Genomic DNA, 72,089 nt, shown 5'->3' on the forward strand with positions numbered 1-72,089 from the left:
CTCCAACACCTTATAGGGGCCATAATACCCGAGAGCTTATTTATTGTCCTTTTGTTGCTTGAGGGGCATATGTTTATATGGTTGTAGTCTCACAAATACCAAATCCCCCACTTCAAATTCCCTCTCACTAGGATGTTGATCTACCAGTTGTTTCATCATATTTTATGCCATTACCAAATTGTGATGATGCTTCCCTCTCACTTAGACATTTTGGAGAGGTGATGCTTATGGATTTGCAAAGGGATAATGAAAAAGTGTTCAAGGATGTTGATTGATCCGGTTTTCAAGCCTTTTGAGCGGGTGTGACAAAATGGCCCGTAACACTTAGAATGACTAACAGTTGAAGGAGCCTTAGGTTTTTGAGAGTCTCTCATTTATTTTGTTGGCATGCCACATATTCCACCACAAATTTTTGCACATATGCTTTAAGACCTTCCTAAAAAAACTTTCTTAATCCTATGGTATGTCTTTAAGAACCTTGACTATCCTCGTATGGGAAAAGTGTGTAATATTCCAATACGGCCTTTTGTTTGACTTGAGAATTATTACATAAGTGATCTTGATACCATAACAAATACTATTTCCATGTAAATTTTTGTACTGCATCGAGGTCCTCCTATAGTTGTTGAATGATCTTGCATATCTTCTCATCTTGATACCATTATATCCTTGATTCTTCCACCCAGTCAAATTATGGAATGGAAATAACAAATAGTAAAGCATTTGTGTCTTCCTCTTTCCTTAAGAGTGCAGCTACCACAATATTTTTCTTTCCCTTTCTATAGATAATTTCAACGTCATAATCCAACATATTTGTAACTCATTTTTGTTTCTCCTCTAAATATAGTCTTTACTCCAAGAAGTACTTCAAACCATCATGATTTGTTTTTACTTTGAAGTGTCTTCCTATTAAGTATGAACATCATTTCTTAACTGCATTTAAATTTGTCTCGACAGTCCCCACACTCTCATTCGAACTAGCCTTTTTGAGGTTGGGGACAGGAGGATACCAAAAAAGACACTTAGCATACATTATTTTCGTGAGGCATAAAAGGCATGGCATACTAGTAATAACCAAAAAGGAGACCAGAACTGACATCATCAAATCAAGGGGGTGGGGAGGAAGTACGGGGGGGGGGGCAATAAAGAAACCAATACGATCCTGAATGTGGAAAACAATATGATCCACTCTCGCTTCCAAGATGCGAAGGTTATCATTAGTGCGGCGGTGACTGTGCCAGAGACTATCTAGTTGAGCCAGTATTTCATTTTGACTATATTGAATATCGGTAAGGTAGGCCACTGTCTCATTTCGATCATCATACCTATGGTCCCTTAGGATGTCCAAATCAATTTGGATGTGCCGCAGCTACTCAGCAAGGGCGTCCAAAGAAGTCGGGGCCTCAATGTGGGTTGGAGAGTGAGCTGGAGAAATGGCTTATGTGCCCTTTGTCTCCTGGCTTGTCATATTGGTGGATGATGAACTATGTTGAAGCTCAGGACGACCAACCTAGGCGTGCTGACCCCTCCCATGACAAGGACATCCCCATTGGCAGGGCATATTGTGCTTATCACTGATTGACAATTGGTTGCAAGAGAAGACCAAGAATAAATCGTCGTGATACCTACAAGAGGTGATGCAAAACCAAATACCACGGCACCACTTCCACCACTAAGAGGAAACCTGAAGACTGACATAGGAATTACTTGAATAAAACAAACCCGAGGTAACCCAGACCAGAGAACTAGACGAGACAAGCCCTCCTCGCAATCCAGGGGAATTATGACAGCATAAAACACTGCCCCGGATGAGAGGATAAACTTTTCTGACTTCAATCCAACATATGGACTTAGAACACCTTCTGAATTTGCCAAAGAACAAGATAACACTTTCACTCTGGAACAAACCAGGAGGAACGTCGAACACTAAGAACATAACAGAACATTCACCAACCCACAGAGACAAACTCTTGAAACCACATAGAAAAGTAGAGGAACTAAAAGAGACAGAGACCTTACCCCAAGCACCAGATGGAGGAACCCAGACTTTCCAAAAATTTGCGGACAACCGGAGATGTGCAACAGCGAGGAGGCAGAACCAGACACCGCCCGCTCAGGTACTAGACTCCTAGGTGAAGACTAGTAAGCAAAGAATAACCCAAACCAGAGAATCGCATTTGCACTCGTCCCTCCTTAGCCTGGGCAGAACCCCTAAAGAGCTGCCATGGCACCAGACCCAAACAACTACAACCTCATCGCCCAAGCTAACAAACTGGATCGAAGCACTCTCCAAACAACAAATATAACAACCGACTGCGGGTAATTAATCATCACACGTGATCCAGACTTAAACAGGAACGCAACAAATTATAGAGATAACCATATGCACAAAGATGCAGTGGAAATAATACTTCATTTCATTAATGGAAAATACTGAAATATGCTTACAACCAGAAATGGAAATAAACCAGCTAGGGCGATGGTAGCTTATCTCTGAGAAGAGATGTGTGGCTACTTGCCTCTGAACTGTGTTACAATGAGGCTCGAAGGCCTATTTATTGTTGAGAAACAATGGAAAACCCTTCACATTCCAAAACCTAACCCTAGAAGATGAAACACCAAAATGTGGGCCCTGTTTTTGGGTAAGTTGGTACATCAACTTCCCGGGGTCGCGAATTGGTCGTATTATCTCCGTTTGACGCGCGTGATAGCTCGTTGGAAAGATCTCTCCGAGGACTATGACAGAAAAGATGATTTTTTGAAAGAGAAATCGTTGGCATTAGATTTCCAAAAAAACGTCGTTTAGGGCCTCAAAACGCTAAAAATAGTAAACTGTGCTATAATTAACGAAACTAAAAAAACTGAAAGAAGCACTAGAGGGGATCCAAGTGGAATTAGCAGGTGGCCACCAATATCCACCTGGATCATTCCTGCCCCCTTAGGAAGCAAGGGTCCCCATTGCGTTGAGTTCCTCCATGAGATGAGGGAACTTCTGCTGCACTTGGTCCCTGGTGAGCCACTTGCCCTAGTGAAGGAGTTGTCCTGCTTTGACAACTCGATATAGTTGGATATTCTGCTGGCGAGTGTGCTTGATCTGTGTGTCCATGATCCGATCAGTTGCAGCGTGTTCCATGCAAGCTAGATTTAACTCTGTGGGTGTGAGTTGTTCTGCAATGTCGGACGTGTCTAGTAATGGTGGAAAGTATGGCCGAAGGCGGTCGACATTGAACACCGGGTGCAAGTCAAGGAATGGGGGAATGCTGAGCTCAAATGCATTGTCTCCCACAACCTTGGTAATGGTGTAAGGACCATATCGTAGTGGTCTGAGTTTCCGATAGGCTCCGATAAGGCGTTCCTTTTGCAAATGCAACCAGACTTTATCACCCACCTGAAACTTGTGTGGCACCCGATGTTGATCATGTCGTTGCTTGTACTTAGCATTTGATTTCTCCAGAATGTCATGGACCTGCTGGCGAATATGTTGGATGTGCTCAATGAAGCTATTTGCCTTATCTGTTTCGGACTGGACATGAGCAAAATCTACATGAGTAGCTGCAAATGGCATGGCCACATCGATGGGACATAGTGGCTAGAATCCCAAGCCCACTTGAAAGGGGTTGTGGCTAGTCGAGCTGTGGAGAGCTCGGTTGTAGTTGTGCTGAACATAGGGGAGGCTCTCGTCCCATGTGCGTGGATGCTTTGAGTTGTACATGCGCAGAATGTGTACGATCATCCTGTTGACAACCTCTGTCTGGCCATCAGTTTGAGGATGGAAGGCTGTGGACTTAGTGAGTTTGGTGTCCAGCATCGACCAGAGACTGGACCAAAATGTACTGAGGAACCTGCTGTCCCGATCTGAGATGATAGACTGTGGGATCCCAAAGTGTACCCACACTCGTTCAAAGAAGAGTTTAGCAGTGGCTTCTGCTGTGATATTCTTCTTGCAGGCCGCCATAATGGCCATCTTTGAGAACCTATTGACGACCACAAAAACACTGTCATTTCCATGCTTAGTGGAAGGAAGGCCTAACATGTAATCCATGGAGATGGATTCCCAAGTCCGACTAGGGGTAGGTAGCAGGGTATAGAGGCCTTGCTTCTTGATGGTCAGTTTGGAAATGGTGCAAGAAGTGCATGATTTGATGTACTTCCCGACATCTTGTCGAAGATTCGGCCAATAGAAATACTTCTGCAGTACTGCCACCATTTTTTCGACCCCAAAATGCCCAACAACCCGACTGTAGTGTGCTTCCCAAATCATCTTGGCACGCTCGCTTGAAGGAACACAAAGGTGACCCAGGTGGCATAACAGGCCATCCTGGAGGTGAAAATCTGGAACATGTTGACCCTCCAAGAGGGTCTGGTATGTGTGGCCGAATTCCGGGTCGCTTTTGTAGAGCAATGGCCAATCAGAAGTCTCATGCCCACAAGAGTTGAGCACGATGGTTAACGCCATGATCGGTGGTCGACTAAGGAAATCTGCAACATTATTAGTGTTGCCCTTCTTATACTTGATATTCAAATGGAACTGTTGCAGGTATGTGGACCACTTCTGATGGCGATCATTCTGCAATTTCCCTTGGGTCTGTATGAACTGCAGGGGTCGGTGGTCTGTGTGGATAACCGTTTCCTTCCCCAAAATGTAATGCTTCCATTGTCAGCAGGCCTGCACAATGGAATACATCTCTTTATCATAAGTGGGATACTTTCGGACTGTGTCTGAAAGTGTTTCACTGTGATATGCCACTGGATGCCCGTGTTGAGTAAGGACTGCCCCAATAGCATAGTCAGAGGCATCTATCTTGACCTCAAATGGTTGTTGTAAATCTGGTAACACGAGCACTGGTGCCGTGCAGAGGCGATCTTTCAACTCTATGAATGCCTTCTGTTGAGATTCAGACCAAAAGAATTTTGCTTTCGCTCCTCCCTTGGTGACTTGACTCAAAGGCCAAGTGATATGAGAAAATCCCAACACGAACCTGCGGTAGAAGTTGGAAAGACCTAGAAAGCTGCGGAGCTCTGTCAGAGTGGTTGGAGATGGCCAATCCCGAATGACTTGGATCTTGGCTGGATCCACATGCACCCCCTGTTCATCAATAATGTATCCTAGATACTGAACCTAGGTCATGCCAAAAGTGCATTTCTCCAAATTGGCACATAGCTTGTGTTGCCGCAGTGTTTGGAGAACCTGTCGGATGTGGTGGAGGTGCTCTTCCCAACTCTGGCTGAAGATCAGAATGTCATCCAAGTATACCACTACAAATGAGTTGGTGAATGGCCGCAAGATGTCATCCATTAGCCTCATGAAGGTTGCAGGAGCATTCGTCAACCCGAAAGGCATAACCAACCATTCGAAAAGGCCCTCCTTGGCTTTGAAGGCATTCTTCCACACATCAGAGGGTTCAATTAGTACCTGGTGATATCTTGACTTCAGATCGATCTTGCTGAAATATTTTTCCCCCTTTAGTTGGTCTAGGAGGTCATCAATCCGCGGGATCGGGTACCTATTACGGATAGTGATCTTGTTCAGTGCCCGATAGTCAATACAGAGTCTCCAAGTCCCATCCTTCTTCTGTACCAACACAATTGGGCTCCCGCAAGGCGATGAACTCGGATGGATGCTGCCTTTCTGCAGCAGCTCCTAAATCTGCCTCTTGATTTCATCGTTCTCCAGAACAGAGCGTCGATAAATTGGTCCATTGGGTAGCGGCGCACCTGGGGTCAGATCGATGGAGTGCTTGACCTGACAGTGCAGAGGAACCCCTACGGGGGAGGTGAAGATGTCCTCGTACTCCTCCACGACCTTGTTCATCTGTAGCTGTCATACATAGGGGCCCTGTCTGGAGGCTGTGGCCACTGTCTTCTTCTTTCCTTGAGGGCGTATCATTAGGAAAACAAATTTTCTAGTTTTGGAAATGAGCTTACTACATTGTTTTGCAGTAATCAAAGAGATGGCAGTAGGCGGTGCTACCTCTGGTATCCTATACAATTGATTTCCCAATGTAATAATAACAGCACGGGGCCTTGATTCATACACAGCATGTCGTTTCCACAAGTATGGTTGTCCTAATAATACATCACAAACTTCAAGGGGAGCAATGTCACACAATACCTCATCTGTGAAGGGCATGATGTTGTATGGAAGGCGACACTCTTGGCTCACGCGAAGATCGCATCCTTGGTGTAGCCACCCAATGGTGTACGGTTGTGGATGTGTTGTGGTCGGTAAGCCCAACCGCTTCACGACCTCTGCCGAAATGAGGTTCTTTTGGCTCCCGCTATCGACAATGAACTGTAGCGGGGAGCCCCTTACCCACATCTGAGAGTGAAAGAGACGTTCCTCCTCCTCTGGATCTTCGGGTTCATTTTTCTAGATCTTGGCAGTAGCAACAGTGGCATTGGGATCCGCATCAATGATCTGCTTCCCTTTGTCATTCCCCTTGTCGGGTTCTGACTCAGAGTCGGAACATGCATCTAATTCTGAAACCTTTAGCTCAGCCACCAATGACTGCTTGGCCCGACACTCACTTGTGTTGTGAGTGGAGCTCTTATGGAACTCACACCATTTTCCCGTGTCCTTTTTCGGCTTTGCGGCACTGTTCTTTGCTTGTAGCTTTGGCGGGTTGTCTTGGGCTGCCCCGCCTTGGCTTTGTCCTTTGTTCTGTGGTTTAAGGGCACCTTTCCCTTGCTTTGGATTCGCAGATCCAAAGTCTCACTTCTTTTGTTTAAACTTCTGCTCGATCTTGACGGCATATCGGTATGCTATGCCGAGCGAAGAGATGTTCAGGAATTCTATTTCTCCCTGGATGTACTTGTGCAGACAGCCGCGGTATTTGAGTATCAAATGCTGCTTCGAATCCTTGATACCCAACTTCGTGCGAAGGGTATGGAAAAGATTGGTGAACTCCGGCACATCTTGATCCCTACCCTGCCGCAGCGTGGTCCACTTTATGTATTCATCCTCATAGCTTCCCACAAGGTAGTGTTGCTCCTTAATGGCATCCTGTAATGAATTCCAGGTGGGTGCGGCTGAAAATAGTGAGCCTGTACTTTCATCCTTCTGCTCGCAGTAAGTTTCCCACCAGTCCTTGACGTGGGGGGCTGCTTTGAGAAGAGCGAAAACAATCTTTTCCCGACTCGAAAATTCATGAACAGAAAAATAACCTTCTAGCAGATTTAACCATTTACCTACGACATCTGCGTCTATCTGACCCTCGAATATGGGGATTTCAAAATTAACTTGTACCTTAAAGGGCGTGGCGTTTCCAGAGTAGCTGCTGGAAGCCGATGCGTCACTTTTGGGTAGCCGCTGAAGGATTTGGGCAAAGTTGTCCATCATTGCGTTCCGTTGTCGCTCGAGGGCTTCTTCGAGCAAGATTTTGATAGGATCTCCTGCTCCCTCGTCTTTCTTCTCATCCGCCATGGGAGGCCGTCGGGATTTGCGAGGCTGGTCTTGCAAAGGTTCGACCAGTTCAAGCCCTAACTCCTTATATCCCGACCTCGTTGGGGACATGCAAAGAAAAACAAAGAAAAAGCAGACCACTCTGATACCACTGATCCAGACTTAAACAGGAACACAACAAATTATAGAGATAACCATATACACAAAGATGCAGCGGAAATAATACTTCATTTCATTAATGGAAAATACTGAAATATGCTTACAACCAGAAATGGAAATAAACCAGCTAGGGCGATGGTAGCTTATCTCTGAGAAGAGATGTGTAGCTACTTGCCTCTGAACTGTGTTACAATGAGGCTCGAAGGCCTATTTATTGTTGAGAAACAATGGAAAACCCTTCACATTACAAAACCTAACCCTAGAAGATGAAATGCTAAAGTGTGGGCCCCGTTTTTGGGTAAGTTGGTACATCAACTTCCCGGGGTTGCGAATTGATCGTATTATCTCCGTTTGACGCGCATGATAGCCCGTTGGAAAGATCTCTCCGAGGACTACGACAGAAAAGGTGTTTTTTTGACAAGAAAATCGTTGCGGTAGATTTCCCAAAAAACGTCGTTTAGGGCCTCAAAACGGCTCCGGAAGTTTAGGACCCGAAACACTGCTAAAAATAGTAAACTGTGCTATAATTAAGGAAACTGAAAAAACTGAAAGAAACACTAGAGGGGATCCAAGTGGAATTAGCGGGGGGCCACCAATATCCACCTGGATCAACACGTGAGATTTGATAGCAGGGACAACATATAAAGGCCAAGTAATTACGCGTGTGGCGAAGGCACATGCCCCAATGGCCTCGCTTAGGACACTTATACCCTCATATGATCACCCCATCATGGCATATATAAAACAAACCTTATATTTATAATACCTATTTAATTAACTAAGGCTATAAGGATGTGTCTAATGTGTAAAAATACACTTATTAAATTGAAGAATGAAAAAGTTTTAATTAAATATAAACAAAGCACCTTAAAATTTAAAAGATTACACCATCTTTGTTGTTATTTCAAAGAAAGAAATAAATATTAAAAATATATGAACCCATTTTAAAAAAGATGGTAAACTAAACCAAAACAACATCTTGACATAGATGAATTAATTTATTAAAAAAATAATTAAAAGATGATCTTGAACTATTCAAAATATTATATCTAATGTTTATTACATAGGTAATACTATTAATCAAACATTTATAATATTATTAATTTTCATAATTTATTATGTGAAAAAATAAAATTTCATTACTAAATATTTAATTATAAAATAATTTAATAAATCAAAATAATTTATTTTATTTATAATTTATAAACCAAAATTAATCAACTTTATCACTATAAACCAGTTTTATTTAAAAAATTACATTATACTAAAATTAAAAGATGAACATCATTTTATCTTGAACTATTCATTGGTGATACTATTAATTAAAAGATGAACATCATTTTATCTTGAACTATTCATTGGTGATACTATTGGTGATATTATAATATTATTAATTTTCAAAATTTGTTATGTTAAAAAATAAAATTTCATCACTAAAGATTCATTTTTTAACTTAACTTTAAATCTGAGCTGAATCCGAGGTAACAGAGATATATACAAGTATGAAAAAATAATATAGATTCATCTTTTAGTTTAAAAATACGTAGATTTGCACAGTTCAAATAAAATATGTAGATTTGCACAGTTCAAATTCGGATTGTAAATAAAATTTCTGAAAACTGTATGGAAGAAACTGCAATATCCGAAGTTAAGTTTAAAGTCTTTGAAAATTGAAATTGGATAGAGTATTCACATGAAATATTGGATATTTCTCCACACAATTTAGGAGAAAAATTGTTTCTTATCTTAATTTTAAAAACAATAGACTTGAAGGCTAATTTCTTTATTGTTTTCTCTCGCTGCTGTTCAGAATGCTGGCTTGAATTTTAGTATAGTATTTTTGGTTAACTTGTACCCCTTTGCATTTTCAGATTTAACTTATATCACTTTGCATTTTCAGATTTAATGTTCTCACATTAGTATTCACTTAATAGTTAATAATAGTTTTAGATTAATGGTTAGTTAATAGTTAATAATAGTTAAAAAAATAGAAGTTTAATTTGTGGGAAACTTATTTTAACCATTTGTCTGATGTGTCTCTCATATGTGTCTCTCATATCAAGATAGGTCTTTCGGAAATGATGCCCACTCTCCCAAATCAGAATTGGGAGGTTAGTCGGTTTCCACTACCTATCTGCACTCCAGTTTTTCTTTTTCTTTGATAATGAAAAGTCTTGTAACGTGAACATTGTGGAAATGGAGGGAGGAAGTGGCCTGACTTCTTGAATACTTGTTGAGCTGAGAGGCTCATTCTACAAATGGAGGGAGGAAGTGGCCTGACTTCTTGAATACTTGTTGAGCCGAGAGGCTTATTCTACAATCTAGTATGAGGGACATGTGTAAGTATGTCAAGTCCTCAAAAAATAATAAAAATAATTTTCGCTAATATCAACCAAAACAAAAAAACAAAAATTAGATAACCATATAAATAAATAATTAAAAATGGTGGAGAGGCTCATTCTACAATCCAATATGAGGGACATGTGTAAGTATGTCGCATCCTCAAAAAATAATAAAATAATTTTAGTGAATGTCAACCAAGACAAAAAAAAATTAAAAAAATTAAATAACCATATAAATAAATAATACCAGGGACGTGTAAGTATGTCAAGTCCTCAAAAAATAATAAAAATAATTTTGATTAATGTCAACCAAAACAAAAACAAAAACAAAAAACAAAAAATATTAAATAACCATATAAATAAATAATTAAAAATGGTGGAGAGGCTCATTGAGGGGAGAGGCTCATTCCACAAGTATGAGGGACATGTGTAAGTATGTCACGTCCTCAAAAAATAATAAAAATAATTTTAGCTAATGTCAACCAAACAAAAATGTAAAAATAAAAATAAATTAAATAACTATATAAATAAACAATTAAAAATAGATGAGGCTCTCATTTTACAATCAAGTGTTTCACTTTTATTGTACTTGGTTCTTTGATATTTCACTTTCTTTTTGCTTTTTTTTTGATATTTCACTTTCACTCTTCAAGTAATAAATGAAATATTTCCATGTCTATCTTAAATAATATAATTTTATATAACTTTATAGAGATAAAGTATTTTTCAAAAAATTATATTTTTCTTATCAATATCTCAATATAGAACTTAAATAAATTGTTTGAATATCCATATTAACTAATATATATCAATATGGATTCTCTCTTTATTATGTGTGTATTAATGTTTACCTTAGTAAAATATTTCAACGCTAAAAGAAAAAATAATTAAAGATAAAATAATGTAGTTATTTCTTAATTAGAGGAAAATGTGTAACTCATTCAATTTTGAATATAAAATATTGATAATGATAAAATATTCAAAAATACAATATAAACAATGAAAAATTACCACTATAGATCTATCTTAAACACATATTTAGCAAGCACTAAAAGGGATTAAATCTCTTGATGTGTAATTTTGTTTTCAAGTTTGAAATATGATCCCTCTGGGTCTTGGTAGATCCGTGGTTAAAATGGATCTTTGAGCCGAGAGGCTCATGATCTTTGAGCCAAGTAGCTCAATCTACAATCCAATATGAGGGACATGTGTGAGAGGCTCATGATCTTTGAGCCAAGTAGCTCAATCTACAATCCAATATGAGGGACATGTGTAAGTATGCCACGTACTCAAAACATAATGAGGCTCATTCTACAATCAAGTATGAGGGACATGTGTAAGTATGTCACTTCCTCAAATAATAATAAAAATAATTTTCCTTAATGTCAACAAAAAAAATTAAAAAATTAAATAACCATATAAATAAACAATTAAAAATGGACGAGAGACTCATTCTACAATCTAGTATTTCACTTTCATTCTGATTGCATGAGTGGCTACCATGTATTCTGCCTCTGTTGTTGAAAGTGCCATTACCTACTCTCTCTTACTCGTCCAACTAACTGCACCTCCAAATAGGTTGAACGCATACCCACTTGTAGATCTTTTCTGATCCAGATCTCCAGCCCAATATGCATCAACAAAGCCACGATTGTCCAAAACTCTGTCCAATCCTAGCCTTCCTTACAAGAGGAAAAAAAATCGCAAGTCCTAAATAGCTTGCCAGAGAGCCAAAGCAAATGGGAACTGTAGAAAAATGTGATATGTTCTCCTCCTTCCTCTTGCATAATGCGTATCTACCCAAACCACTAAAGCCTCTTTTATAGAGGTTATCCCATGTAAGTATTTTGTTTCTCAAACATAGCCATCCAAATACCTTTCATTTCAATGGAAGCTTCCACTTCCATAGTTTCTCATACCACCAGACAAATATAAAACTAACCAATCTCATAACAATATGTCTATACACATCTTTTAGAGTGATCCTACCCTCCTCTTTGCATCAATTCCAAAGAAGAGTATCTTCATCTTGGTTTAAACTGACTCCGACTTGTTGTAGATCCAGAATGTACCTATCCCATAGAGTTTCCATATTTCGAAAAAGTCCCAGGTTGCTAGTAGAAATCCAATACCTACATTGTAATTTGTCTCCTATTTCTTTAACTCATTGATGTAGTAAATTCCTTTGTTATGTAGATAATTGAGCAACTTGACTTTTATATATATATATATATATATATGAAAAGGAATGTGATGATAATTTTTTATTAGAATATTATTTTAAATTGTTTTAAATGTATTTTTGAATGCCTAGATAAATTCAAAACTCCTAAAAATTTATTTAACAATTCAAATTTATAGTTTCAACAATTTTTTTTGGAAGTTTAAACAAAATTAATGAAAAAAAAAGGATAAAACTTTTAAATTACACTGTAAGGAAAAATTAATTTCACTATAGACATGGATATAATTTTTTATATTTTATAAAATTTTAAATAAAAATAAAAACTATACCATGCCAAAATCAGAGAATCAACATTGAGATCATGATGAAAAATGTACATGATAATAATTTATGACATGAGTATTTAAAATATCTTTTTAGCCCGCCTAACATGTAGCTACTAGTAAACCTCTAGAGAAAGTTTATCCATGTCCTCCTCTCTGTAAATCGGGTCACAACTGGGGGGATTTGAACCTTGGATCTCTCAGTTTTTTCAAGACTCGCATTACTTTGATCACCAATTGAGCCACCCCTTGAGACTAAAATATCTTATCTTAATATTATATTACAAAATTAAATATTATGATTTGGTAAATAATATATATTTATATTAGTATTGTTTAATGAATAGATATAATGGTATATACATATTATTACATATGTAGAGATTGTATATTTAATGGGATATATATTACTATCAATTATAGAGTTATGGGGGAGGTAGGTGTTAGGGGTAGTTCTTCACCTCAGAGAAATAATTGAAGGGCACTATGTATGGCAACTAGGAGTTATTTCCAATAATTTAGTAGAGGTATATTCTCTTTCGCAGGGCATTATCTTAGTTCGAGCACTCTACACATTTCATTCAAGTTTTTTTCTTGTTCAAGGGACTCATTTATCATCTTGAGACAGATTCAATAGGGAAGAAATGCCAAACATATCAAATTATATGTCATTCTTAGCAAAATCAAAACTTTGGTTGAAAAAATGAATTGCAAGATTGAGACCACATAACAACAAATCAGCTGACTCCCAAGCCACACACACACACACACACACATATATATATTCTATTTTAGGTGTTTTATGAAAACATTAAATTACTCATAAAACTTCCATTCCTCAAACCAAGAAAATGATGGGCGACGTTGCCTCCAAGAGTGAATGGTCCATATGATGAATTTTTTGGAGGCAACCTCAAACAACACTCACGTGATTGACTCTCTCAAAAAGAAGAAATGCTAATAAATGTTACACAATTTTAAATTGCATTTCGAAGATATTTAAACTTTTTATATACTTCCTCGCATCTCTAGGAAAGTGAAAGTTGATTTAATCCTTTGTGATAAATTCAATTTTAGGTCATCAAAAGTTCAAGTTTATTTAATCTTTTGTGATAGATTCAATTTTAGGTCATCAAAACTACAAGATGATCCTTGCACCTTAAAAATTAAGTTGCCAATAATTATAATAATTTTCAAGGGGGAAATCTCATTTTACAATAAATACAATGAATAAGAGAATAATTGATGATCCTAAGATAATGTCCCTTTAGTATATATATAGGAGAGAAAGGGTACAATTATAATAAAATGAGACCATGAGAGGTTCTAGCCTACATAACAATATAACAATAGAAATGTAATCAATAAATATATAGAGCTTAATAAGGGGTTTTTGGGTTAACATGGGGCTTATATAGGGCTTAACATGCCTCTCCCATTCAAGAAGTGTTGTCCTAAACACTTGAATATACCTGGGCGTTTCTACACGAACAACTCATCTTCCCATGTCGTTTCTTCCACTGGTAGGTTCTTCCATTTGATGAGACACTAAATAATTGCTAGATTTCTCAACTTCTTGCTCCTTGTTTCCAAAATTGTTTTCGGTTCAAGTATTATTTTCCCTTATTCATTAATCTTTGTTAGAATAGTTTGGATTTGGATCTTATCATTGATTATCTTCTTTAAGCTAAGAAACATGTAAGATTGGATGTACACATGAAGATGGAGGAAGCTGAAATTTGTAGGCCATAGGTCAAATCCTCTCCAACACCTTATAGGGGCCATAATACCCGAGAGCTTATTTATTGTCCTTTTGTTGCTTGAGGGGCATATGTTTATATGGTTGTAGTCTCACAAATACCAAATCCCCCACTTCAAATTCCCTCTCACTAGGATGTTGATCTACCAGTTGTTTCATCATATTTTATGCCATTACCAAATTGTGATGATGCTTCCCTCTCACTTAGACATTTTGGAGAGGTGATGCTTATGGATTTGCAAAGGGATAATGAAAAAGTGTTCAAGGATGTTGATTGATCCGGTTTTCAAGCCTTTTGAGCGGGTGTGACAAAATGGCCCGTAACACTTAGAATGACTAACAGTTGAAGGAGCCTTAGGTTTTTGAGAGTCTCTCATTTATTTTGTTGGCATGCCACATATTCCACCACAAATTTTTGCACATATGCTTTAAGACCTTCCTAAAAAAACTTTCTTAATCCTATGGTATGTCTTTAAGAACCTTGACTATCCTCGTATGGGAAAAGTGTGTAATATTCCAATACGGCCTTTTGTTTGACTTGAGAATTATTACATAAGTGATCTTGATACCATAACAAATACTATTTCCATGTAAATTTTTGTACTGCATCGAGGTCCTCCTATAGTTGTTGAATGATCTTGCATATCTTCTCATCTTGATACCATTATATCCTTGATTCTTCCACCCAGTCAAATTATGGAATGGAAATAACAAATAGTAAAGCATTTGTGTCTTCCTCTTTCCTTAAGAGTGCAGCTACCACAATATTTTTCTTTCCCTTTCTATAGATAATTTCAACGTCATAATCCAACATATTTGTAACTCATTTTTGTTTCTCCTCTAAATATAGTCTTTACTCCAAGAAGTACTTCAAACCATCATGATTTGTTTTTACTTTGAAGTGTCTTCCTATTAAGTATGAACATCATTTCTTAACTGCATTTAAATTTGTCTCGACAGTCCCCACACTCTCATTCGAACTAGCCTTTTTGAGGTTGGGGACAGGAGGATACCAAAAAAGACACTTAGCATACATTATTTTCGTGAGGCATAAAAGGCATGGCATACTAGTAATAACCAAAAAGGAGACCAGAACTGACATCATCAAATCAAGGGGGTGGGGAGGAAGTACGGGGGGGGGGGCAATAAAGAAACCAATACGATCCTGAATGTGGAAAACAATATGATCCACTCTCGCTTCCAAGATGCGAAGGTTATCATTAGTGCGGCGGTGACTGTGCCAGAGACTATCTAGTTGAGCCAGTATTTCATTTTGACTATATTGAATATCGGTAAGGTAGGCCACTGTCTCATTTCGATCATCATACCTATGGTCCCTTAGGATGTCCAAATCAATTTGGATGTGCCGCAGCTACTCAGCAAGGGCGTCCAAAGAAGTCGGGGCCTCAATGTGGGTTGGAGAGTGAGCTGGAGAAATGGCTTATGTGCCCTTTGTCTCCTGGCTTGTCATATTGGTGGATGATGAACTATGTTGAAGCTCAGGACGACCAACCTAGGCGTGCTGACCCCTCCCATGACAAGGACATCCCCATTGGCAGGGCATATTGTGCTTATCACTGATTGACAATTGGTTGCAAGAGAAGACCAAGAATAAATCGTCGTGATACCTACAAGAGGTGATGCAAAACCAAATACCACGGCACCACTTCCACCACTAAGAGGAAACCTGAAGACTGACATAGGAATTACTTGAATAAAACAAACCCGAGGTAACCCAGACCAGAGAACTAGACGAGACAAGCCCTCCTCGCAATCCAGGGGAATTATGACAGCATAAAACACTGCCCCGGATGAGAGGATAAACTTTTCTGACTTCAATCCAACATATGGACTTAGAACACCTTCTGAATTTGCCAAAGAACAAGATAACACTTTCACTCTGGAACAAACCAGGAGGAACGTCGAACACTAAGAACATAACAGAACATTCACCAACCCACAGAGACAAACTCTTGAAACCACATAGAAAAGTAGAGGAACTAAAAGAGACAGAGACCTTACCCCAAGCACCAGATGGAGGAACCCAGACTTTCCAAAAATTTGCGGACAACCGGAGATGTGCAACAGCGAGGAGGCAGAACCAGACACCGCCCGCTCAGGTACTAGACTCCTAGGTGAAGACTAGTAAGCAAAGAATAACCCAAACCAGAGAATCGCATTTGCACTCGTCCCTCCTTAGCCTGGGCAGAACCCCGAAAGAGCTGCCATGGCACCAGACCCAAACAACTACAACCTCATCGCCCAAGCTAACAAACTGGATCGAAGCACTCTCCAAACAACAAATATAACAACCGACTGCGGGTAATTAATCATCACACGTGATCCAGACTTAAACAGGAACGCAACAAATTATAGAGATAACCATATGCACAAAGATGCAGTGGAAATAATACTTCATTTCATTAATGGAAAATACTGAAATATGCTTACAACCAGAAATGGAAATAAACCAGCTAGGGCGATGGTAGCTTATCTCTGAGAAGAGATGTGTGGCTACTTGCCTCTGAACTGTGTTACAATGAGGCTCGAAGGCCTATTTATTGTTGAGAAACAATGGAAAACCCTTCACATTCCAAAACCTAACCCTAGAAGATGAAACACCAAAATGTGGGCCCTGTTTTTGGGTAAGTTGGTACATCAACTTCCCGGGGTCGCGAATTGGTCGTATTATCTCCGTTTGACGCGCGTGATAGCTCGTTGGAAAGATCTCTCCGAGGACTATGACAGAAAAGATGATTTTTTGAAAGAGAAATCGTTGGCATTAGATTTCCAAAAAAACGTCGTTTAGGGCCTCAAAACGCTAAAAATAGTAAACTGTGCTATAATTAACGAAACTAAAAAAACTGAAAGAAGCACTAGAGGGGATCCAAGTGGAATTAGCAGGTGGCCACCAATATCCACCTGGATCATTCCTGCCCCCTTAGGAAGCAAGGGTCCCCATTGCGTTGAGTTCCTCCATGAGATGAGGGAACTTCTGCTGCACTTGGTCCCTGGTGAGCCACTTGCCCTAGTGAAGGAGTTGTCCTGCTTTGACAACTCGATATAGTTGGATATTCTGCTGGCGAGTGTGCTTGATCTGTGTGTCCATGATCCGATCAGTTGCAGCGTGTTCCATGCAAGCTAGATTTAACTCTGTGGGTGTGAGTTGTTCTGCAATGTCGGACGTGTCTAGTAATGGTGGAAAGTATGGCCGAAGGCGGTCGACATTGAACACCGGGTGCAAGTCAAGGAATGGGGGAATGCTGAGCTCAAATGCATTGTCTCCCACAACCTTGGTAATGGTGTAAGGACCATATCGTAGTGGTCTGAGTTTCCGATAGGCTCCGATAAGGCGTTCCTTTTGCAAATGCAACCAGACTTTATCACCCACCTGAAACTTGTGTGGCACCCGATGTTGATCATGTCGTTGCTTGTACTTAGCATTTGATTTCTCCAGAATGTCATGGACCTGCTGGCGAATATGTTGGATGTGCTCAATGAAGCTATTTGCCTTATCTGTTTCGGACTGGACATGAGCAAAATCTACATGAGTAGCTGCAAATGGCATGGCCACATCGATGGGACATAGTGGCTAGAATCCCAAGCCCACTTGAAAGGGGTTGTGGCTAGTCGAGCTGTGGAGAGCTCGGTTGTAGTTGTGCTGAACATAGGGGAGGCTCTCGTCCCATGTGCGTGGATGCTTTGAGTTGTACATGCGCAGAATGTGTACGATCATCCTGTTGACAACCTCTGTCTGGCCATCAGTTTGAGGATGGAAGGCTGTGGACTTAGTGAGTTTGGTGTCCAGCATCGACCAGAGACTGGACCAAAATGTACTGAGGAACCTGCTGTCCCGATCTGAGATGATAGACTGTGGGATCCCAAAGTGTACCCACACTCGTTCAAAGAAGAGTTTAGCAGTGGCTTCTGCTGTGATATTCTTCTTGCAGGCCGCCATAATGGCCATCTTTGAGAACCTATTGACGACCACAAAAACACTGTCATTTCCATGCTTAGTGGAAGGAAGGCCTAACATGTAATCCATGGAGATGGATTCCCAAGTCCGACTAGGGGTAGGTAGCAGGGTATAGAGGCCTTGCTTCTTGATGGTCAGTTTGGAAATGGTGCAAGAAGTGCATGATTTGATGTACTTCCCGACATTTTGTCGAAGATTCAGCCAATAGAAATACTTCTGCAGTACTGCCACCATTTTTTCGACCCCAAAATGCCCAACAACCCGACTGTAGTGTGCTTCCCAAATCATCTTGGCACGCTCGCTTGAAGGAACACAAAGGTGACCCAGGTGGCATAACAGGCCATCCTGGAGGTGCAAATCTGGAACATGTTGGCCCTCCAAGAGGGTCTGGTATGTGTGGCCGAATTCCGGGTCGCTTTTGTAGAGCAATGGCCAATCAGAAGTCTCATGCCCACAAGAGTTGAGCACGATGGTTAACGCCATGATCGGTGGTCGACTAAGGAAATCTGCAACATTATTAGTGTTGCCCTTCTTATACTTGATATTCAAATGGAACTGCTGCAGGTATGTGGACCACTTCTGATGGCGATCATTCTGCAATTTCCCTTGGGTCTGTATGAACTGCAGGGGTCGGTGGTCTGTGTGGATAACCGTTTCCTTCCCCAAAATGTAATGCTTCCATTGTCAGCAGGCCTGCACAATGGAATACATCTCTTTATCATAAGTGGGATACTTTCGGACTGTGTCTGAAAGTGTTTCACTGTGATATGCCACTGGATGCCCGTGTTGAGTAAGGACTGCCCCAATAGCATAGTCAGAGGCATCTATCTTGACCTCAAATGGTTGTTGTAAATCTGGTAACACGAGCACTGGTGCCGTGCAGAGGCGATCTTTCAACTCTATGAATGCCTTCTGTTGAGATTCAGACCAAAAGAATTTTGCTTTCGCTCCTCCCTTGGTGACTTGACTCAAAGGCCAAGTGATATGAGAAAATCCCAACACGAACCTGCGGTAGACGTTGGAAAGACCTAGAAAGCCGCGGAGCTCTGTCAGAGTGGTTGGAGATGGCCAATCCCGAATGACTTGGATCTTGGCTGGATCCACATGCACCCCCTGTTCATCAATAATGTATCCTAGATACTGAACCTAGGTCATGCCAAAAGTGCATTTCTCCAAATTGGCACATAGCTTGTGTTGCCACAGTGTTTGGAGAACCTGTCGGATGTGGTGGAGGTGCTCTTCCCAACTCTGGCTGAAGATCAGAATGTCATCCAAGTATACCACTACAAATGAGTTGGTGAATGGCCGCAAGATGTCATCCATTAGCCTCATGAAGGTTGCAGGAGCATTCGTCAACCCGAAAGGCATAACCAACCATTCGAAAAGGCCCTCCTTGGCTTTGAAGGCAGTCTTCCACACATCAGAGGGTTCAATTAGTACCTGGTGATATCTTGACTTCAGATCGATCTTGCTGAAATATTTTTCCCCCTTTAGTTGGTCTAGGAGGTCATCAATCCGCGGGATCGGGTACCTATTACGGATAGTGATCTTGTTCAGTGCCCGATAGTCAATACAGAGTCTCCAAGTCCCATCCTTCTTCTGTACCAACACAATTGGGCTCCCGCAAGGCGATGAACTCGGATGGATGCTGCCTTTCTGCAGCAGCTCCTAAATCTGCCTCTTGATTTCATCGTTCTCCAGAACAGAGCGTCGATAAATTGGTCCATTGGGTAGCGGCGCACCTGGGGTCAGATCGATGGAGTGCTTGACCTGACAGTGCAGAGGAACCCCTACGGGGGAGGTGAAGATGTCCTCGTACTCCTCCACGACCTTGTTCATCTGTAGCTGTCATACATAGGGGCCCTGTCTGGAGGCTGTGGCCACTGTCTTCTTCTTTCCTTGAGGGCGTATCATTAGGAAAACAAATTTTCTAGTTTTGGAAATGAGCTTACTACATTGTTTTGCAGTAATCAAAGAGATGGCAGTAGGCGGTGCTACCTCTGGTATCCTATACAATTGATTTCCCAATGTAATAATAACAGCACGGGGCCTTGATTCATACACAGCATGTCGTTTCCACAAGTATGGTTGTCCTAATAATACATCACAAACTTCAAGGGGAGCAATGTCACACAATACCTCATCTGTGAAGGGCATGATGTTGTATGGAAGGCGACACTCTTGGCTCACGCGAAGATCGCATCCTTGGTGTAGCCACCCAATGGTGTACGGTTGTGGATGTGTTGTGGTCGGTAAGCCCAACCGCTTCACGACCTCTGCCGAAATGAGGTTCTTTTGGCTCCCGCTATCGACAATGAACTGTAGCGGGGAGCCCCTTACCCACATCTGAGAGTGAAAGAGACGTTCCTCCTCCTCTGGACCTTCGGGTTCATTTTTCTAGATCTTGGCAGTAGCAACAGTGGCATTGGGATCCGCATCAATGATCTGCTTCCCTTTGTCATTCCCCTTGTCGGGTTCTGACTCAGAGTCGGAACATGCATCTAATTCTGAAACCTTTAGCTCAGCCACCAATGACTGCTTGGCCCGACACTCACTTGTGTTGTGAGTGGAGCTCTTATGGAACTCACACCATTTTCCCGTGTCCTTTTTCGGCTTTGCGGCACTGTTCTTTGCTTGTAGCTTTGGCGGGTTGTCTTGGGCTGCCCCGCCTTGGCTTTGTCCTTTGTTCTGTGGTTTAAGGGCGCCTTTCCCTTGCTTTGGATTCGAAGATCCAAAGTCTCACTTCTTTTGTTTAAACTTCTGCTCGATCTTGACGGCATATTGGTATGCTATGCCGAGCGAAGAGATGTTCAGGAATTCTATTTCTCCCTGGATGTACTTGTGCAGACAGCCGCGGTATTTGAGTATCAAATGCTGCTTCGAATCCTTGATACCCAACTTCGTGCGAAGGGTATGGAAAAGATTGGTGAACTCCGGCACATCTTGATCCCTACCCTGCCGCAGCGTGGTCCACTTTATGTATTCATCCTCATAGCTTCCCACAAGGTAGTGTTGCTCCTTAATGGCATCCTGTAATGAATTCCAGGTGGGTGCGGCTGAAAATAGTGAGCCTGTACTTTCATCCTTCTGCTCGCAGTAAGTTTCCCACCAGTCCTTGACGTGGGGGGCTGCTTTGAGAAGAGAGAAAACAATCTTTTCCCGACTCGAAAATTCATGAACAGAAAAATAACCTTCTAGCAGATTTAACCATTTACCTACGACATCTGCGTCTATCTGACCCTCGAATATGGGGATTTCAAAATTAACTTGTACCTTAAAGGGCGTGGCGTTTCCAGAGTAGCTGCTGGAAGCCGATGCGTCACTTTTGGGTAGCCGCTGAAGGATTTGGGCAAAGTTGTCCATCATTGCGTTCCGTTGTCGCTCGAGGGCTTCTTCGAGCAAGATTTTGATAGGATCTCCTGCTCCCTCGTCTTTCTTCTCATCCGCCATGGGAGGCCGTCGGGATTTGCGAGGCTGGTCTTGCAAAGGTTCGACCAGTTCAAGCCCTAACTCCTTATATCCCGACCTCGTTGGGGACATGCAAAGAAAAACAAAGAAAAAGCAGACCACTCTGATACCACTGATCCAGACTTAAACAGGAACACAACAAATTATAGAGATAACCATATACACAAAGATGCAGCGGAAATAATACTTCATTTCATTAATGGAAAATACTGAAATATGCTTACAACCAGAAATGGAAATAAACCAGCTAGGGCGATGGTAGCTTATCTCTGAGAAGAGATGTGTAGCTACTTGCCTCTGAACTGTGTTACAATGAGGCTCGAAGGCCTATTTATTGTTGAGAAACAATGGAAAACCCTTCACATTACAAAATCTAACCCTAGAAGATGAAATGCTAAAGTGTGGGCCCCGTTTTTGGGTAAGTTGGTACATCAACTTCCCGGGGTTGCGAATTGATCGTATTATCTCCGTTTGACGCGCATGATAGCCCGTTGGAAAGATCTCTCCGAGGACTACGACAGAAAAGGTGTTTTTTTGACAAGAAAATCGTTGCGGTAGATTTCCCAAAAAACGTCGTTTAGGGCCTCAAAACGGCTCCGGAAGTTTAGGACCCGAAACACTGCTAAAAATAGTAAACTGTGCTATAATTAAGGAAACTGAAAAAACTGAAAGAAACACTAGAGGGGATCCAAGTGGAATTAGCGGGGGGCCACCAATATCCACCTGGATCAACACGTGAGATTTGATAGCAGGGACAACATATAAAGGCCAAGTAATTACGCGTGTGGCGAAGGCACATGCCCCAATGGCCTCGCTTAGGACACTTATACCCTCATATGATCACCCCATCATGGCATATATAAAACAAACCTTATATTTATAATACCTATTTAATTAACTAAGGCTATAAGGATGTGTCTAATGTGTAAAAATACACTTATTAAATTGAAGAATGAAAAAGTTTTAATTAAATATAAACAAAGCACCTTAAAATTTAAAAGATTACACCATCTTTGTTGTTATTTCAAAGAAAGAAATAAATATTAAAAATATATGAACCCATTTTAAAAAAGATGGTAAACTAAACCAAAACAACATCTTGACATAGATGAATTAATTTATTAAAAAAATAATTAAAAGATGATCTTGAACTATTCAAAATATTATATCTAATGTTTATTACATAGGTAATACTATTAATCAAACATTTATAATATTATTAATTTTCATAATTTATTATGTGAAAAAATAAAATTTCATTACTAAATATTTAATTATAAAATAATTTAATAAATCAAAATAATTTATTTTATTTATAATTTATAAACCAAAATTAATCAACTTTATCACTATAAACCAGTTTTATTTAAAAAATTACATTATACTAAAATTAAAAGATGAACATCATTTTATCTTGAACTATTCATTGGTGATACTATTAATTAAAAGATGAACATCATTTTATCTTGAACTATTCATTGGTGATACTATTGGTGATATTATAATATTATTAATTTTCAAAATTTGTTATGTTAAAAAATAAAATTTCATCACTAAAGATTCATTTTTTAACTTAACTTTAAATCTGAGCTGAATCCGAGGTAACAGAGATATATACAAGTATGAAAAAATAATATAGATTCATCTTTTAGTTTAAAAATACGTAGATTTGCACAGTTCAAATAAAATATGTAGATTTGCACAGTTCAAATTCGGATTGTAAATAAAATTTCTGAAAACTGTATGGAAGAAACTGCAATATCCGAAGTTAAGTTTAAAGTCTTTGAAAATTGAAATTGGATAGAGTATTCACATGAAATATTGGATATTTCTCCACACAATTTAGGAGAAAAATTGTTTCTTATCTTAATTTTAAAAACAATAGACTTGAAGGCTAATTTCTTTATTGTTTTCTCTCGCTGCTGTTCAGAATGCTGGCTTGAATTTTAGTATAGTATTTTTGGTTAACTTGTACCCCTTTGCATTTTCAGATTTAACTTATATCACTTTGCATTTTCAGATTTAATGTTCTCACATTAGTATTCACTTAATAGTTAATAATAGTTTTAGATTAATGGTTAGTTAATAGTTAATAATAGTTAAAAAAATAGAAGTTTAATTTGTGGGAAACTTATTTTAACCATTTGTCTGATGTGTCTCTCATATGTGTCTCTCATATCAAGATAGGTCTTTCGGAAATGATGCCCACTCTCCCAAATCAGAATTGGGAGGTTAGTCGGTTTCCACTACCTATCTGCACTCCAGTTTTTCTTTTTCTTTGATAATGAAAAGTCTTGTAACGTGAACATTGTGGAAATGGAGGGAGGAAGTGGCCTGACTTCTTGAATACTTGTTGAGCTGAGAGGCTCATTCTACAAATGGAGGGAGGAAGTGGCCTGACTTCTTGAATACTTGTTGAGCCGAGAGGCTTATTCTACAATCTAGTATGAGGGACATGTGTAAGTATGTCACGTCCTCAAAAAATAATAAAAATAATTTTCGCTAATGTCAACCAAAACAAAAAAACAAAAATTAGATAACCATATAAATAAATAATTAAAAATGGTGGAGAGGCTCATTCTACAATCCAATATGAGGGACATGTGTAAGTATGTCACATCCTCAAAAAATAATAAAATAATTTTAGTGAATGTCAACCAAGACAAAAAAAAATTAAAAAAATTAAATAACCATATAAATAAATAATACCAGGGACGTGTAAGTATGTCAAGTCCTCAAAAAATAATAAAAATAATTTTGGTTAATGTCAACCAAAACAAAAACAAAAACAAAAAACAAAAAATATTAGATAACCATATAAATAAATAATTAAAAATGGTGGAGAGGCTCATTGAGCCGAGAGGCTCATTCTACAAGTATGAGGGACATGTGTAAGTATGTCACGTCCTCAAAAAATAATAAAAATAATTTTCGCTAATGTCAACCAAACAAAAATGTAAAAATAAAAATAAATTAAATAACTATATAAATAAACAATTAAAAATAGATGAGGCTCTCATTTTACAATCAAGTGTTTCACTTTTATTGTACTTGGTTCTTTGATATTTCACTTTCTTTTTGCTTTTTTTTTGATATTTCACTTTCACTCTTCAAGTAATAAATGAAATATTTCCATGTCTATCTTAAATAATATAATTTTATATAACTTTATAGAGATAAAGTATTTTTCAAAAAATTATATTTTTCTTATAAATATCTCAATATAGAACTTAAATAAATTGTTTGAATATCCATATTAACTAATATATATCAATATGGATTCTCTCTTTATTATGTGTGTATTAATGTTTACCTTAGTAAAATATTTCAACGCTAAAAGAAAAAATAATTAAAGATAAAATAATGTAGTTATTTCTTAATAAGAGGAAAATGTGTAACTCATTCAATTTTGAATATAAAATATTGATAATGATAAAATATTCAAAAATACAATATAAACAATGAAAAATTACCACTATAGATCTATCTTAATCACATATTTACCAAGCACTAAAAGGGATTAAATCTCTTGATGTGTAATTTTTTTTTCAAGTTTGAAATTTGATCCCTCTGGGCTCTTGGTAGATCCGTGGTTAAAATGGATCTTTGAGCCGAGAGGCTCATGATCTTTGAGCCAAGTAGCTCAATCTACAATCCAATATGAGGGACATGTGTGAGAGGCTCATGATCTTTGAGCCAAGTAGCTCAATCTACAATCCAATATGAGGGACATGTGTAAGTATGCCACGTACTCAAAACATAATGAGGCTCATTCTACAATCAAGTATGAGGGACATGTGTAAGTATGTCACTTCCTCAAATAATAATAAAAATAATTTTCCTTAATGTCAACAAAAAAAATTAAAAAATTAAATAACCATATAAATAAACAATTAAAAATGGACGAGAGACTCATTCTACAATCTAGTATTTCACTTTCATTCTGATTGCATGAGTGGCTACCATGTATTCTGCCTCTGTTGTTGAAAGTGCCATTACCTACTCTCTCTTACTCGTCCAACTAACTGCACCTCCAAATAGGTTGAACGCATACCCACTTGTAGATCTTTTCTGATCCAGATCTCCAGCCCAATATGCATCAACAAAGCCACGATTGTCCAAAACTCTGTCCAATCCTAGCCTTCCTTGGTAGCACAAACCATAATCACTAGTGCCACACAAATACCTAAAAATCCGCTTCATTGTTTTCCAATGCTCCTTCCCTGGTTTTGACATAAACCTACTCAATACTCCCATTGCACGTGCAATGCTTGGTCTAGTATAGACCATTACATACATCAGGGTACTGACTGCATTTGCATATGGAACACGTGACATGTTCTCTTTCTCTTCTTGTGTCTTGGAACGCTGTTCAACATACAAATTTACACCTACAGGAATATGAACCTTCATCGGTTTACTATCTTGCATATTAAACCTCTATAGTGTTGTCTTGACATACTTCCTCTGGTTTAACCAAAGCTTCCTCTTTGCCTGATCTCATTTAATTTCGATGCCCAAAATATAGTTTGCAACACCAAGATCTTTCATGTCAAATTTAGAGGAAAATTGGGTCTTCAAATCTTGGATAATTTCTTTGTTATTTCTAATCAGCAACATATCATCCACATACAAGACCAAATAAATAACACAGTCACCAATTAATTTAAAATACACACAGTGATATGCTTTGCTTCTGATGAAACCAATTCCTCGTATAAACATATTGAATTTTTGAGACCACATCCTTGGTGATTGTTTTAACCCATACAAAGAATTTTTTAACCTGCATACCAATTCTTTCTTACCTTTCACCGTAAAGCCTTCAGGTTGCTTCATGTAGATCTCTTCTTCCAGATCCCCATGAAGAAATGTTGTCTTCGCATCCATCTGTTCTACCTCAAAATGAAAAGTAGAAGCAACCAATAAAAGTAACCTATTAGAAGACGCCTTGGCAACAAGAGAAAAATATTACCAAAATCAATTCCTGGTACCTGGGAATAACCTTTTGCTACCAACCGAGCTTTGTATTTCTCCACCTTGCCTTCTGCATTCATATTTTTCTTAAACACCCATTTTCTTCCATTGGGTTTCCTTCCAGGTGATAACTCCACGAGATCCCAAGCCTCATTTTTGTCCAAAGATCTCATTTCGTTAACCATGGCCTCTTTTCAAAGTTTGTCATCCTCTGAATCTACTGCGTCCCTAACAGTTTTGGGATCATCATCAGTAATGGATAAAGTAAAATTTAAATAGAAAGCAGATGGAATATACCTTTTTGGCTACCTTCTTTCTCAAACTAACCTTCTCACAACTGGAGTTTGTGGTTCTTCATCTTCTGATTCCTCTTTTGTTGTAGAGTCTGATTCTTCCTCTTTTAGCTCAAATTCTATCTTCTTAGGTTCCTTTGGTAGGACTTCACGTTTAACAACATCTTTCACCTCTATAAACACCACATCGTGGCTCTACACAACCTTCCTTGTTTCTGGGTTCCAAAGCTTATAACCTTTTAAACCATCATTATACCCAATAAAGATGCACCTTTTATATTTACTATCCAACTTGGTTCTTTTCTCCTTTGGAACATGTACATATGCATCATAGCCAAATACCCTCACATGTGAAAGAGAGGGTTTCATACTAGTCCATACCTCTTGTGGAGTCTTATCCTCCAACACTAATGAAGCTGATTTGTTGACCAAGTAACATGCAGTCTCTGTCACCTCTGCCCAGAACTCCTGTCTTAACTTGAAACCACTGAGCATGCTTCTTTCCTTTTCCATCAGGGTCCTGTTCATTCTTTCTGCAACTTCATTTTGTTGAGGTTTGTATGGAGTAGTCTTCTGTTGTGATATACCATAGTTTTTACAGAACTCTTCAAATTCCTTCTTTCATAATTATCCACTGTTATCTGTCCTCTTTCTTCTTTGTCTAGTTTTCTACTAGAGCCTTAAATACTTTAAACTTATCAAATACTTCAGATTTCTTCCTGAGGAAATATATCCATGTATTCCTTAAGAAGTCATATATAAATGATACATAGTACACAAACTTACCCAATGATGGAACCGACACCGGTCCAAACACATCACTGTGCACAAGCTCTAATATCCCTTTCGCTCTCTTAGCAATAGAGAGGAAACTCACCTGACTCTTCTTCCCATATACAAATTGTTTACAAAGATCGAAATCAGAGAGAAATTAGACATATCTTCTACCATACCATTACCATGAAGTATTCAAAGGCCTTTCTCTCCAATATGTCCAAGCCTTTGATGCCATAGCATGGTATTTTCTCGAGAGACCACTATATTTTTTTCTCCACTTTCAGAAACCACAGAATTGTTGTACCCATCAATAACAGTGCTCCTCGAATCATCTTGCAGATATCTTTCTCGAACACTGTTTTTACGCCTGCATCATCCATCTTGCTTACAAAAAATAGATTTTTGGTCAATGCAGGAATATGCCGAACACTCGAAAGTGTTATAATCCTTCTACCTTGCAACTTCAACTTGAGTTTTCCATGTCCAACGATTTTAGCCTTCTTGTCATCCTCTAAGAAGACATTGTCACCATCATATTTCTCATACTCGTAGAACCACTCCCTATGGAGAGTAAAGTGAAAGGATGCACCTGAGTCAATCAACCATGCTTCATGATCTACATGTGTTCTTGAAGATGAAGCCAAGTACACATCCCCACCTTCATCTGAGGTGGTTTTGGCCTCTACAGAAGGAGCATCATCAGATCCCTTTCCTTCCTCAAGAGCTTTAGATCTACAATCATTTTTGAAGTGCCCTTCCTTTCTGCATTTCCAGCACACCTTTACAGGTTTTCCTGGAGATTTAGATCTCCCTCTAAATTTAGATCTCCCACTCGAGGAATTATTTTTGTTTCTATTCTGAGACCATCCTCGTACAAACAAGGCATCACCATTCTGGCCCTCCATATTTTTCTGTCTCTTCTCCTCCGATAGCAAGGATGAGACTATTTCATCAAACTACAAGGGATTTGTATTGCTACCTATTGCAACAACCAGATTATCCCACAAATATGGTAGAGAACACAAAAAATTGATGCACTTATCTTCATCTGAAATTTTAATATCAATGATAACAACTGGCTTACCGCAATATTAAAGGTATTTAGATGCTTTGTCACCGAGTCTCCATCCTTCATCCCCAGCTTATACAATTTTTTTCGTAGGAACAATTTATTCACTAGAGACTTAGATTAGTACAAAGTCCATAATTTTTCCCACAAAGCCTTTGATGAAGCTTCCCCTGATACATTCAACAATACTAAATCTAAGATACCCAACTGTATTGCGCTCTTTGCTTTCCGGTCCAACTTCTTCCAGTCTTCATCATACATTTTCGTTGGTTTAGTACTCGGATCTACCGCAATTCACTGATCTTTATCCACCAATAGATCCTTCATCTTGAGTTTCCACAACTCAAAAATATGATCATTAAATTTCTCGATTTTTATCTTTCCATTGGTCACCATCTTCTTTCACTGCAAGAATCGCTCCTGTAGATCTCCCACTCAACAAGTTCTAGCACAGGCCTAAGAAAAACCCTTCAGTAGTAAAGGCATTCCCTTGAAACCAAAACAACTATGATATCAAATGTATGTTTTAACCCTGTACAAAAATTACTTGCAAACAAATTCTTAATATATATATATATATATATATATATATACACACACACACACACAATGGCAAGAGCATAAAACATAAAATAGATAAACACGGAGATTTTCCCCTGGATCGCAAAACCAGGTTTACCAGATTGATTTTTTCATTATGTTCCTTTCAATGTTACAATACATATATGTACATGTCGAGGCATCCATAAACCCCAATCCACTAACCCCAATCCACTAACCCTGGATTAGAATATAATTGTAGTTTCCTTGGCCAGATCTACAAAATATCGTGGGCAGAAAATCATCATGCCCAAAACCATGTGTGAAATCCATACCATCGGCAAAAAAACCATGTGCGAAATCCATGCACAAAACCATAGGTAGGTTCGTCCACTTAATATAGCGTGGGAAAACCATGTGCTAAATCCATGCACAAAACCATAGGTAGGTTCATCCACTTAATATAGCGTGGGAAAATTATGTGCGAAATCCATGCACAAAACCATAGGTAGGTTCGTCCACTTAATATAGCGTGGGGCACCGTATTTATGTGGTATAACCCCAATTGGGAAAACATCCATGAGGTATAACCCCAAAAGATAATAGTGTATTTATTATCTTTATAAATCTCTAATCTTAGAGAGATCACCACCACAAATGCTTCACCACTTTACAATGATAAGGCATATATTTTCTTGTGTACCTTACAAGACTCCCTAACATCTATTATACACCAAGAGGTATTAAAAAATTACATTCCCATAATACATGTGGGATAATGTAGTTTTATCTATTTAATAATAAATTATAACAAGGTTATTTTACTCCATGATAAATGTGATATAACCTCTTTTATAGAAAAGTGGAGCTTCTTCCAACATAATCTAAACAATATCACCTTCCAAATTGACATATTCCTGATACCTACAAAGCATATATATGGGATTGGTGTCTCTTGTAGGTTGGTGTCTATGAATTTGAGAAATTGAGGGGATTGGTGTCTCCTTTATGTTGGTGCCTACAAAGAACCATCATTTAAAGAAGTTTTGTGGTTTTCTCCCAAAAGGGTTTCCACATATATCTTGTGTTTCATGTTTTGCATTGTGGCATTTGAATGTTTAAATAATAATAAAATATATATATTGATTCACCTCCCAGTATAATTGTGAATCCAACAATGGGTAAAAATGACCGTGCAAGTTGATTCTTCCAATGTTTCCACTCTACAAGCATCGAGATAGATGACAAACAATATAATGATCATATTTGAATCAATTTAGTTGCATATCAAACTAAAACATTATCTAATATGGTTCACAAGCTCTCGTGCTATAAGAAGGAGATTTACTCCATTACACAAGTTAATTGATAACGAAAGCACTACATTCTAGGGAAGGAGATGATCACCGACACATGCATAAGACTCTCCAATTCATGCATAGATAGAGAAAACTACAAAATGACCACTATTATAAGTGATCTCCATACCTTCAATAATTCCATCTAAATGTCAAGAATAAGAAGGGAAGAAATAATTGATTTGTGCAACAGTTGGATCTCTAATTGACGTGCTAGCCATAATCCTCTACTACTATGGACATGAGACTTGGAAATGCCTCTAACTATATGGAAATGATCTTGAATTTGTTGATACATATAAGGATTTGGTTGTAGGTAAACATGTTAATGAATTTCACCTCGAAGATGGATTAGAAGCATTATGAATGATTTATGTGGTGAAATGCATTGTTTAAGGAAAAATGTTATGGTTTTAGACCTTCATATGTAGTTTTGGGGCTCAAAATACATGGAAAACTATGGATTCAACTTCTAATGCATGTTTTCTAGTTCACAACCCATGTATAAGTGCCATGAATGGAATTTGTGTCCAACAAAAGGAACATGGCCCAATTTCTAGAATTGGGTTTGATAGGGATGAGTTTTCTAGTCTTGAGCATGGTTTAAAGCTAAAACCCCATGCCTTTAGTCCCTAATCAATATATTCAAGGCCTAAATAGGGATTTGCATGTCTTATTTGGGGATGATGATCTCACAGGACTCATCATATCTTTAAAGTCTCAATATGTATACATAGTAACTAAGTAAAGACAATAGGGAATAATTAAGGATCTTTGATGCTCAATTGAAGACAAAAGTGTTGATGTATATATTTGTATGTAAACATATCACACATGCATTTCAAGAATTCCATAATTTGGCAATAGTTGTGTTTTATATAACAGAGATGGATTTTGAGCATTACCACATTTTTATTTTGAAAATGTGATAAATTTATGCACGAAGTGATATCTTTGCTTTTCTTTTAGGTTCAATTTAATAAACCTTATGGTTACAATTCTAAAATCTAAACCACATATATTTTCCCCTTTCTTAATCAATGTTTATTTTAATGATACTAAACATATAAAATAAATCTATAAATCTAAATATTTACTTCATGATATTTGATTATTTGAGACATTTTAAAAAACATATTTAGTATATATATTTTGTTCTTGGAGAAAAATATAGCAAGTAAATAGATATTTTTCCACATTTATGAATGACATCAATAATAAATCCACTGGCATTAATTAATACACCTTACCAAATGAGATATGAATTATACACATAATAGCATGAAACTAACCAACAAAATATCCAATTATAATATGATTAACAATTATTTAACTTACTCTTCCGCTATCGTTATATCTCTACCTAAATATTAAAACATTGAAATATGATTATACATTTTAAAATCATAATTTTAAAAATTTCATATATATATATATATAATAATAATAAATATTTAATTAACTACGATTATGAGGATATGCTTAATGTGTAAAAATACACTTGCTTCTTAACTTGAAAGATGAAAACGCTTCAATTAAATACGAAAAAAAACACTTTAAAATTTAAAAGATGACACCACCTTTGTTGTTAATTCAAAGCAAGAAATAAATATTAGAAATATATAAACCCATTCTAATGAAGATGGTAAACTAAACCAAAACATCTTGAAGATGGTAAACTAAAATTAATTTATACAATTTTTAGAATAACTAAAATTAAAAAGATGAACATCATTTTATTTTAAACTATTCAAAAATATTATATTTAATTTTCATTACATTTGTAATATTATTAATTAAACGTTTATAATATTATTAATTTTCATAATTGGTTATTTGAAAAAATAAAATCTCGTAACTAAATATTTAGTTATAAAATAATTTAATAAATTAAAATAGTTTATTTTATTTATAAATTTTATAAACTAAAATTAATAATTTTTATTACTATAAATTATTTTTTATTTAAAAAATTATATTATTATATTGGGAGGTGTTCCAATATGATAAATATGTTGGAATGTTATCTAATGTAATGCCCTGTAAATAAAAACAAAATAAAAAATTAATGTAATGTAATGTAAGTTAAACATTTTAACAAATAATATATTTTAAGTATATTTGAAAGAGAAATTTAGGGTTCTGCGGCTCTTGGAGGTTTTGATCCCGCGCGAACTAAAAATGCAGCAGGCCGCAACAAGGAAACCTGTCATCGAGGACTCTCTCGGCAAACCCATCAGCCTCTGGATCGAACCGCCTCGCAGGGATTTAGATGGCTACATCGTGGGGAAGATGTGGGTGCAGGCACCCAAGAACTGTCCTGAAAGGAGAACGCAGAACAACATTGGCGATTTCTCCGAGGCGATCACTGATGCCGAAAACCTGCAAGCAGAGGAAGGGAGACTCCCAGGATGAGATCGAAGTATCTATGCTGCTGGGAGAACAGATCTCGAGCCACAGGCAGCGTTGGAGGCTGGATCTGGAATCAGATCTACTTTTCTTGCCATGAATTTCTCTTCTCTCTGGTCTGACACGGCTTGGATCAATAAGGAATGGTCGTTCCATAGCCTAGTTCATACGATCAAGGTAGAAATCAGCTACATCGGGCCTTCGACTATCAGGAATCAGTTCCCAGCGGGATCCAAAGGGGCAGCCAGAAAACACGACATCTTCCCAATGCCGGCACTCTGGAGGAAAGGATTCTGGGGTCGTGACCAAGTTTGTGGAGCCAGACCTGATGCAGATCTGATCGAGTCAAATCTAGCATTGGCCAGGCCAAGAAAAGCAGAAAAAATCAGTCATACAAACGGGGCAGATTTGGAATTAAATGACCACTTCCAAATCTTTGTTAGAACGCCCAAGGGGAACTCAACACTGATATGGGTTTCAGCTACAGACAATGTAAGAGATCTGAAATACAACATTGCAAATCAGATCGGCTATCCCGCTGGTGAGCAACACCTATTAACAGGAGGCAGATCTCTTCAGGACTTCCGATCCATAAAGGATTACAATATAAAGCCAGGAACTACAATAATCCTCAATCTGAGACTACAAGGAGGCGCAGCATCTGGCAAAGCAATTGTAGGAGGTAGCGGATCTAAACCAACCCACATCCCAGATCCACTCCAGCAGCATAGAGGTGACGGAACATCTTACAAGCAGATTTTACAAGGAGGGAAAGCTTCTCCAACAGATCCGAAATAGGTTGGATCAGAACCGAGCCCATACATAGTGGAGCAGCTGCAGCACACTCCAGAACTAACAATTGAAACAACAGAAGCAGAGAAGGTATGTAATAGTTATGAAAAGCAAGCTATCATCTGTCGTTTTAATGGTTTTTGGCCCAAACCATTTGATCTGTTTCATTGGATTCTCACAAAATGGTCTCTAGATTGTGAGATCCACCTCTGCTCAAAAGGGTTTTTTATAGTCAAATTTCAATCCCCAGAAGTCAGAGATCTTGTGATCCAAGAAGGACCTTGGTTCTGGGGATCTTCGGGTCTTTTCATCACTCCATGGTTCCCAGATTTTGATGCAAACACTTTCGTTGTATCTAAGATGCCAGTATGGGTTCGTCTTCACAACCTCCCTATCCATTTTTGGGATCAAAAGGTGCTGGCAAGCATAGGCAACGCCATAGGCAGATATATCAAAATGGATACACAAAGAATAGAGGAAAGAATTTTTACTTTTGCACGCATATGTGTGGAAGTAGATCTCAGTAAAGGATTACCGGGAAGCATAAAACTGAAACATAAAGACCGCAGCTAGATGCAGTCTTTAGACTATGAAAATACAACTTTCAGATGCAGAATATGTCGGCAAACTGGACATCTCCAAAATGCTTGTCCAGAATATAAAAAGAACAGCCGTAGAAAGAAGAGAACTGGCAGTCAACAAAAAGGATGGAAATTCAGCCATTCAGATTCGGAAGAGGAGGAAGAGGATGAAGAGGAAGACCCTGATCCAAACAAAAGTATCCCAACAGAAACACAAAAGACTTCTATACAAGAGACCAAGGAATCACAATCTGGGAAAAATCCAAATTCAATGGAAATTAGTGGAACCAAAAGGCAACATTCATCAGATACCTCAGATTCAGACAAAGAAAATCCTAGACCCGGCGAAGAAAATTCACTCCAAATTGTTCCCATAACCCCAGCACAAGGAGAATGGCGAAAGGTGGAGAAGAAAAAGGGGAGGAAGTCTTGATCCTTCAAGTTTGGCTCCTCTGTTCTCGCTGTGGTTGTTTGAAATTTTGCTTCTACTTCTTGCCCATTCTTTTCTCATCGTTGCTCTCATCTCTGACAGGCACTGGCCTGAAATCTTCCTCATACGAGGAGGCCGTGCATTTGCTCAGTAACGTTCTCTAGCTGGACTGAATATTCATCCAACGAGCGCACATTATAGAGCAAAATGAATGCTTTAGCATATACTATGTAACTTTTTATCCTGGTAATAAAAAGTTGGATTTTTTCTTTGGAAAAAAAAAGTTAAACATTTTAACTCCATCAAAATAAAATAAAATAAAAAGTAAAAATAACAAAATAAAAATAACCCTATAAAAATAAAATAATAATAAAAATAGAAATGACTTTGGTATTGAAAACCTATGGTATTCATGTGGAATTTAGCCTATTTAAAGCGAGGAATGTGGAATTTAGCCTATATAAAGGGAGGAATAAACCGGCCTAGATCCATTAAAACTTCCGGTCTACTGAGCACACAGTAAGATCAAATCTTTTGAGATGCAAACTTCATTTAGAGTTAAAAGAGATTAGGATGCAAACCTCTTTTAGAATAAAAAAAGATTTGATCCTCCTTCAAAATAAAAAGAGAATAAGGCAAACTTCCTTTAGAGTTAAAAGAGATTAAGATGCAAACCTCTTTTAGAATAAAAAAATATTTGATCCTCCTTCAAAATAAAAAGAGAATAAGATGCAAACATCCTTTAAAGTAAAAATATATTTGATTCTTCTAAAAGCTAGACCCAGAATTAAAAAGAAAAATTAATATTTAATATCAAATAAATAAAACTTTTTATTATAAATTATATATTTATTTCACTAATAAAAAATGATAAAATTTAATTTAATTTTTTTATTTTTCCACCAAAATTGAATGATACATTTTTAAGTGAAATCACTAGTTTTCATTATTTTAAGTATGATTTTGAATACATAACGAAATGGAAAAAAAAAAAGAACAACCACTTAAATTTACTATTATGATATCTTAATTTAATTTTAAACCAAATTTAAAAACAAATAAATAAACATTTAAATTATGCATAAAAATAATGTAACCCTCTAGGTAAGAGATTGTAAATTTCAAATAATATCCTATCTAATATTTTCAGAAACACTAAAAGCCCGACCTTAAAACTTTTTCACTTAATTCTGTTATGGCTAACTGGTCCATCCATAGCTTTTAACATATTTTTGGCAACGATTGTTAAAGGACCTTGGTTTTCAATCAAATTGCAACTATTGCATAAATAAACCATGAGAGATCTATCTGGATATTTCCAGGAAGGGCAGGAAGAGATGAGCTCAGAGATTAATTACCAACAACAACAATAATGGAAACAATGGCACAGCAAATGCTTGGCAGTCGAGCGAATACCCACCCATTCTACTTGCAGAAGGCTACGGGTACCCTTCTAGGTGGGGTTGAAGGCCTTCTGGCATGCTGTACAAAGCGATTGTCCAGCACCAGAACATCACCAACTTCCCAGGTGATGTCCACACACTCTTCTTCGGTTATTTGGATGCAGGGTTCAATTGCCTCTTCAGGAAAGAGGGAACCGTCTCCGAGTGTTATGGCTGACTCTTTAAGTGCAAGTGTTGTAGGGTTGAACCATGCTTTCCTCTGGTCTGTGTCTCTGTCAACCGTTCTTATGGAAACAAGAGGTCCCATTTCGAAAAACATTGTGCCATCGTCTGCCCAGGTTATTTTGGATACTGGAACACCTGACATAGCAAACCTGGAAGAAACAATCACACCACATGATCATTAATTTCAGTTTATTTCAAAATAAAATAAAATAAATGGTAATTGCACTTTAAATCTGAGCTGAATCCGAAATAACAGAGAAAAAATAATATAGATTCATCTTTTAACTTAAAAATGCATGTGGAGTTTCTTAATTCACATTCATGTTAAAAACAATGTTAAAAACATTTTTTTTGGGGTAAAAATTGTATGTTAAGAAATTGTGATATTTGAAAATTGAAGTTTAAGATGGGTGAAGTATTCACATGAAATATTAGATATATAGTTTCTCCACACAGTTTAGTAGATAAATTGTTTTTTATCTTGGTTTTAAAAACAAAAAGTAGAAAATATATTTTTCCTACTCTGTCCTGGAAATATAACCCGCTATATTTTAAGTTTTATATTAGTCTATAATTTTTAAAGGCATTGTAATTCAAATTCTGTATACTACACAAAGCAAACTTGTAATTTCAACAAATCTCTGTCAATTTTTTGGTTATCTAAATTACATTTTTAAATACATAAATTTATTTAGTATCCTAAAAAAAATCCTTCCAAAAATCTTTCCAAAACTTAGATGGCTTAGAAATAGCAAACTTACAATTTTAACATATCTCTATCAAATTTCAGATATATACTTTACAAATGAAAATGGAGAAATCTCTATAAAAATTTCAGATATATACTTGAGAAATGAAAATAGATGTATATTACATATAGCTTTCTCATTTTTTTCTTACTTCTCTTCTGCTTCTTGCTTGTTGTTGGTTTCGTAACGGGATTGCCATCCTTTTAAAAAGGATTGAGAATTGTCTTCCTGAGAGATGCTGCCAGGATAAATCAACCCCACCTCCTCCAGTTTTTTAACAAGTTGTGGGTATCTCTGTTCCATTCTTTGAGTGATCTTATGGCTTAAAACGATTGCTGTCTGCCCTCCCTCCGGAGGTGCAATCTCACAGAAAAAGATTAATTTGGTAGGAAAGTCATTATACTGAAAAGAAAAGAACAAATAACAAGAATAATGATGAACAGGGAAAAACAAATATACCAAGAATAAGTTTGAAGAGCCAGAAAGAACAACAGGAAACTGTAAAAATTATACCAAGAATAAGTTTGAAGAGCCAGAAAGAACAACAGGAAACTGTAAAAATTATACCAAGAAAAAGTTTGAAGAGCCAGAAAGAAACACAAGAAACTGTACTATGGAAGGGATAAGATTAGCTTACCATAGCCATCTCATGATGGAATTTGATGGGCTGATCCAGAGGAGCTTCATTTGCAGTGTAAACTCTTCCTTCAATTCTGGTCCTTGAACCTAATCCCAGATATGGATGTTCTTTCCATCCAAATGCCTCAACCACTGCATTGAAATCCGATGCACTTCTCAATGGAAATCCTCTAAACAGCAACGCCCCAGCCTGTTTTAGTTGACTGTCGATCCACTCCTTGTTATGTTGGATGGCGTTGAGCAAGGACCCAATTGAGGGGTTTTCGTCCGGAGGAAGAAGAACCATCGGAAAGAGGCTGCCATCTTCGAGAATCTGCTGTTGGGCAATTCTTCCTTGTTGCAACAAGGCTAATTCCTTCATTGTTTTCTCTCGCTGATGTTCAGAATGCTCGCTTGAATTTTAGTATAGCAGTCCTTTGCAAATAGTGAGGTTAGTGTTACAGTTGCTTGCCATAAGTAATCGGACAACCGTGGTTACCTTTTTTCTGGTGGTCAACTCACAGGAAAAAAAAAATGGCAATGATCATCGTTTTTGTCTCACTCACAGTCATACACGGGATTCTCGCTTGTCTTGTTTTTTATTATTTCCAAACCAGACAAAAACCAACAACTTTATATTGATATAATAGAGTGCTTACATATTCTAAAATTAATAAAAATATCAAATTGTATAATTATATCTTTATTTTGCTAAAACAATGCAAACATTAATCTAAATATAATATACCGTGGCTATCTTTTGTTACACGTTCGTTTTTTACTATTGTTTACATTGATAACAACTTTATATTGATATAATAGAGTGTTTACATTGTCTAAAATTAATCAAAATATCAAATTGTATAATCATTCTACTAAAACATTCCAAACACTGATTTAAATATAACATATAAATCTGATATCCCTTATTCCATAGAGTTCAAAGTTGCTAAGAGAAACACCTTTTTGCAATTTTGGGTGTTGGAGGAAAATTTTGGCAATTTTGGATGAGGGGGTTGAGGCGATCATCACCACCCCTTATAAACATCTCAAGACCTACTGGGATGAGCTAGAGAGGGTTATTCAGGGGTTGCTAGCCTTGGTCCATATTAGGCCAAGTTCTAGTCCCTTCACTTCTTTGTGGTGTTGGTATAGAAGAAGGATGGGACTCTACATATGTCATCGATTACAGGGCCCTCAATAAGAAGACCTTGAAGAACAGGTTTCCCAACCCACACATAAATGAGTTGATGGATGAGCTGAGAGGATCCAAGTACTTCTCCAAGATCGATTTACGCTTAGGGTACCACCAGATTCGGGCGAGGGAGAAACACATCTTGAAAACAACTTTCCAGTGTCACTATGGGCATTTTGAGTTCATGGTTGTGCCTTTTGGGCTAACCAATGCATCGACTACTTTCTATTCTTGCATGAACCATGTGTTTTGTAAGCAGTTGTGCATATATGTGTTGGTGTTCTTCAATGATATATTGATATACAACCGATCAAGGGAGGAGCATTTGCAACACTTAGAGGAGGTGTTGCACATTTTGGAGAAGTAGCAGTTCTACGCCAAGATGGCCAAGCGTGAGATTGGCCTAACAGAGATGTTGTACTTGGAAAACGTGATTAGTGAGGATGGAGTGTGAGTTCACAGGGAGAAGTTTGGGCCATTCTGGATTGGCCTACCTGTTGGAAATAATACTGAGAGGGGGGGTGAATCAGTATTATCAGATCAATAAAACCTTTTCAATTTCATACTCAGAAACATATACGCGACTTCAGTTAAGTGAATCCGCGTGTACACGCGACTGTGTCTAAAGCAACTAGCGTATATGCAGATATCTTATGATTCAGTTAATCTTATCTTCAGTAAATGCATCAGAACATTATTAAGCAATTTAACAGTAAACAGGTGCAGTATAACAGAACAGAACATCACACAAGAGCCACACACATGAACACCATGATATAAGGTGGAAACCCAATGTGGGTGAAAACCACCTGCTGCAATTCGTCTCTTTCTTCTTTAATGAGAAACTTCTTTTACAATATACTGGTGCAGTCCTTTACCAGTATGCAGGCTACAACCTGCAGAGGGCTACAACCCTCTCTTTCGTTTTCCAACTACTTCTGGAAGGGAGCTACAACCCCCTCAGCTCTTGTACTAGCTGATCCATTTACTAGTACGTAGGTGCTGACCCTACAACCTTCAGGGACCACGTTTCATCAATTTTCAGACTGGATCCAAGAGTACAAAGCAAACATTACCGCAATACAATCATCAACTTATACTTGCATCATAATTCATTAAACAACCCAATACCGAATCACTGAAACCCTGTCATCAAGAACACAGAACCCAAACCAGAATCTAGAACTCTGCAACAACCACCAGAATCAGCAACAACCTGAAATATCAACCCTTATCATGCATACGCTACTTCACTGTACCAAAACCGCGTGTATACGCGCTTTCTCCAAAGGCAACCCGCGTGCAGATCTAGAAATGATTACTTCTGCCTTTGCTGTCAGATCCGACCCTTGCCAAGCGTCCCGAACAGATAACCAGCAATACCAGATCCTCTCACTGCGTCAGACACCCACACACCTATCTTTGCCTAGTGATCTTCTCCTTATATAGCCTTAGGCCTTGTTCAATACCAAGAGCCAAAACCATAGAAACACAATACCATCAACTTCAAAACTAGGGATCGACACGCCCGTCGAGACACAATGGTCCGAAACCATAGGCACAACTTCCAAGGACTAACCGCCATGGACCAAAGGTACTTTTCCACATACACGCACTTTTTCTGAAGACAACCTGCGTGTACACGCGACTTGGGCTTAACAAACCTGCGTGTATGAACTTCCTTGGTAAGCTGTACTAGGATCTGTAAGCTGTACTAGGATCTGTCTTCTGATTAAGTTGCCATTACCTGTACCAACTTCTGAGCATCTGTACCAACCTCTGAGTGAGTTGCCATCAAGGACAACACTTGAATCATAATGCCAACAATCTCCCCCTTTGGACTTGATGGCAACCACTACACCAAGTCACTCTCCCCCTTTGACATCAAGGGCAAAGGGCGGACCAAGATATTCTCTTCTTTGGTATACCTTCTGCTGTCCATACTCCCCCTGAGTACTTGCTGAAATCTCCAACTGTGCTCCCCCTTTGTGTATGCCAAAGTGTACCAATCTATCCATCCTGCTCTTGCTGAATTGTGCTGTTCATGCTCCCCTTGACTGTAGGCAAGATCTGCAAAAGATGTTCTTCAAGAAGAACAAGGACTTATACATCATAGAAGACCTTCCTATCACCAAAAGACTCAACATACATTCATCATTCATCCCAGGCATAGTGGGGAAACCAACATAGGCCGTTACATGACCTTGACACCATAAAAAGAGATATCACAAGAGATAGATGACATAGAGACGAAATATCTAGACCAAGACTTATGAAAGCCACCAACAGCATCATGATCTGTACCATAAGCATCAGCCTGCAATCCCATTCCTAAACAGTAAGATGTATCATTTAGCTTCATAGACTTTATCAACAACTTCTAACCATAATGCCAACAATGCATTATTTGAAGAATATTCTCCCCCTGAGTGTGAGCCAACCATGTCTGAACCATTTCCTGAGTCTGTTCTGCTCCCCCTGAGCCTGAGCCAACCATGACTGAACCTGGGTCTGTTCTGCTGCCCTTTCTCCATATACGCGACTTTGCAGCCTGTAACTCGCGTATATACGCGACTTGTCTTCATTATCTCAGCGTATGCAGGATGGAATACTGAATCTCATCACTTTCAGATTCCCCTGTGTCTGTTATGTCAGCTGACTGAGTTGTCCCACACCTTTCTGTCTCTGTCTTCTTCAATTCCTGCAACTGTGATGATGTATGGTCCCCTTGTCTTGAATTTTGAAATCTGCTCCTGCATTCCCTTGCTTTATGCCCATAGTTGTTGCATGTATAACACCTTATATTTTTCATGTTCCTTCTATCACAATCAATTGCTTTGTGTCCATATGCATTGCAGGCAAAGCAATACCCTCTGAAATACTTGGGATGCGATGATCTTTCTTGAACCATTCTACTTCTGCATCTGGCTGCAACATGTCCAAGATTATGACATACATCACATTCAACATTATTCAGCGGAGGAAATAATCGTCTATCACGTCCATAGTTAGGAGTAAAGGATCTTCCTTGAGGAATTTCTTTCCTTGGTTGTTCCTTGAGCATTTCAGATTTCTCATTAGAGTTTCTTGCCTCACCTTGTGAACTAGATTCACCTTCACCATATTCATGAAAACCAAGACCAGTCTTGATAGCAGGAGATCTTTGACTATTAAGAATATCATCCAAGACTTTAGAACTATCTTGAAATCGTAAGAGCTTATCCTTTTCTTCTAGTTTACCTTTCAAGATATTTACCTCAACCTGATGTTGTTCTTCCTTTTTCAGATACTGCTTCCTTAGGTCTTCTTCAACTTTTCTCCCTTCTTCCACTTGTCGCTTTAGTTTGATCACTTCATGTTCTTGATCTTCAAGATCTTCTTTTAGAGAGAGGATCTTTGATTCAAGTCTCTGAATAGTTGTGCTCTGATCTTTTGCTATATCCTGCAATCTCTCCCTTACCCTGGTTTCTGTTTCCAATAGTTCTTTTAATTTGGCAGCTTCTTCAGTTTCTGCATTCTTCTCTTCATGTGCCATGAGACTTTTAATATCCTCGCTGTTATTGGATGAAGCATTCTTCTTCTTGTGCGCCATGAGACTTCTAATATCTTCACTATCATTTAATGAACTTTTAATATGGGAATAATAGCTTCTACCATCTTCTTCATATATCCTTTCTTTGTTATGAGGACATCTAGCAGCATAGTGACCAACTCTACCACATAGAAAACATTTGAAAGGCAGCTTATCTTTGAACCGTCCAGTTCCCCGTTCAAGATTCTTGACAAAATTTACCTCATCTTCTTCCTCTGACACTTCGAATGCGGCCTCTGGTGGTACCTCTTGTCGCATTTCAAAAGCAGTTAAGATCCCGTGAAGCTGTGACATGGTAATTTTCCGCACATTCTCCTTTTCTTCTATGGCAGATACTTTAGAATCAAATTTAGTAGACAGAGATCTCAAAACCTTTTGAACTAAGACAACTTCCTCAAATTCTTCACCCAGATCCCTCATACAATTCACAATCTCATCCATACGCAGGAAATAATTAGCTACGCTTTCATTACTTCGCATCTTAAGAGTTTCATACCGGATTCTAAGAGTTTGAAGCTTCGCTATTTTTACCTGATCATCTCCTTCGTAGCTTGTAACGATTTTGTCCCATATTTCCTTAGCTGATTTGAGATGCATGATCTTCATAAATTCTGATTGAGTCAAAGTACTCAATAGGACATTAACTACTTTGGCATTGAGCTCATATTGCTTTTTCTCTGCTGGATCTGTAGGAGTTGCTGATGGGAATTTGTATCCTCCTTCTACGAGTCCCCAAACTTCTGCTCCAAGAGACTGTAGATATGCAGTGGTTCTTATCTTCCAGTGAGTAAAATTGTTCCCGTCAAAGACTGGTGGCCTGATGTGTGCCTCTCTTTCTGGATTAGCCATTTTGATGGATCTTTTCCTTCAAGCAATCAAGCTTCCTCTGAAGGACCTGCTCCGATACCAATTGTTGGAAATAATACTGAGAGGGGGGGTGAATCAGTATTATCAGATCAATAAAACCTTTTCAATTTCATACTCAGAAACATATACGCGACTTCAGTTAAGTGAATCCGCGTGTACACGCGACTGTGTCTAAAGCAACTAGCGTATATGCAGATATCTTATGATTCAGTTAATCTTATCTTCAGTAAATGCATCAGAACATTATTAAGCAATTTAACAGTAAACAGGTGCAGTATAACAGAACAGAACATCACACAAGAGCCACACACATGGACACCATGATATAAGGTGGAAACCCAATGTGGGTGAAAACCACCTGCTGCAATTCGTCTCTTTCTTCTTTAATGAGAAACTTCTTTTACAATATACTGGTGCAGTCCTTTACCAGTATGCAGGCTACAACCTGCAGAGGGCTACAACCCTCTCTTTCGTTTTCCAACTACTTCTGGAAGGGAGCTACAACCCCCTCAGCTCTTGTACTAGCTGATCCATTTACTAGTACGTAGGTGCTGACCCTACAACCTTCAGGGACCACGTTTCATCAATTTTCAGACTGGATCCAAGAGTACAAAGCAAACATTACCGCAATACAATCATCAACTTATACTTGCATCATAATTCATTAAACAACCCAATACCGAATCACTGAAACCCTGTCATCAAGAACACAGAACCCAAACCAGAATCTAGAACTCTGCAACAACCACCAGAATCAGCAACAACCTGAAATATCAACCCTTATCATGCATACGCTACTTCACTGTACCAAAACCGCGTGTATACGCGCTTTCTCCAAAGGCAACCCGCGTGCAGATCTAGAAATGATTACTTCTGCCTTTGCTGTCAGATCCGACCCTTGCCAAGCGTCCCGAACAGATAACCAGCAATACCAGATCCTCTCACTGCGTCAGACACCCACACACCTATCTTTGCCTAGTGATCTTCTCCTTATATAGCCTTAGGCCTTGTTCAATACCAAGAGCCAAAACCATAGAAACACAATACCATCAACTTCAAAACTAGGGATCGACACGCCCGTCGAGACACAATGGTCCGAAACCATAGGCACAACTTCCAAGGACTAACCGCCATGGACCAAAGGTACTTTTCCACATACACGCGCTTTTTCTGAAGACAACCTGCGTGTACACGCGACTTGGGCTTAACAAACCTGCGTGTATGAACTTCCTTGGTAAGCTGTACTAGGATCTGTAAGCTGTACTAGGATCTGTCTTCTGATTAAGTTGCCATTACCTGTACCAACTTCTGAGCATCTGTACCAACCTCTGAGTGAGTTGCCATCAAGGACAACACTTGAATCATAATGCCAACACTACCCTCAGGAGCATGACAGAGATGAGAGGATTCCTAGGTATATGGACATATTGCTAGTTGTTCATGAATGGGTTTTCATAGTTGGTATCATCCCTCGTAGATCTCATGAAAAAGGGGGAATTTGAGTGGATATATACAATGCAAGAGGCTTTTGAGCACCTTAAGGTAGTGATGAGTTCCTGCCTCGTCTTAGCACTACCACATCTCACAACCCTGCATACTAGAGTGTGATGCATCAAGTGAGCGCATTGGAGCAGTCTTGATGCAGGGCGGTCACCCTATTGCATATGAGAGACATAAACTCTGGGACTATCCAAGATTGTTTTCCATATATGATAAAGAGATGTTAGTCATAATGCATGCATTTTCCAAGTTCAGACAGTACCTAGTGGGGAATCGATTTAGGGTGAAGATTGATCACAATAGTTCGCAGTTCTTCTTGGAGCAGAAGGAGATCAATGATAAACAACATAAGTGGGTCATAAAGATCCAAGCCTATGAATTTGAGATATGGTATGTCAAGGGAAAGTATAATGTGGTAGTTGATGCGCTTTTCAGGAGACCCCTAACACTCTCTCTTATGGATATCACACATGATTGGAGGGAAAAAATTCTGGTAGAGTACTCCAAGAACTAGCAAGCATGTAATATTTTGGATGGTACCTTTGGGGATGATAGGTACAGGGTTATGGGTCAGGTGATATATTACAAGAACTAGATTTATTTGGTTCCATGGTCTCAGCTTCGGGAGAAGATACCGAGGGAAACACATGATTCACCTCTTGCAGGTCATCCCGATTTCCTGAAGACTTACAAGGTTTTTAGGGAGAATTTCACATTGAGGGGCCTCAAGAGGGATGTCTTGAGGCATGTGCAAGAGTGAAACATTTGCTAGAGAAATAAAGTGGAGCATACACATCCAACCAAGTTGTTTCAGCCTCTCCCTATTATAGAGAAGAAATGGGAGAGTATCTCCATGGACTTCATGACAAGGCTTCCAGTAGTTCATGGGCAAGCTCGTATTTATGTGGTCGTGGTTTCCTTGACCAAATTTTCCCATTTCTATTCCAATCTCGCCTGGTATTCAGGTTCACTGGTGGCCGAACTATTCTTCAGGGAGGTGTTAAGGCTCCATGGTCTCCTTAAGACCATTGCCAGTGACAGAGACAACATATTAATGGGGGTATTTTGGCAGGATATTTTTATATTGGTGGGCACATAACTCACACCTAACACGATCTATCATCCATAGATAGACAGGAAGATGAAGGTAGTGAACAACAAGTGGCTGGAAAGCTACTTGAGAAACTACATGACAGGGCAACAATGAGCTTGGGTGAAGTGGATACACCTTGGGGAGTATTGCTACAACACCTCATATCATATGTCCATCAAGCCTCATGAGCTAGAGATTGGATCCAACAGAGCTAAGAGATACTCAAAGCTCTTAAGGACACTTTACAAACTACGCAAAATCAACATGTCTATGCAAATCACCACCGAGTTGAGAGGCAGTTTGAGGTTGGATACTTGTTCTATCTACACCTGCATCCGTTCAATCAATTGATTCACAAGCAGAAGGGAGTCAAGAAGCTAAAGCCTCATCTATATGGACCATACAGGCTGAATATGTGTGTGGGAGAGGCGACATATGAGTTAGAGCTTCCACCATGTAGAAAGGTGCATAAATTGTTGCATGTTTCATGCCTGAAAATTGATTTTGGGATATCAGGCATAAGTTTTTGTAGAGTTGCCACCCTTGGATGAGGAAGGACATCTCGTATAGGGTTCCTGAAGCCATTTTGGAGGTGCGAGAGAGGAAGCTCAAAAATAGGGTCATTAGGGAGTTCCTTGTTAGAATGAAGGACTTACCTGAGGAGGATGCTACATGGGAAGGAGAGCATGTATTAAAACACCCAACATTATAGTTGTTGGAGGACATGAAAATTTTAGTGCGGAGGACTGTGATATCCCAATTCCATAAAGTTGCTCAGTGAAGCACTTTTTTGCAATTTTGGGCGTTGGAGGAAAACTTTGGCAATTTTGGACTTAAGAGATGTGGGGAGTGGGTCCCATGCTCAAAAAACGGAGGCAATACACTCCAAGAGGGAAAAATTGAACTCCTAGTGGAATGTGGTGGCCACAAAGGAGGTAACTCGAACCTCAAGGAAGGAGGAAAATTTAGTAGATTATGGAGGGCACCAAAGGGAGACAAGGGGGCCATGACTGTCCAAGGTAGAAAGGACACATTTCTCATCATATTTTGACTATCATACTTCAGAATTTTACCTCTATTGGATATGTTCAATGCAAGGGTTGGAGTGTTGTTGAGCAAAAGGGATTTCCAACGAAATCTACACCAATTTCAAAGAACTTCGAGTGTCTCCCTAGCTAGGAATTTTGGGAGTTCATTCTAAGGCTTCCACATGGCATCGTTTGCAGCATAGTCTTAGCTAATAGGAAAGTGCTTTGAATCAACTAAACATCGAGCTCAAAATTCTTCGATAAAGATTGTGCCCATTTTAGTCATCAAGACTTTTTTAAAAGGATGTCAACATGACCATTCAATTCCTTGTAGATATATGAAATGTTGATGGATCTAAAGGATTTGTAGAGTTGTCTGACCCTCTACTTCCAATGACCAAGAGTGGCTATGTCTAGAGAAAAAGTCTCATTTATCCATTCCACCACTACTTTGGAATCCCCAAAGACCTGTAAAGAGTCCAAACCTAAGAATTTAGCATATGATAAGACTCCCCACAAGGCTGATAGCTCACATTTCACATTGGATCTCGACCACACCCACAAAAAAGATTAAAAAAATGTTGTTGCTCCAAATATATCACTCTACCACAACCACATACATTAGAGCTAGCAACCCCATCAAAGTATGTTGGGGGAACCATCAAAATAGGAGTATATAAAATATTGAGCTTATGAGAACGTGTTTTGGGACCCAACTCCAAAAAAAACCTTGTTATATTATCACTAGTTCTCTTGATGATAGGTTCTTTGTCCTCAAATATTAAGCAGTTTCTTGTTCTCTAAATCGGAAAGGAAATGTAAATAGGGAGTGTTTCATACTCCATATTAGTAAACATCTAGTCTTTCAAACAAATCTCCAAATTCTTCCCATTACAAGAGGAAAAAAAATTTCAAGTCCTAAATAGCTTGCCAGAGAGCCAAAGCAAATGGGAACTGTAGAAAAATGTGATATGTTCTCCTCCTTCCTCTTTGATAATGCGTATCTACCCAAACCACTAAAGCCTCTTTTATAGAGGTTATCCCATGTAAGTATTTTGTTTCTCAAACATAGCCACCCAAATACCTTTCATTTCAATGGAAGCTTCCACTTCCATAGTTTCTCATACCACTAGACAAATATACAACTAACCAATGTCATAACAATATGTTTATACACATCTTTTAGAGTGATCCTACCCTCCTCTTTGCATCAATTCCAAAGAAGAGTATCTTCATATTGGTTTAGACTGACTCCGACTAGTTGCAGATCCAGAATGTACCTATCCCATAGAGTTTCCATATTTACAAAAAGTCCCAGGTTGCTAGTAGAAATCCAATACCTACATTGTAATTTGTCTCCTATTTCTTTAACTGGTTGATGTAGTAAATTCCTTTGTTATGTAAATAATTGAGCAACTTGACTTATATATATATATATATATATATATATATATCTAAAAACGAATGTGATGATATTTTTTTATTATAATATTATTTTAAATTGTTTTAAATGTATTTTTGAATGCATAGATAAATTCAAAACTCCTAAAAATTTATTTAACAATTCAAATTTATAGTTTCAACAATTTTTTTTGGAATTTTAAACAAAATTAATGGAAAAACAAAAGATAAAACTTTTAAATTACACTGTAAGGAAAAGTTAATTTCACTATAAACATGGATATAATTTTTTATATTTTATAAAATTTTAAATAAAAATAAAAATAAAAACTATACCATGCCAAAATCAGAGAATCAACATTGAGATCATGATGAAAAATGTACATGATAATAATATATGACATAAGTATTTAAAATATCTTATTAGTCCGGCTAACACGTAGCTACTAGTAAACCTTTAGAGAAAGTTTATCAATGTCCTCTCTGTAAATCGGGTCACAATTGGGGGATTTGAACCTTGGATCTCTCAGTTTTTTCAAGACTCGCATTACTTTGATCACCAATTGAGCCACCCCTTGAGACTAAAATATCTTATCTTAATATTATATTTTAACATTAAATATTATAATTTGGTAAATAATATATATTTATATTAGTATTGTTTAATGAATAGATATAATGGTATATTTATATATTATTACATATGTAGAGATTATATATTTAATGGGATATATATTACTATCAATTATAGAATTATGGGAGAGGTAGGTATTAGGGGTAGTTCTTCACCTCAGAGAAATAATTGAAGGGCACTATGTATGGCAACTAGGAGTTATTTCCAATAATTTAGCGGAGGTATATGCCCTTTCACAGGGCATTATCTTAGTTCGAGCACTCTACACATTTCATTCATGTTGTTTTCTTGTTCAAGGGACTCATTTATCATCTTGAGACACATTCAATAGGGAACAAATACCAAATATATCAGATTATATGTCATTCTTAGCAAAATCAAAACTTTGGTTGAAAAAATGAACTGCAAGATTGAGACCACATAACAACAAATCACCTGACTCCCAAGCCACACACACACACATATATATTCTATTTTAGGTGTTTTATGAAAACATTAAATTACTCATAAAACTTCCATTCCTCAAACCAAGAAAATGATGGGCGACGTTGCCTCCAAGAGTGAATGGTCCACATGATGAAATTTTTGGAGGCAACCTCAAAAAACACTCACGTGATCGACTCTCTCAAAAAGAAGAAATGTTGATAAATGTTACACAATTTTAAATTGCATTTCGAAGATATTTAAAATTTTTATATGCGTCCTTGCATCTCTAGGAAAGCGAAAGTTGATTTAATCCTTTGTGATAAATTCAATTTTTGGTCATCAAAAGTGCAAGTTTATTAAATCTTTTCTGATAGATTCAATTTTAGGTCATCAAAATTGCAAGATGATCCCTACACCTTAAAAATTAAGTTGCCAAGAATTATAATCATTTTCAAGGGGGAAATCTCATTTTACAATAAATACAATGAATACGACAATAATTGATGATCCTAAGATAACATCCCTTTAGTATATATATAGGAGACAAAGGGTACAATATAATAAAATGAGACCATGAGAGGTTCTAGCCTACATAACAATATAACAATAGAAATGTAATCAATAAATATATAGGGCTTAATAAGGGGTTTCTGGGTTAACATGGGGCTTATATAGGGCTTAACATGCCTCTCCCATTCAAAGAAGTGTTGTCCTAAACACTTGAATATACCTGGGCGTTTCTAAATGAACAACTCATCTTCCCATGCCGTTTCTTCCACTGGTAGGTTCTTCCATTTGATGAGACACTAAATAATTGCTAGATTTCTCAACTTCTTGCTCCTTGTTTCCAAAATTATTTTTGGTTCAAGTATTATTTTCCCTTATTCATTAATCTTTTTTAGAATAGTTTGGATTCAGATCTTATCATTGATTATCTTCTTTAAGCTAAGAAACATGTAAGATTGGATGTACACGTGAAGATGGAGGGAGCTGCAATTTGTAAGCCATAGGTCAAATCCTCTCCAACACCTTATAGGGGCCATAATACCTGAGAGCTCATTTATTGTCCTTTCGTTGCTTGAGGGGCATATGTTTATATGGTTGTAGTCTCACAAATACCAAATCCCCCACTTCAAATTCCCTCTCCCTACGATGTTGTTCTACTTGTTGTTTCATCATATTTTATGCCATCACCAAATTGTGATGATGCTTCCCTCTCACTCAGACATTTTGGAGAGGTGATGCTTATGGATTTGCAAAGGGATAATGAAAAAGTGTTCAAGGATGTTGATTGATTTGGTTTTCAAGCCTTTTGAGCGGATGTGACAAAATGGCCCGTAACACTTAGTATGACTGACAGTTGAAGGAGCCTTAGGGTTTTGAGAGTCTCTCGTTTATTTTTTTGGCATGCCACATATTCCACCACAAATTTTTGCACATATGCTTTAAGACCTTCCTAATTTTTTTTTTCTTAATCCTATGGTATGTCTTTAAGAACCCTGACTATCCTCCTATGGGAAAAGTGTGTAATATTCCAATAAGGCCTTTTGTTTTACTTGAGAAGTATTACATAAGTGATCTTGATACCATAAAAAATAATATTTCCATGTAAAATTTCGTACTACATCAAGGTCCTCCTATATTTGTTGAATGATCGTGCATATCTTCTCATCTTGATACCATTATATCCTTGATTCTTCCACCCAGTCAAATTATGGAATGGAAATAACATATAGTAAACCATTTGTGACTTCCTCTTTCCTTAAGAGTGCAGCGACCACAATAATTTGCTTTCCCTTTCTATAGATAATTTCAACGTCATAATCCAACATCTTTAACTCATTTTTGTTTCTCCTCTAAATATAGTCTTTACTCCAAGAAGTACTTCAAACCATCATGATTTATTTTTACTTTGAAGTGTCTTCCTATTAAGTATGAATATCATTTCTTAACTGCATATAAATTTGTCTCAGCAGTCCCCACACTCTCATTCCAACCAACATTTTTGAGGTTGGGGACAGGAGGATAACAAAAAAGACACTTAGCATACATTATTTCCATGAGGCATAAAAGGCATGGCATACTAGTAATAACCAAAAAGGAGACCAGAATTGACATCATCAAATCAAGGGGGTGGGGAGGAAGTACAGGGGGGGGTGGGGCAGTAAAGAAACCAATACAATCATGAATGTGGAAATCAATATGTTCCACTCTCGCTTCCAAGCTGCGAAGGTGATCATTAGTGCGACAGTGACTGTGACAAAGACTATCTAGTTGAGTCAGTATTTCATTTTGACTATACTGAATATCGGTAAGGTAGGCCACTATCTCATTTCAATCATCATACCTGTGGTCCCTTAGGATGTCCAGATCAATTTGGATGTGTTGCAACTACTCAGCAAGGGCGTCCAAAGAAGTCGGGGTCTCAATGTGGCTTCGAGAGTGAGCTGGAGAAATGGCTTATGTGCCCTCTGTCTCCTGGCTTGTCATATTGGTGGATGATGAACTGCGTTGAAGCTCAGGACAACCAACCTGGGCATGCTGACCCCTCCCATGATGAGGACATCCGCATTGGCAGGGCATATTATGCTTATCACTGATTAACAATTGGTTGCAAGAGAAGACCAAGAAGAAATCGTCATGATACCTACAAGAGGCGATGTAAAACCAAATGCCATGGCACCACTTCCACCACTAAGAGGAAACCTGAAGACTGACATCAGAATTACTTGAATAAAAAAAACCCAAGGCAACCCAGACCAGAGAACTAGATGGGACAAGCCCTCCTCGCAATCCAGGGGAATTATGAGAGCATAAAACACTGCCCCGGATGAGAGGAGAAACTTTTCTGACTTCAATCCAACACAGGGACTTAGGCCACCTTCTAAATTTTCCAAAGAACAAGATAACACTTTCACTCTGGAACAAATCAGCTGACTCCCAAGCCACACACACACACACACACATATTCTATTTTAGGTGTTTTATGAAAACATTAAATTACTCATAAAACTTCCATTCCTCAAACCAAGAAAATGATGGGCGACGTTGCCTCCAAGAGTGAATGGTCCACATGATGAAATTTTTGGAGGCAACATCAAACAACACTCACGTGATCGACTCTCTCAAAAAGAAGAAATGCTAATAAATGTTACACAATTTTAAATTGCATTTCGAAGATATTTAAACTTTTTATATGCTTCCTCGCATCTCTAGGAAAGCGAAAGTTGATTTAATCCTTTGTGATAAATTCAATTTTTGGTCATCAAAAGTGCAAGTTTATTTAATCTTTTCTGATAGATTCAATTTTAGGTCATCAAAATTGCAAGATGATCCTTACACCTTAAAAATTAAGTTGCCAATAACTATAATCATTTTCAAGGGGGAAATATCATTTTACAATAAATACAATGAACAAGACAATAATTGATGATCCTAAGATAATATCCCTTTATTATATATATAGGAGAGAAAGGGCACAATATAATAAAATGAGACCATGAGAGGTTCTAGCCTACATAACAATATAACAATAGAAATGTAATCAATAAATATATAGGGCTTAATAAGGGGTTTCTGGGTTAACATGGGGCTTATATAGGGCTTAACATGCCTCTCCCATTCAAAGAAGTGTTGTCCTAAACACTTGAATATACCTGGGCGTTTCTACATGAACAACGCATCTTCCCATGCCGTTTCTTCCACTGGTAGGTTCTTCCATTTGATGAGACACTAAATAATTGCTAGATTTCTCAACTTCTTGCTCCTTGTTTCCAAAATTGTTTTTGGTTCAAGTATTATTTTCCCTTATTCATTAATCTTTGTTAGAATATTTTGGATTCAGATCTTATCATTGATTATCTTCTTTAAGCTAAGAAACATGTAAGATTGGATGTACACGTGAAGATGGAGGGAGCTGAAATTTGTAAGCCATAGGTCAAATCCTCTCCAACACCTTATAGGGGCCATAATACCTGAGAGCTCATTTATTGTCCTTTTGTTGCTTGAGGGGCATATGTTTATATGGTTGTAGTCTCACAAAGACCAAATCCCCCACTTCAAATTCCCTCTCACTACAATTTTGATCTACTTGTTGTTTCATCATATTTTATGCCATTACCAAATTGTGATGATGCTTCCCTCTCACTCAGACATTTTGGAGAGGTGATGCTTATGGATTTGCAAAGGGATAATGAAAAAGTGTTCAAGGATGTTGATTGATTTGGGTTTCAAGCCTTTTGAGTGGATGTGAAAAAATGGCCCGTAACACTTAGTATGACTGATAGTTGAAGGAGCCTTAGGGTTTTGAGAGTCTCTTGTTTATTTTGTTGGCATGCCACATATTCCACCATACATTTTTGCACATCTACTTTAAGACCTTCCTAAAAAAACTTTCTTAATCCTATGGTATGTCTTTAAGAACCTTGATTATCCTCCTATGGGAAAAGTGTGTAATATTCCAATAAGGCCTTTTGTTTGACTTGAGAATTATTACATAAGTGATCTTGATACCATAACAAATAATATTTCCATGTAAAATTTTGTATTGCATCAAGGTCCTCCTATAGTTGTTGAATGATCTTGCATATCTTCTCATCTTGATACCATTATATCCTTGATTCTTCCACCCAGTCAAATTATGGAATGGAAATAACATATAGTAAACCATTTGTGTCTTCCTCTTTCCTTAAGAGTGCAGCTACCACAATATTTTTCTTTCCCTTTCTATAGATAATTTCAACGTCATAATCCAACATCTTTGACTCATTTTTGTTTCTCCTCTAAATATAGTCTTTACTCCAAGAAGTACTTCAAACCATCATGATTTCTTTTTACTTTGAAGCGTCTTCCTATTAAGTACGAACATAATTTCTTAACTGCATATAAATTTGTCTCAACATTCCCCACACTCTCATTCCAACCAGCCTTTTTGAGGTTGGGGACAGGAGGATACCAAAAAAGACAACATACATTACTTTCGTGAGGCATAAAAGGCATGGCATACTACTAATAACCAAAAAGGTGACCATAATTGACATCACCAAATCAAGGGGGTGAGGAGGAAGTACGGGGGGTGCAGTAAAGAAACCAATACGATCATGAATGTGGAAATCAATATGTTCCACTCTCGCTTCCAAGCTACGAAGGTGATCATTAGTGCGGCGGTGACTGTGCCAGAGACTATCTAGTTGAGCCAGTATTTCATTTTGACTATACTGAATATCGGTAAGGTAGGCCACTATCTCATTTTGATCATCATACCTATGGTCCCTTAGGATGTCCAAATCAATTTGGATGTGCCACAGCTACTCAGCAAGGGCGTCCAAAGAAGTCGGGGCCTCAATGTGGCCTAGAGAGTGAGCTGGAGAAATGGCTTATGTGCCCTCTATCTCCTGGCTTGTCATATTGGTGGATGATGAACTGCGTTGAAGCTCAGGACAACCAACCTGGGCATGCTGACCCCTCCCATGACGAGGACATCCCCATTGGCAGGGCATAATGTGTTTATCACTGATTGACAATTGGTTGCAAGAGAAGACCAAGAAGAAATCGTCGTGATACCTATAAGAGGCGATGCAAAACCAAATTCCACAACACCACTTCCTAAGAGGAAACATGAAGGCTAACATCGGAATTACTTGAATAAAACAAACCCGAGGCAACCCAGACAAGAGAACTAGATGGGACAAGCCCTCCTCGCAATCCAGGGGAATTATGAGAGCATAAAACACTGCCCCGGATGAGAGGAGAAACTTTTCTGACTTCAATCCAACACAGGGACTTAGGCCACCTTCTAAATTTTCCAAAGAAAAAGATAACACTTTCACTCAGGAACAAACCAGGAGGAACATCGAGCACTAAGACCATAACATAACATTCACCAACCCACAGAGACAAACTCTTGAAACCGCATAGAAAAGTAGAGGAACTAAAAGACACAGAGACCTTAACCAGAGCACCAAATGGAGGAACCTAGACTTTCCATAAATTTGTGGACAATTGGAGATGTGCAACGGCGAGGAGGCAGAACCAGACACCGCTCACTCGGGTACTAGGCTCCTAGGTGAAGACTAGTAAGCAAAGAATAACCCAAACCAGGGAATTGCATTCGCACTCGTCCCTCCTTAGCCTGGGCAGAAGCCCCAAAGAGTTGCCATGGCACCAGAACCAAACAACTGCAACCTCATCGCCCAAGCTAACAAACTGGATCAAAGTACTCTCCAAACAACAAATATAACAACCGACTACGGGTAATTAATCATCACACGTGAGATTTGATAGCAGGGACAACACATAAAGGCCAAGTAATTATGCGTGTGGCGAAGGCACATGCCCCAATGGCCTCGCTTAGGACACTTATACCCTCATATGATCACCCCATCATGGCATATATAAAACAAACCTTATATTTATAATAACTATTTAATTAACTAAGGCTATAAGGATGTGTCTAATGTGTAAAAATACACTTATTAAATTGAAGAATGAAAAAGTTTTAATTAAATATAAACAAAGCACCTTAAAATTTAAAAGATTACACCATCTTTGTTGTTATTTCAAATGAAGAAATAAATATTAAAATTATATGAACCCATTTTAAAGAAGATGGTAAACTAAACCAAAACATCTTGACATAGATGAATTAATTGATTAAAATTAAAAAATAAAAAATAAAAAATTAAAAGATGATCTTAAACTATTCAAAATATTATATCTAATGTTTATTACATATGTAATACTATTAATTAAACGTTTATAATATTATTAATTTTCATAATTTATTACGTGAAAAAATAAAATTTCATTACTAAATATTTAATTGTAAAATAATTTAATAAATCAAACTAATTTATTTTATTTATAATTTATAAATCAAAATTAATCATATTTATCACTATAAACCAGTTTTATTTAAAAAATTACATTATACTAAAACTAAAAGATGAACACCATTTTAACTTCAACTATTCAAAATATTATATCTCATGTTTATTAGATTTGTGATACTATTAATTAAACATTTATAATATTATTAATTTTCAAAATTTGTTATGTGAAAAAATAATGGTGTAAAATGATTTAATAAATCAAGAATAATTTATTTTATTTATAAATTTTATAAACCAAAATTAATCTTTTTATCACTATAAACCATTTTTTATTTAAAAAATTACATTATTGCAATGAGAGGTTCTCAACAATTTAATATGAGAAACATGTTGCAACAATTTAATATGAGAAACATGTTGCAATGCTATATAATGTAAGGTTTTGTAAATAAAAATAAAAATTAAATTAAATTAAAAAATTAATGTAACATAAATTAAACATTTTAATTCTATTAAACAAAAAAATAATAACAAAATAAAAATAACCTTGTAAAAAATAAAATAATATTAAAAATAAAAATTACTTTGATATTGAGAACCAATAGTATTCACGTGGAATATAACCTATTTAAAGGGGGGAATTAAACCAGCCTAAATCTATTTTTAAGGGGGGGAATTAAACCAGCGTAAATCTATCAAAACTCGAGATCTACCAAGCACCTAGAGAGATCAAATCTCCAAACCTCTTTTAAAGTAAAAAAAGATTTGTTTCCTTTACGCTCTAGATCCAGAGTTATATATGTATATATTATCGAATAAATAAAACTATTTATTATAAATTATAGATTTATTTCACTAATAAAAAATGATAAAAACTAATTTATATTTTTGTTTTTTTTCAACCCAAATTTAATAGTGTAAAATCACTATTTTTCATTATTTTAAATATGAGTTTAAATACATAATCAAAATAAAAATCAGGTAAACTTCAAAAAATAATCTAACCCTAGCTAAGAGATTGTATGTCGAAAATGGTAACAAAAAATGCTAAAAATAGAAGTGCTAAAAATAGCATTGCTATAAATAGCAGTTTGAGTATTAGTGCTGGATTGGGCAATAGGGGATGAAAAATGGAAGTGCTAAAAATAACATTCTATTTTTAGCAGTTCAGGATGGATTCCAATTTTAGTCAGTCCCTGGACTAAAAATAGGAAGTAAAATTCGAATGTGATATTAACAGCAATTTGTAAATTAATTAATTAATTCATCTTGAGTTAATTAGTTAAGGAAAATCAAATTTGAAGTCTATGTGAGGACATGCAACAGTTTATCTATTAATTGAGGAATTTATCCATCAATTAAAGAGATAAGGATGAGTTGTAATTAGTTGGTTCAGTTATCTGATTCAAGTCCAGTTAGATTAATTTAATAGTTTATTAAATTAACGAGAGTTCAGTTAGTTAATGCTTGCATGCATGTAACTACTGTATTTCAGATAATCGAGTATTCACTCATGGATAACTCATGCATGTCAGTTCAGACAGAGACACAGTTGAGATCAGAGAAGGGACAATGTACTATCAGTTGGATGAATATTTTTCCTATAAAGGAAGCTCATCCATGATGAGGATTTATCTCCTTCAGGACTGCGTAGTTGGATCAGAGGTTAGTGAGTGTGTGAAGAGGCCAATTCACACAAGTGGCTACACTGGACCCCAATCAGAATTGCGCAAAGAAATAGGAGGCCCGGAGGGCAGACCAGAGGTTAGATAGAGACCTTTGACTGTCTATGAGCAACAGAGGTATTGCAAAGAGAGCAAGATAGCTTTTGAGCTGATTCTTTTTGTAATGTTGGTTATATTTCCACTTGTATGATAATACAGAAATGGGGTTTTAGGTTGGTGCTTTCCCTTGGTTATATCTTTTGTTTTATGTGTGATTGATTTCTCCATATCAGTTATATGTGTTCTTACTGATGTTGCTCATGTTCGATTAAGCTTCCTCTAAATTGGTTGTAGAAGTAGATCAAGTATTTTGCTTTAGTCTATTGCATTATCAAGTGATCTACATGTGGGAATTTCTAAATGGTTTCGGAGCACAGGTGATCAAGGAAGAACAATATACAAGAAGGGAGAAGTTGAAGTTTGTGATTCCTGAATATAGAAATCGAGTTCTTATCACATCTCTATTTCACCTATGGCATTCTATGGTTTGAGACTCGAATATGCCCTTGATGGCAGTTCGAATTATATAGCTTGGAAGGATCGCATGGAAGCAGTACTAGAGGATAATGGTCTAAAGGACTTCATTGATCAAGAAGTCCTCAAGCCGACTGGTGCTACTGAGTTGGCTGAATGGAAGAAATGTGTGGCTAGAGCAAGGAGAATCCTTTTGGAGGGAGTTTGAGATCACATAGTCTTGAGTCTCCATGGGAAGGAGACATTGTTTTCAATGTGGAAAACATTGAAAGATCTATACCAGAATAGCAGTGATCAGATGAAGTTGGCACTGAAGGACAAACTTCGAAAGATCAAGTGTGAAAAGGGAGACATGATCTCTATGTATCTGAACAAACTCACCACATGCAGGGATGAGCTTGGAAGTGTATGGATCATGATAGCTGATGATGACATGGTGAGTCTTGCATTCCTTGGCCTTCCTAAGAGCTGGCATAGCTACCAGGATTCGGTTAATGGAAGAGAGAAACTGCCAGATTGGGAATGACTTTGGTCGGATTTGATGCAGGAGGAGATAAGAAGAAGCACCCGAGATGGTTCTTCATCCATGGAGGATGAAGAAAATTGTGCCTTAGCGAGTAAGGCGAAGAAGGGGAAGGAGAAGGTTTCTCTTTCCGAATCTAGTTCTTCCCATGGAGGGAGGAAATTTGACAAATCAAAAGTGTGATGCTTTTGTTGTCATGAGGTGGGCCATTTTGCTACAAATTATCCATAGAAGAAATCCAAGAAGGGATCCGGGGAAGGATCTGAAGGTGAGGCACTTGCTTCATAGTTCGAGTTGGATTTCACATTGTTCGCATGCATGGTTTCATCCATGGTGGGAAGTGGTTGGTTTCTTGACAGTGGAGCTTCTTTCCACATGATCAATGACAAGAGTTTGTTCAGTACTTTGGAGGAGAAAGATCTCCAGATACTCATAGCGATGAGTAATGATGAAAAGTATAGTGTCTCAGGGGTAGGCATGGTTATTTTTCAGAGGGAGCATGGAGCTCGCCTTACCTTGACCGATGTCAAGTATGTACCAGGACTGAAGAGAAACTTGGTGTCGATCGCGATGCTGGAAGATAGAGGCTATGATGTGGTCTTCAGTAAGGGAAACGTTTTCCTTAGACACATCATCACTAGACAGGTGAAACAGATTGGTTCACAGGTCAAGAACCTGTATGCTCTTGATGTTCAAGATGCATGCAAAGCCTTGAGAAGCAAGGAAAATGATGGAAACTTGGTGGTTGAGGGGGAGAGTACATTACCTCTCAACATGCAGCACCAGAAGAAGTCTGAGACGATTGTGGAGGAGCCACGATTGGTGAAGCAGCTTCAAGAGGTTGTGGAGCAGCCACAACTAGGGAATCCAAGAGGAGACATAGTGGAGGCATCCACTCATGCAAAGACCTCCAGTAGAGTGAAACTTCGAGCCAGGTGGGTAGAGGGATCACATGTAGCCATACCTCTAGGTAGGAGGTAGGGTGATGTGGAGTGATCATCCCAAGGATGAGGGACAGGATCCTTGAGGTACCTAACCTCTTTGATTCGATTTTGCTACAGGAGCCCCGATGAGGAGTAGCAGGGTTGACTGATTTGGTAGAGACAGATGTGGATGGAGTGGCAGGTAGAGCTACAATGCAGGAGTCCTAGGACTGTGTAGAGCTAGTAGGCTGCAACGATGCGAGAGGCACAGGAGTGTTGCACCAGTAAAGGATGACACAGAGAGATGTGCAATGATGCGAGATGCATGGAGTGTTGCAGCAACTCAAAGGTCAGAGAGGGAGCACTTGTCAGCAGTAGGTAGAGCTTTAGCATCATAGTATGTTTCTAGCCCAACAGAGAGGTCAATTGGGAGTTTTTTTGTTCTGAGAGTTACTGGAGCAACCACACTTGGTAGAAGTGTTGCATGCAGAACATTCCAAAGGTACAAGATTGGGTTCGAGAGGAAGCCTTTCTTGTTGAGAGGGAGTGTTGAAAATGGAAACAAGAAATGCTAAAAATAGCACTGCTATAAATAGCAGTTTGGGTACCAGCGCTGAATTGGGCAACAGGGAATGAAAAATGGAAGTGCTAAAAATAACATTCTATTTTTAGCAGTTCAAGATGGATTCCAATTTTAGTCAGTCCTTGGACTAAAAATAGGAAGTAAAATTCAAATTTGATATTAACCATAGTTTGTAAATTAATTAATTAATTCATCTTGAGTTAATTAGTTAAGGAAAATCAAACTTGAAGTCTATGTGAGGACATGCAACAGTTTATCTATTAATTGAGGAATTTATCCATCAGTTAAAGAGATAATGATGAGTTGTAATATTGAGTTGTAATTAGTTGGGTCAGTTAACTGAGTCAAGTCTAGTTAGATTAATTTAACAATTTGTTAAATTAATGAGAGTTCAGTTAGTTAATGCTTGCATGCATGTAACTAATGTATTTTAGATAACTGAGTATTCACTCATGGATAACTCATGCATGTCAGTTTAGATAGAGACACAGTTGAGATCAGAGAAGGGACAGTGTACTATCAGTTGGATGAATATTTTTCCTATAAAGGAAGATCATCCATGATGAGGATTTATCTCCTTTAGGACTGCGTAGTTGGATCAAAGGTTAGTGAGTGTGTGGAGAGGCCAATTCACACAAGTGGCTACACTGGACCCCAATCAGAATTGCGCAAAGAAATAGGAGGCTTGGAGAGCAGACCGACAGTTAGATAGAGGCCTTTGACTGTCTATGAGAAGTAGAGGTATTGCAGAGAGAGCATGGCAGCTTTTGCGCTGATTCTTTTTGTAATACTGGTTATATTTCCACTTGTATGATAATACAGAGATTGGGTTTTAGGTTGGTGCTTTCCCCTGGTTATATCTTCTGTGTTATGTGTGATTGATTTCTCCATAGTAGTTATATGTGTTCTTATTGATGTTACTTATGTTCAATTAAGCTTCCGCTAAATTGGCTGTAGAAGTAGATCAAGTATTTTGCTTTAGTCTATTGCGTTATCAAGTGATCTACAGGTGGGAATTTCTACATTGTAAATTTCAAATAATATATCTAATATTTTCAGAAACAATAAAAGCCCAACCTTAAACTTTTTCACTTACTTCTTTTAAGACTAACTGGTCCATCCAAAGCTTTTAACATTTTTGGCAACGATTGTTAAAGACCTTGGTTTTTAATCAAATTTCAACTATCGTAGAAATAAACCATGAGATATCTATTTGGATATTTCCAGGAAGGGCAGGAAGAGACGAGCTTAGAGATTAATTACCACCAAACAACAATAATGAAAACAATAGCACAGGACATGCTTGGCAGCTGAGCCAATACCCAACCATTCTACTTGCAGAAGGCTATGAGTACCCTTCTAGGTGGGGTTGAAGTCCTTCTGGCATGTTGTACAAAGAAGTTGTTTAACAGCAGAAAATCATCAACTTCCCAGGTGATGTCCACACACTGTTCTTCAGTTATTTGGATGTAGGTTTCAATTGCCTCTTCAGGAAATAGGGAATCGTCTCCCAATGTTAGGGTTTAATTTTCAAGTCCAAGTGTTGTAGGGTTGAACCATGCTTTCCTCTGTTCTGTGTCTCTGTCAACCTATGGAAACAAGAGGTCCCATTTCGAAAAGCATTGTGCCATCGTCTGCCCAGGTTATTTTGGATACTAGAACACCTGACATAGCAAGCCTGGAAGCAAAAACCACACCACAAGATCATCAATTTCATTTTATTTAAAAATAAAATAAAATTAAATGGTAATTGCACTTTATATCTGAGTTGAATCCTAAGAAACAGAGATCTATACTATATAAGCATGAAAAAATAATATAGATTCATTTTTTAACTTTAACTTTAAATCCGAGTTGAATCCGAGGTAACAAAGATCTATACAAGTATGAAAAAATAATATAGATTCATCTTTTAGCTTAAAAGTATGTAGATTTGCAGAGTTCAAATTCAGGTTGTAAATAAAATTTCTGGAAAACTGTATGCGAAGAAACTGCAATATCCGAGGTTTCAAGTTTAAAGTCTTTGAAAATTGAAAATGGATAGTGTATTCACTTGAAATAATGGATATTTCTCCACACAATTTAGCAGAAAAATTGTTTCTTATCTTAATTTTAAAAACAATATATTTTTTCCACTCTGTCATATAAGTATAACCCACTATATTTTAATTTTTTGAAAAAACCTTTAATGACGCAGATTGCTTACACTTAACTTACAATTTCAACCCATCTTTATCGAATTTCAGATATTCAAAAGTGAAAATGAAAAACGTTCTACCAAATTGCATATATATTGTATATAGGTTTATCATTTTATTCTTTCTTCTCTTCTGCTTCTTGCTTCTTGTTGGTTTTGTAACGAGATTGCTAGCCTTTTAAAAAGGATTGAGAATCGTCTTCCTGAGGATGCAAGGATAAATCAACCCCACCACCTCCATTTTTTTAACAAGTTGTGGGTATCTCTATTCCATTCTTTGAGTGATCTTATGGCTTAAAACGATTGTTGTTTTCCCTCCCTTCGGATGTGCAACCTCGCAGAAGAAGATTAATTTGCTAAGAAACTCATCAAACTGAAAAGAAAAAAACAAATACCAAGAAAAATGATGAACAGGGCAAAACAACTATACCAAGAATAAGTTTGAGGAGCCAGAAACAAAAATAGGAAACTGTAAAAATTATACCAAGAATAAGTTTGAAGAGCCAGAAAGAAACACAAGAAACTGTAATATGTAATGGATAAGATTGGCTTACCATAGCTATCTCATGATGGAATTTGATGGGCTGATCCAGAGGAGCTTCATTTGTAGTGTAAACCCTTTCTTCAATTCTGGTCTTTGAACCTAACCCGAGATATGGATGTTCTTTCCATCCAAATGATGTAAGCATTGAAATCAGATGCACTTCTCAATGGAAATCCTCTAAACAGCAATGCCCCAGCCCGTTTTAGTTGACTGTCGATCCACTCCTTATTATGTTGGATGGCGGTGATCAAGGACCCAATTGAGGGGTTTTCATCTGGAGGAAGAAGAACCATTGGAAAGAGGCTGCCATCTTCGAGAATCTGTTGTTGAGCAATTCTTCCTTGTTGCAACAAGGCTAATTCCTTTATTGTTTTCTCTCACTGCCGTTCAGAATGCTAGCTTGAATTTTAGTATAGTATTTCTTGTTAACTTGTACCACTTTGCATTTTCAGATTTAACTTATATCACTTTGCATTTTCAGATTTAATGTTCTCATATTAGTGTTCAGTCAATAGTTAATAAAAGTTTCAGATTAATAGTTAGTCAATAGTTAATAATAGTTAACAAAAAAAAATAGAAGTTTAATTTGTGGGAAACTTATTTTAACTATTTGTCTTATGTGTCTCCCAAATCAAGATAGGGATTGTCTTTCGGAAATGATGCCCACTTTCTTAGCATATACCAAACCAGAATTGGGAGGTTAGTCGGTTTCCACTACCTATCTGCGTGCCAATTTTTCTTTTTCTTTGATAATGTAAAGACTTGTAACGTGAACACTGTGGAAATGGAGGGAGGAAGTAGCTTGACTTCTTGAATACTTGTTGGAGAGGCTCATTCTACAATCCAGTACGAGGGACATGTGTAACTATGTCACGTCCTCAAAAAATAATAAAAATAATTTTAGCTAATGTCAACCAAAAAAAAAAAAAAAACAAAAATTAAATAACCATATAAATAAATAATACGAGGGACATGTGTAAGTATGTCACATCCTCAAAAAATAATAAAAATAATTTTGGCTAATGTCAACCAAAACAAAAAGAAAAAGAAAAATTATTAAATAACCATATAAATAAATAATTAAAAATGGTGAAGAGGCTCATTGAGGGAAGAGGCTCATTGAGGGACACGTGTAAGTATGTCACATCCTGAAAATATAATGAGGCTCATTCTACAATCCAGTATGAGGGACATGTGTAAGTATGTCACGTCCTCAAAAAATAATAAAAATAATTTTAGCTAATGTCAACCAAACAAAAAAATAAAAATAAAAATAAATTAAATAACTCTGTAAATAAACAATTAAAAATCGTTGAGGCTCTCATTTTATAATCCAATGTTTCACTTTTATTGTACTTGGTTCTTTGATATTTCACTTTCACTCTTCAAGTAATAAATCAAATATTTCCATGTCTATATCTCTCTCTATTATGTGTGTATTAATGTTTACCTTAGTAAAATATTTCAACGCTCGAAAAGAAAAAGTAATTAAAGATAAAATAATGTAGTTATTTCTAATAGACCTTATTTTTTTTTTGGTGATCATTCTGAGATTGGGAGGAGAGACAATGGCAGCAGAGAAGGTTTCTGCAGTCATCTTTCACACATCTTTCCAGTCCAGCATTCTGGGCAACCTCAGCAAGCACAGCTCGGGATCCTTATGCCTTCATAGCAGATCTGCATTCGCCATTGTGGTCTCGGCCGGACAGTTACCCATGCGCTTTTGCCATGAACCAGTGCATGAGATCTCAGCATTCGCATGGTCTCTGTTTAGATCTGGGGCAAACACTCACTCTCTGAAACACAGTCTTATCTTCAGATCTGACAAAGATCTGACAGATCCGGTCACCAAGAAGGCAGAAAGGCCCATGCTCTGGCTAGATCCAGAGATCTGTATACATCTTGGCTCTGTCCTATTCCGAACCACAGTCTCCAATCGCAGAGAAGGATTTGCATGGAAAATATGGACAGTGCTGCCTGGAGCCTGGAAATCCCAAATTATTTTACCGCCCCTACCAGATGAAGTTCAAACAATCTCAGAAAATCGGGGTTCGCATCGCCGTTAGCGAAGGACTCGCAACCCACCTCACGGATCTGCTACCTCCACCCCTGGGAGAACGATGCAAGGAGCCGGGACGTTCACTTCAAGCATAAGAAGGTATAAAATCCCCAGATCCGCCGCTGATCAATCAGATTGGGCTCTCATCAAACAGATCGGCCAAGAGCTTGCAGATCCGATCCCTCGGATGGGAAATAGCCACGGCAGATCTGCTCTAGAAAGCACAAGAAGCCCTGGCACGGGGTCAAGGCCCTTCTCTGACTCCTTTCAGATCCAAATTTCTCAGCCTACAGGCAGAACCATCATGCAATGGGTCAGTCCTTCAGATCTGGTGCAAGAACTCAAACTGAATCTAGAACACAGGATGGGGATCCCATCAAGCCTTCAGCGACTTCTCTTTCAAGGTAAACAACTTGAAGACCCTCTTCCCCTCTCTTCTTACATCATTTCCAGGAATAGCTCTGTGGTGGTAACCTTTCGTTTGAGAGGAGGTGCTGCGGGACAGTCATCCTCTACTCGACCATTATCATACAAAGACGCAGTTCACTCTGAGAACCCCAAACCCCCGGAAGCCCTTAAATCTAAGGCCTTCTTGGTGGACAAGATTGAAGAAGTTCCCTCTGCTAAACTCATCCATGAAGATCTGGCAACCCAACTTCAGGAATTTGCAGAAAGAGCCATCATTTGCAGATTTAATGGACTGTGGTCGCGATCTCAGGATCTCTATGCATGGATCCATGCAAACTGGACACATCATTGTAAGATCTTTTTTTGTTCAAAAGGTTACTTCATTGTTCTATTTGATAACACTAAGCATTATGAAAAGGCCTTAGCAGAGGGCCCTCAGTTCATGGGAACTGCAGGGCTCTTCTTGACTCCTTGGTTCCCAGATTTTGATCCAGCCACTGCAGTCATTACCAAGACACCTGTATGGATCAGGCTTCCAAACTTACCTGCCCACCTATGGAGTACTCGTGTCTTTAGAGCTATAGGCGATACCTTGGGTAGCTTCATTAGGGGAGATTTATGGCGGGAATCCAAAGGTCTCTACTCATATGCAAGAGTATGTGTGGAGTTAGACCTGATCAAAGGACTTCCAGAACAAATCAATCTCAAGATAAACGACTTTGTCTGGACCCAGACACTGGATTACGAGAATACTGCTTTTCGGTGCCGCCATTGCCACTAATCTGGGCATTTGCAGAATACATGCCCATCTCGCCCGGCAAAAAAGAATAAGGCCAACGTCTCCAAGCCCAAGTCCAAACGATGGGATCCTTGCTCTCCTCCTCCAGTCGTGGATTCTGATTCCTCTAGCTCTAAAGACGAAGATAGCGATGAAGAATTGAATCAGGCCCCTTTTTTCGTGGTCCCTTCCACCGATGGTCTGGCACCTTCCTCTGACTCAGCCACTGCTTAGAAACGCGTCCATTTGTCCTCCTCCTCGGATTCAGAAAAGGAGGGCTCCCCTGTGAAGGACCCCAATCTTCAAGTTGTTATCGCTCATCCACCCCAAAATGGTTGGGTTGTGTTAACACCCAGGTTGTTCCCTATGACTCCCAAGGGAATACGGCCGGGGTAACCACTAACCAATCTTTGAATTACAGCTTCTAGCCAAACTGTAATCAGAGAGGGCTCTCTCTTTATAATTTGTCTCTGTTCTGATACTTTTTTAGGCTAGCTATGATGTTCAAACTTTTGTTTTTGTGTTTGGTTGGAGAATGTTTCAGTCAGGATGCGTATGCTCTCACTAGAATGTTATATGTCATTTGGGCAATGGAGTCAGTGGTCCTTTAGTTGTTTTGAGGTGTTGTGTGATGCTGTAGTGATGCTGCAGAGCCATGTTAGTGTCTGAGGAACAAACGTTCATAATAGTGATTGAGTGGGGTGTATCCAGTTTATGCAAAGCAATTAAGAATCTTACAGTAAACGGCTTAGAGAAAGATAGTGATAATATTGTCCTAGAAGCAATGAAGAATTTCTAGGTAACATTCATACATGTAGAATTAATAGCCACATGAGCAATTAAGAATTCATGTCCATGGTTAATTCTGAAGACAAACATTTACAGCAGTAAAAATTGAGTACAAGGTGTAGTAAAACAAATCCTGCACTATTCTTTTTCTTTACTGCTAGTTTAGTGCAACATAAATATGATTTGATAAACATAAGAAAGACGAACATAGATTGAGGAAAAACTTGTTATTTCATCAGACAGCACAGGAATTCTGCATCAACACATGTAGCTTCATCCAGACATCAAATATTTCAGGAAATCACTGAGCTAATCCAGTTCTTTGTATTAAATAATTCTGAAAGTATACAATACAGTTTCTCAGAGTGAAAATTACCAACCCCTTATGCGTTACTAAGGGGAGTATTTATACAAAATTTTTACAAAAAAGATCAAGAAGAGGAGTTAATGGCTCATAAATGTTTTGCCAACTCCTGGAGCTTGGTAGCTGAGAAAGTAAAAGCTGTAGTAACTTTTTATTGCTTTAGCTGTCAAAAATAGTCAGAGATTGATGACTTGGTGGGTGTCGAAGTCGGCTGAGGCTAAGCTGTCCAAATATGCGCATTTGCTTATCCTTTAGGCTAGCTGTCATTTGTCTTTATGCTGAGTCACCCTTTGAGCTGCCTTTATTTCTGACTCTGTCATGCTGTTTGTCTTGTAGTGACCTGGAGCTGGCAGTGGCCGAACAACTGAGGCTACCGTGGCAAAATCTGAAGCATCGCTTGCCACCAATCCTCCTTAGGCATTTGATGTCTCCGAATTTTAATTAGGGTCTCATCTGCCTCTGTATACCTATAAAAGTTAGGAGGAGTCTCAAACAGATGATTTACCTCATTCTCAATGAAGAACAGGGCTTCAAGTTTTTCATACAAGCTCTGTCCTGTGGGGGGCCCTGTTTGCTCAGATGTACTGCCAGATGCAACAATTTGATTTTCAATAGTGGTTGCCATTCTGTTGGCAAATTGATCTTGAGAGATCAGTCTTCCTGCACCACTTAGGAGGTTGGGCAGTCCCTTTGATTGCAGCACTGCCATCTTGACTTTATATTCCTCCACCTCAGCTTGTATCTCATAGCACTTCCTCTCCACAGTTTGTACATAGTTCCTGAGAGTTAGTACCTTCTTAGCAGTGAGGACAACCTCGGTTCTGTTGGCAATGCCTATTGCTGCCAGTTCCTCCTTTTCTTGCCTGTTCAGGAAGTCTATCATCCTGTTGGCCTGTTCTGGCTTGTCTCCCAGTGTTGTCTTGGCCTTATGGATTTCTGCTTGTGCTTGGCCCATCAAGTCCATCTGCTCATGTATTGTTTTTATTGACCTCCATTGTTGAGTGATGGATTGGCCTATTTTGGCCCATAGAATCCTCTTTATGTCGGCCATGGCAGTCTCTAGATTCAGTTACTTCTCTAAGGCCTTGATCTTGTCTTTTAGGGCCTTTATTTCTCTGCCCTGCTCTGCTACAGTTACTTTTGACTTGTCATATTTGGCATCCAGTTCTGCCAATTTTTCCTTGGCCTTCTTTATTTCATTGGCCTGGAGCTCCATTTCCTTGATGGCCTTGGTCAGTTCTTCTATACTTGCACTGGCATCTGGAGCTGCTGCTGTTCCTACTTCTTCTGTCTTGGGGGCCACTGCTCTTGCTGCTGTTTTGTTTGCTGCCCTTGTTGGGGCTCTTGATGCTGCTCATTTGCAGGGGCAGGCTTTTCTTTCACTGTTTCCTCCTCTGCCCCCATTATCCCTTTTCCTTTATCTACAACCGGTGCCGCTGTGGAGGGTGCTTGTGTTACTGGTGCAGTCCTTGAGGCCGAGGTCCCTTCTCCTGTTGAATAAGGCCGCTTGAAAGGTACCTGCTGCACAGAGTCTAGGTCAATGGTTTTTTCAAGCTCCTTCATATTCTTTAGCATTATCTCTTCTTCAGTTAGCTTTTCAACTAGAGTACCCTGCAGCCATTCTTGCTGGTTGGCATATTTCTCAAGGTGTGGGTATTGGCAATGCCTATAACCTAGAAGCCTGTATTTGTTTCTCCTGGCAGTAATGAAGCCCTCAGGGTCATAAGGGACCCACCAGAAACTGTGTGATAGTTTATATTTGTCCTTGAGGATGAGGTCAGCATCTTCCCATCCTTCTTTTTTGTTCATGATGAAGGGGCCCAACTGGTGTTTGAACTTGAGGTGGGCCTTCTTTCTGGAGCTGTGGAAATGGGTGAGGTTAGACTGAATCAACTGCCTATAATATTCCAAGGCAAACATCCTCATGGGCACATACTTTGGGAGTCTGTAAGGACAGAGCTCACAGCCATAGACTCTGATGACTGTGTGATCCTCATATAGGTACCAATCACCTATTTTACATTTTTTGGAAAGCTGCAGAGCCTTCTGTATCTCAGTTGACATCCTGGGAGGAGGGGACCTCATCAATAGGAAAGATACTGGATACACAAATTGGTCAACAAACTCACAATAGGAATAGGGTGAGTTTGTGACTTTGTGGTAGACAGAGGTCCAGAAGATAACAGACCTTCTTTCCCCTCTATAATCCAGCTTTTTGATATAGCATGGAAAAGCCTTAGACTGATAGTACATGAAGAGGTGATAGATATAGGCCGAGTATTTGAAGACCCCCTGCCTATCCACTGCACCCAACTGATCGTGGATTTTGTTAGCAATGAATTTGGCAAAATTATATTTGCGGGCAGGGGGTTGGCCTGGGCTGTAAACAGCTAGTAATACTAGCATTGTCTCATCCACATGTTCGCTGGTTTTGTATCCCAGCACATAAGCAATCATGTCCAGGAGCAATCTGCCTACTTCAGTGAAGTAGACATCCAAATAAGGAGGTGACCCTGCAGGCTGGCACTCAGGTCTCATGAATGTCCTGGTGACCTTTTGAATCTCCTCACTGGTCATCTTGGCACCAGTGTCCAGCAGATAATTCATAGAAAATGGGAAAAGCAGCTCTGTCTGATCAAAATGTAGCATTTTGTTGATGGACTCAGGATTAATGTAGAAGAGGACCCTCCCAGATGGGGTGCTGATGGCTCTGTGCTGCACATCATAGTTTTCAGCACATAGGCGAATGATTTCAGGAAACACATTTACAGAGGGGAGACAATAGTATGGCAGGTTGGACTCCCATATGCCATATGTATCATGACCATTCAGGTAGTCCTCTCTCAACTGCCTGAAGGTCTGCAGAAAGTCCCTGTCTACCACACAGTCTTCAATAAGGTAGTCCTTGTCAGCAAGAGGCAAGGACTGCAAGTCTTTGTTGGGTGGATTTAATGGAGCAACACTGAGAGCTGTGGGTGCAGGGGCAGCCATTGTATGATTTGATTTTGAATAAGATGAGTGAAATGGTTTGCAAACCTCTTAAGAGCTCAAATGATAGGCCAACTGCAGACAAAGTCTGAAATGTTTTTACAGTGAAAAAAACAGGCTTGCTTCTGCAGTTTTTGGTAACTTCACAGGGGTTGTGAATTGCTAGGGGTAAATTGCAGAGGGTATGTGAGATTTACTTTGGTGGAAAAATACTGTTGGTCTACACCCGGCAAAAGGGAACAATGCCGGGCACCTCGAAGATAATTTCACAGTTTTGGCCCGCGAATTGACTGTTTCAATGCTGAATTTATAGTTCTGGGGGTAAGCAGGTTAGCTTGGCTCACTTTTAGGTAGTATGTGCAGAGCTTATATGGAATTCAACAGGTGTTTTAATGGCAATTTACAGAGAAAAGGTATGCATGGGCGAAAATGGGGGATTACGTTGAATACCTGGATAAAACGCTTAGAGAGCCTGCGGGCCGAACTCTGGAGGTTGAATTGATGAATTGGAACGGTTGCAATTTGAATTTGGAGGTCTGGAGGCGCTTTGGCAGTGAACCAGCTGCAACGGCTATGTCTTCCTTTGCGCGAAAATGACATAAAAACGGCTTAAACCGTGATTTTAACGACAAATTCGGAAAAAATAGGTAATTGGCGCCTTTCCGCCGATGACGTCAGCATGACGTCATGGCGGGCCCGGGTACGGAGGGTGACGTGGCTGCTGAGGTGTAGGCCAGGGTGGCAGGACATGGTGGCGGGTGGATAAGGTGGCAGGGCTACGTGGAGGGCCACACGGCGCGGGGGCGGGGAAGGGCGCTACGTCATGATGACGTATGTATGACGTAAGGGGGAGGTGGTAATGGGATGGTGGTAAGCGGGTTCCCCGCACCACCTTTGGGCAAAGGCGGTATCGGGGAGGGGGGCTCTGAACAACCCCACCGCCTGCCACGCGTCCCTTGTACGGGGCGGAAAACCACTTTCCCCGGATGCTAAAGGTCGGCAGCTCGGGGAGCGAAAACGACCGCCCACCGTTAGATCTGGGCGGCGGAGATCAGACGGCTGGCGGGTCATGCCGACGGTCTCGCATCTTTCTGGGTTGGGTCCCGCCCATATAAAAATATTCACTTTAATTTATATGCGCGAAACTTTTAGGATAAAAGGGTTTTTGTGGGTTTTCCAGGATTTTTGGGTTTTTCAAGGGTTTTTTATAAGGGAAAAGAGGTTAAGAGTGGGTTCAGCAGGGGGAAAGGGGTTTTCTGTGGCATTTTTGAGCAGAGGGAAGGTGAGAGCTTAGGGGAAAGGTTATCACTCCAACCAGAGGTTGAAGCAATCCC

At 38.4% G+C, this 72,089-nt stretch overlaps 2 protein-coding genes across 2 annotated transcripts; one reads left to right on the forward strand and one right to left on the reverse strand.

Annotated features, from left to right (window-relative positions):
* The first annotated feature begins 33,304 nt into the window (after positions 1–33,304).
* On the forward strand, positions 33,305–33,835 carry LOC149218997 (polyubiquitin-like). Its single transcript, XM_089386685.1, has one exon. The coding sequence runs from the start codon at positions 33,305–33,307 to the stop codon at positions 33,833–33,835; it is 531 nt and encodes a 176-aa protein (XP_089242811.1).
* A 2,113-nt stretch (positions 33,836–35,948) lies between these two features.
* Positions 35,949–38,354, reverse strand: LOC149218998 (clavaminate synthase-like protein At3g21360). The gene is made up of 3 exons (XM_089382518.1): positions 37,855–38,354; positions 37,369–37,619; positions 35,949–36,617 (listed from the first exon to the last, which is right to left on the reverse strand). Exons 1-3 carry the CDS (start codon positions 38,215–38,217, stop codon positions 36,266–36,268), a joined length of 966 nt encoding a protein of 321 aa, XP_089238644.1. The 5' UTR covers positions 38,218–38,354; the 3' UTR covers positions 35,949–36,265.
* Between the last annotated feature and the right edge of the window lie 33,735 nt (positions 38,355–72,089).

Source organism: Pinus tabuliformis, chromosome Q, assembly GCF_031772625.1.
Source record: "Pinus tabuliformis cultivar Carrire ecotype Pingquan chromosome Q, CPIR1, whole genome shotgun sequence".
NCBI classification, from domain to species: domain Eukaryota; kingdom Viridiplantae; phylum Streptophyta; class Pinopsida; order Pinales; family Pinaceae; genus Pinus; species Pinus tabuliformis.

Bases quoted from the DNA above. Each gene is read 5' to 3' on its own strand.
- LOC149218997 (XM_089386685.1), top strand. From the start codon at position 33,305: ATGCCGGCACTCTGGAGGAAAGGATTCTGGGGTCGTGACCAAGTTTGT.
- LOC149218998 (XM_089382518.1), bottom strand. From the start codon at position 38,217: ATGAAGGAATTAGCCTTGTTGCAACAAGGAAGAATTGCCCAACAGCAG. The intron at 37,620-37,854 runs GTAAGCTAATCT...TTTTCTTTTCAG, and splicing joins TCCATCATGAGATGGCTATG to TATAATGACTTTCCTACCAA. The intron at 36,618-37,368 runs GTAAGAAAAAAA...TGTTTCTTCCAG, and splicing joins AAGCAAGAAGCAGAAGAGAA to GTTTGCTATGTCAGGTGTTC.